The sequence below is a fragment of the Thunnus albacares genome, chromosome 8, assembly GCF_914725855.1.
Source record: "Thunnus albacares chromosome 8, fThuAlb1.1, whole genome shotgun sequence".
In the NCBI taxonomy this organism is placed as follows: domain Eukaryota; kingdom Metazoa; phylum Chordata; class Actinopteri; order Scombriformes; family Scombridae; genus Thunnus; species Thunnus albacares.
The window spans coordinates 24,057,578-24,125,917 of NC_058113.1; the positions used below are offsets into that span (position 1 = coordinate 24,057,578).

Below are 68,340 nucleotides of genomic sequence, written 5' to 3' on the forward strand. Positions count from 1 at the left end.
ATTATAGATGATGAGATGTAAAGGTTCAAAAGTTGTTTATTGTTCCTCGATTTTTGGTTTGTTTTCAGTTGTTGGGGAAGAAATGTGCTTTTCATCATTACTTTGAGGTAAAGTAATTTGAGAATAAAGGTACTGTAATGTGAAGTCTTCTGCCTAGTCTTCTTGTCATTCCCACTGTAAAGCTGGCAGTCCTTATATGACCTTCAACAAGACATACAGTATGTTAATGCTACTGGCTTTCTAATATACAGTGCTGCTTCAAAGTTTGTGAAACCTTTAGAATTGTCTCTATTTTTGCATAAATATGACCTAAAACATAATCATATATTTACACAAGTCCAAAAACCAGATAAAGGGAACCCAATTAAACAAATGAGACAAAAACATTTAACTCATTCATTTATTTATTGAGGAAAATTATCCAATCTTACATATTTGTATGAGGCAAAAGTATGTGAACTCTTGCTTTCAGTAACTGTTGTGACCCCCTTTTGCAGCAATAACTTTGACCAAATGTTTCTGGTAACTGTTTATCAGCCCTTCACGTCGGCTTGGAGGAATTTCAGCCCATTCCTCCTTACAGAACCTTACAAAACATTAACTTTCTTCTGCTTTAACCATTTTTTGGTAGAGCAACTTGTGTGTTTAGGCTCGTTGTCTTACTGCATGACCCACTTTCTGTTGAGCTTCAGTTCACAGACAGATACCTTGACATTTTCCTGTAGACTTTGCTGGTACAACTCAGAACTCATAGCCTCATCAATGATTACAAGACATCGTGGTCCAGAGGCAGCAAAGCAGGCCCAAACCATGATACTGTCACCACCATGTTTCACAGATGGGATAAAGTTCTTATGCTAGAATGCAGTGTTTGCTCATTGCCAAACATAACGCTTCTCATTCAAACCAAAAAGTTCGATTTAGGTCTCATCCATCCACAGAACATTTTTCCAATCGCCCTCTGGCTTATCCACGTGGTCTTTAGCAAACCGTAGACGGCAGCAATGTTCTTTTTGGAGAGAAGTGGCTTTTTTCCATGCAACTCTGCCATGCACACCATTGATGTTCAATGTTCTCCTGATGGTGGACTCATGAAAATTGACTGTAGCCATTGCAAAAGAGGCCTTTAGTTTCCTAGATGTTACCCTGGGGTCCGTTGTGGCCTCCTCTCCCCTGTGGACTATTACAGGCCCTGCTCTAGGTTTGATCTTTGTTGTACGACCACTCCTGGGGAAGGTAACAATGGTATTGGATATCTTCCATTTGTACACAATCTGCCTGACAGTCAACTGGTGGAGTCCAAACTCTGTAGAAATGGTTTTGTAACCCTTTCCAGCCTGGTGAGTATCAGCAACTCTTCTTCTAGGGTCCTTAGAAATCTCCTTTGTTTTAGCGATGATACACTTCCACAAACCTGTGTTGTGAAGCTCAGAATTTGATAGTGAAGATCCAGATTTCTCTTCTTTAAATAAGGCAGGGCCTCCCAGACTCACACGTGATTGTCATCCCATTGAAACAGCCAACTCTAATTTCCCCTTCATATGAGCTGATAATCCTAGAGGTTCACATACTTTTGCCACACACAAATATGTAACACTGGATCATTTTCCTCAATAAATAATCAAACAAGTGTAAGGTTTTTGTCTCATTTGGTTAACTGGTGTCTCTTTATCTAGTTTTAGGACTTGCATGGAATTCTGATCACATTTTAGGTTGTATTTATGCAGAAAGAGAGTAAAGGGTTCACATACTTTCAAGCAATACTGTATAAGTAGGAGAGGAATTGTCAGGCTGACATCTCAGAACATTTTATTTTTATATCTGTTTATTTGTGTACTGTTTTTGATACTATGTATTAGTTTATTTCTCATTGGGAAACACATTAAATCAAAAAGGTAGTTTGGATACTGAAATAAAATGAATATCCAGACTGATAATCTGACTAAATTATGTGTAATGGATCAAACGACATGACATTTTCAGAGGTATATTTTAAATATTTTTTTAATATTTTAATATTTTTGTGAAGATACCTCCCCCACATAGATATTAATAGTCATACTTTTAAAAATAAGAAAGAAAAAAGATAAAAACAATGATTGCATAATCATCGAAGTTTCAAGACTAAGCGATAATACAAAATTGATAGAAATGTACAATTTACATAGAAGTTTGTTTGCAAGTTTCGATGCATTGCAATGAAATCCATGAAGTGTTATAAGATGTTTTTTGAATAATGATAATGTAGATGTTGACTGTAATGATGGGAGAAGGTTGTTCCTAAGAGATAGTCCTTTTTATTTCAGTGTATATTGATTCAGGGAAGTCTGACAATACGGAAGATGAAAGTCCTTAGAGTGTATTCTTGAGTATGAGTGAATGTCTGGGGGATTAAATTAGAAGATGACCATGTGCTTTAAATTGTCTTTCTCTCCAAATACTTTTGGCATTGTGAAATGGAAACGTTATCCAAAACATCAAGAACTGTTCTCCAAATATGGATGACTGCTAGAAATTTGTAGGGGGGAAAAACATAAAAAAGCAGAGTAGATGAACATGTTTGTAGAGTAACAGAAGCTCAATTTGTTTCCAGCCTTTACATGTTCACACCCAAAGTGGTCATGACAATCAAACAAGTCCTTCAGACTATTCGGCTGTACTGGTGGAAGCTAGTTTTTTTTTAATTGAGAGCAGGCAGGACATCTGAGAAATGAACAGATGAAACAAAGTATTCAGTTTGGTGATTGGCTCTTTTCCTGGAGGTGCTCCCATCTGCTCTGATGAGCCATCTGGGTTTGATTCCCACTCAAACTGTGTTACTTAACTGAAAATAATTGTTTCCCAGAGACCAACAGGCTTCATTCAAAGTACATACAAATGACAAGAAAGGTATTCATTTGCATCAATGTAGTGTAATTATAAAACCTTCTTATAAAATATATATGAGACAAATTAACACTTAATTTGGCAGCTACTGATGGAATAATAGATGATCAGTTTGCAGTCAGGTTGTTTAGTATATTTACATCTTAATCTTGACCTACTTTTTAAGCAGTTTTGCATTTTTAAATGTAACTTCATTGTTTCATTGGGTTTAGAACTCTGTTTCAGGGCACAAAAAACAGCTACACTAGATAAAACATGCAATAGAAATTTTGACAGAAATGCCTTTAATGGTTGCACAGTTGTATGTTCAGGGAAGACGAAGAGGATTTAGCTGTTTTCTTATTGGTTTGGACATTTAAGGGAGGACAGAGTTCTTGTGGAAAACGACTTGAAAACATTTGTGTGGATGCAAAAGGTCAGTTTGTTCCACACGAGTTGGCTAGCTCTGAAAAGATGCTAATTTGAAGTCTTTCCTGAATTCCTGGAGCGGTCAAACAGACTTCATTCAACCATTATGTTGGAAAGTAATGGAAAATGTCTGAAGGAAAGATGTAAATTAGATTTCATGAGGAGTGAGGAGGAGAGAGACACACTGCTGAAAGAATCCAGTTAAACCTGCAGCTAGGCAACAAAATCATGCCACTGTGGATGGAGACACTTTTTAAAAATATATAATTTTTTATTCATCAGATATTCCAAGTTCCAAGTAAATACTAAAAACATACATCAGTGGATTGCAATCACACAGTGAGACATGATTGGTGCTACAGTAAGCTGCAAAACATCTAAATATTAAAGTAAACATAATTTGATGAAAGTGATGTGTCATAACATATTAACATAATTCCCAGAAGAAATGGTAATAATAGTAGCCTTATACTGTACATTTATCATCAATCACATTATAGCTGGCCTCAAATGAACCATTTTATTTATGTTGCTCATTGCAATCAGTATCTGGCTTGGAAGAAAACACGATAGGCTTAATTCACAGCAAACCAATGCTCAGATAATGACATTATTAAATGAAGACTGGTTTGATTTCATGCTTCATATGTTTACTATGAGGCACTTTGAGTTTAGAAATTAGACCAGTGTTTGTTTTCTGAGCCTTTTTTGCATATTTTTACTATCAACCAAATATCAGCAGCTGCACTAAAATGCTCCCACATGTAGTTATTACTACAATGTATTGGATAATGACACACACACACAACAAATGCAAATTGCTTTGTAGTTTTCCTGAAAAGCCACTGCTCTTTCAGTCAGCTTTGGCAGCTACCATTGTGCCAAAGCTGTGGCCTGTTAAGGCAGGTTTAGCTTATCATGCTGTTTTCATTATGGGCTGTTTAACATCAGATAATCTGTCAATTACATGTTTCTTCACATTTGCCTCTGTGTGTGTTCCTTTTTTCATTGTGGATTTGTGAACACATATTATACCATATGAAGGGAACTACATAATGCATTTCTCAATATGCTGATGACAATTTGTTTTATTTATTTAATTGTGGCAAGCCCATTCACATCTCTGAACTTTTTTTTTAAGTTTTGGGGATCACTGGCTGGCACTAGCTGTGGTTCGAAAAATGCTAACCATCCATCGATCTTATTTTACCATCTTACCATCCATCTCTCCAGAATAAATAAAAGCTCTTGCAGTGCCAGCAGCTAAAAGCATATTGTTAATGGGTGGTAGTATGCCAGCATTGGTATCACACGCATGGGAAATGCTTTTTATGCTGACTAAACTTCTGAAATGGTGCTAAGTTAGAGACAATGAATTCTTGGTCCCTTGCCATGAGTTTTGCCAAGAATTATATGTAGGTTGTAGCCTTTCACCTAAACCATAATGTCCCAAGAATCTACTGCACAGTGTGACTGAATGTACAGTATGCACTGTACTCTTTTTGCCCACTGCTACCACTATTATTATTAATCATATTTTCATTATTATTGTTGTTGTGCTCTGTGTCTATCTCTCCCCACTCCCCCTCCTTCTTTCTCTCACAACCCAACCGGTCAAGGCAGATGGCCGACCACCAGCCCAGTTCTGCTTGAGGTTTCTTCCTGTTAAAGGGGAGTTTTTCCTTGCCACTGTCGCCAAGTGCTTGCTCATGGGGGAATCTCGGGCGCTCTAAATTAAAGAGTATGGTCTAGACCTGCTTTATGTGAAAAGTGCCCTGAGATGTTCTGTTGTTTTTTGGCACTATATAAATAAAATTAAGTTGACTTGACTTGTAGAAGTGTTTATAGACTTAATTATACACAGTATGTTGTATGTGGCTTCTCCATCCAACCACTTATCTATATAAGCAGTTTATTGGAAGCATTTGTTTGCCACATTTGTTTTCTGCAAGAGGAATATAAAATAATTTACTTTTCAAACACATTGTAATTAGCTTGAAATACTTAGAAGACAATCCAGCTTGTGGCTAAGATCACTGAGTATGTGCAGGTTGTGATGAGTCAGCCCACCTGTTTTCTCTCATGGGGTCAGTTCAATGAGGGAAATGTGCTTCTGTTTCTCTGTGTCCCACACTGAAATGTTCTGTTTGTACAAGTTCAGGAACTGTCTAGTTGGGGAGGAATTTAAAAAAAAAAACAGAGTGACAGAGGAAAGATGGGGAAAAGCGGGTCAAAGTGGATACTACGAATTTATTCCTCCACTCTTGCTCCACTTAGGGAAACATTTCCAGTCCCCTCCACTTCCAAAAAGAAACAACTCCACCAAGAAAAAATGAGGCCCCATCAGCTTCAACATAAGTAAAATTTAGTTTCTTGTCTTGCACCTCTGCAGCTATACAATGAAATTTTATTGCATTCAACTATAAACTACACATCAGGCTCAGCTGCTGTTTTGGATGGCAGAAAAATGCTTTCCTTTCTGTCTTCATTTTCATTTTTTTTCTGACATTTCTATGATTGCAAAAAAAGAGTGATCTCATTTTATACTCATTCAGACTGGAGCCAGGGAAAAATGGTTTGGTTTGAATAGAACCACTGTTCTGCTCTGTTCTGTACTGCTTGACGTCTTTACAAGGCTCAGAGATGCTGGATCCAGAGCTACTTTTGTGGCTTATGATTCAGCTCCAAAGTTCACTTAAGCGGTATTTCCCCTTCTGTGTCTGATCTGTGCTGCAGACACATACACAGTGTGTATGTACTCTTTACACATAATGCAAAGAGCAGCCACGTTGTCACACATGCTCCTTCACACACATCTCCGAGCTCACACTTTTTTTTTTAAACATGAGGGCATTCACAGCTTCCTGCTTCAGCTGAGAGGAGAGACTGTTGAGGGGCAGAGTTAGAGAGAGCAAGCAGTCTGTCAGCATTACATCCAAGACTGAAGGGCTCAAAAGCTTTCAGCTTTCAGGAATAGCAATGGCGACATACTACACCTTTGTTAACTCGCAAGGCACGCTGAAATTGTTCCTCTCATAAACAACTTAAAGCTTTGCATGATGAAATCATATCAGGTTCATTGGAAGGGCACAAACTTCACCTCCTCTTAAACTTTCTCACCACTGCATCTATGAATTGCTTTTTTTCTAGGACCTCAAGGCAACATGACCAACTGTTGCTAAACTATTCGTAGGCACCATAAACAAAGCTTTTGTGCAGTGCTTCTATATCAAAAGTCACAAAATCTTTGATTTTTATTATATTATCTAACTAAGTAACTAACTAAGTGTTTGTGAAATCACATTTGGCTTAGAGCAGCCAAATCGTGTAATGGCCATCTGCCCTGTACAAGTTGATCATACTTTTAAATCATCACTGTGAGAATATTTTGAGAGAAATGGCTTTGATAAAGAAAGTAGTCAGATTGACATGAAACTTCTTGCACAAGTTGGACATCTCCTCTACGTCTGTACAAGCATTATGCGTGACTTTGGGAAATTTGGTTTTATGATCATGGTGTGCAAAGATGCTTGGCTTTGCAGGGGAATGCTATAATAAGGAAGTACCTTGGCACTGGACCCCTAGATCTCAATCCTCATCCAAATGTTCTCAATGTGTCTTTTTATCCTCCCACAGCCCTCACGGCCTACTGAGATTGTCTCCTCTACAGGACGTTGGTTTAGTGCCTTTTTCACACCAGATGAAGAACACATGTAGAGGACTTTTGGTACTGTGTTCCTCTTTCCATGTCTTTTTTTTTAGTGGAAAAGGAAAAATAGAGGACAATTCTCCTTTGTGCAACAGAGTGCAATAACTTCACCATCCATTTTTAACAAGGAATAAATAAACATCAATAAAGACTGCTTCCTATGAAATGCTGCAGGGTGCCAAATGTCTGGCCCACATACTTGACAAAGCTCCTCTGACTCTGATGCATGATACCATGCATGTGTGTCACTTGGTGCTGGTTGGTTTTACACAAAATAAATAATCATATCTCTATATTTTTATCTTTTCACTGAACCTAGACTAAGAAAATGCTGCAAGCTTGCATAACCTATAATCAGCCTCCTCTTGTACCATAAGTCATTTGGTGTTGGTTTTCTAAGGAGAATAAGATACACATGGAAACACTCTGTGCTCCTCCTCATAATCCACTGCAATGTGCATCATCAACACAAAAAATGTTGACAAACAGTCTGCACACTGAATTAATCCATTCAATTCTTCTGAGAAAAACCCATCTTTAACACAAAGTCTGATATTCTGTCAAGCTTCTTTTGCAGAATGAACCTTTGTCTTGAGCGCTACCCATGCAGTGCCAAAAACTACATGAGAACACATATGTGTATATGTAGGGTGTATATGTGTGTGGCAACATCTACAAATACCAGTTCTTTGGCTCACTGTAACCTATCTTGGCTGTACCTACTGTTTTTGGATCTGAGTTATGCAAGTTCATGAATTAAATCAAGTCCAAAGCAATTTTAAATAACCAGGACCAGCTTACTTTCCTCCATGCCAACCCCTCGGCTTTATTGATGCCAACAGTTTCCTTATTTGGCAATATCAGTGGGAGAACAAAACTTCTGCAGGACTATTTAAACCCAAGACGTCTGGAGCCACTTGATGTTACTACGCAATATGCAACCTGACACTTCTTTACTACACAAAACAACGTCTGATGGCTTATGTAGATGTGGTGAAGCAGGAGAGGCAGACTTCTGCCAACTTTGGGTCAGCTGCTTTATTGCTGAACAAACACCTCCTCCAAAATGAGAATCTGAGAGCAAAGTACAGAGCGAAGGGTGCTGACAGAGGCAGCGAGCAAATATATGACTCTGGGTCAGAACCCTGCTGTGGGGCTACTTGTGATGTTTCCATGAAACGGGCCTCTGCCAGTTTACTTTCAAATGCAAAATGAGGGTGCAGGATTTTTTTTCCTCTTCGTGATGGTAGAAACTGATCTTGTGGCCCCAGGAACCATCAGCCTGGTGGGTGTCCAGCAGGCAGCTGCTGTTTATTTTTAATTAGTACTGGTCTGCAAGGATGGAAGAGAATAATGTCCTCAAGTTTCACTGAGAAAGAGCTTTGTCTGATTGTCTAATTGTCTAATTCCTCAGGCAATAAATGGCTATTAAAGGATTTTTTTAAAAAAAATCTCTACACCAGTGATCTAACTGAAGAGTACCTGCAGCCGGAATAATGGAAGAGATATAGGAGAAAACATTACAGTCTATGTTTTGCACGTCATTCTGATCAGCACCATGTAGTTATAATAACTTTCTATGCTGTGTCTATCTGTTGTTAATGTTCACTATATAAGAGTCATAATGTCAGTGTTGTTCCTCAGTTCAAAGTTGTAAGTTCAGCACATTGTATCTGGATTTCCTCCTTTATTCATTCCTGAACCCAAAGGAACGCTGCAAGTAAATTTACAGGGTGAGCATGCACACTGCAGAAGGAATGCACATTACATTTGTTTTAAATTAGATTTCAGCTGCAGCTCTACTTGAGATTATTATATATGTTTACACCTGAGATGCACAAACAAGATGGTGTTTAACAAACCATTTCCTCATTTTCTGTCCTCCTAAAAGAAGCTCATGACTGATAATGTCAGTGACAGACACCTGCACAAACCATCAATCATCTCCAGTCATCTTCAGAAAGACAAATTTGTAGAACAAGGCTTGGCCACGTCACACCTAGGAGCCCCAGCGCTGCACCAAAGACCCAGACAGTTAGCTTCCTCTCACATGTGAGGAGGACAGAGCAAGAAACTGAAAAAAGGGGGATGAGCACAATGATGCAAAAAAGGGTACTTTCCACTTCTCAAAGTGAGAACCAGCTGTGCCTGAAGTCCCTGTTGGGAAAACAGAGAAAATTTACAGCCAATCAGGACAATGTGGGTTTCTTCACAAATCGGTGCAACAAAAGTTAAATCATTCTTTTATAGATCACATGGACGACATTGATGCAAAGTTACTGTCTGTATCATGATAGCATCCTGATATTCATGATTAGAGGATGCTTAAGTGTTTGTGAGAAATGTACGTATTAACAGGATCAGACTTGCTGTGCTACCATTCAGTGGCTGTGGTTGAGTCATACATGCACGTATACACACGCCCTTTCATATTAGTCTCAAGGCAGCACAGCTGGTAATGGTTTCTTGTGTTTTGCAGAGAGCTTAATTTGGAGAATGAAGGAAAATATCAATAATCTCCATCATACTTTAAGGTCCTTCATCTTTTCCCCCAGTAGAAGCAAAAGGAGTGCAAATTAACTTTTAGAGCAAGAGAACGATGAAGATTACTTATAATTTAACTTTTTGGACAGCTATTTATGCACTTTGATTTCTGTTAGTTTCATGTTCACATTTACTTTATGACATGTACTTGATAATGGTGAATATAAGTGAAGTTAGAGCTAAATAATGGACTAATAATGGAGCAAAAGTACTTATGGAAAGCATCCCAAGACATGTAATTGATCAGTTATGGTGGAGAAATGTTTGGAACCTTGTGATGAAAATGACATTTTACTTATTTGGTTAAGTACTTTCTTTTACTGGTTACATTATGAGTATTTTTTATTGTAACAGTTCAGCCCACACTGAAAAAAACACAACTGTTCTGCACACTCACACTTTTAATCACATTCATTGCTACAAAAGCCTATCACTGTTTTTATATCTTTTTGAGAAGGAGACAAACTGATGACAAGTCAGCCAGTCACACCATATTAACATCACAGAGGAAGAAAAAAACTCACAAATAATTTAGTTATATTGCCTCATTAAACAACACTTTGTTTATCATCATTCAACCCTTCACCACCCCCACTCCTAAACTTCAGTGAACGCTCACCTGGTGTTTTATGACAGTTTATTCAAATTTCTTTTTTTTTTCATTCTCTTTTTCACCAACACTCCCATCACTCTTCATCTAAGCAGAGTCGATCTTTGATTTCACTTTGGTGTGAAACAGAAACATGCTTTTTTTTTTTTTTTACTTTCCATCCACCCGAATGCTTTCACCGTGACAGCGTTGACAACTCAGGGCCACTGTCGCCAGTTGGACGCTAGTTTCAGCCCCACTCCCCCCTCTTCTTTCTAATCACTCTCTACTCTCCAGGGTCACAGGGCAACTGTCCTCATGTGTCATGCAAACACACTCGCTTGCTACCTCTTTCTCACCCAAACATTCCCACACATAAAAAAAAAAAAAAAAAGTATGTGCTCGTACATGTACATACAAATACAGAGTTGTTGCTAATGCAAACACAAATTCACACACATTCTCTCCCTCTCTCTCTCTCTCTCACTCTCTGTGTTTCTCTGTCTTTATCACACACACACACAAACACACAACCTCACAGAGACACACAAACACAACACCCTATTAATCCCTTGACAACAAATTAATGCTATCTTAAAATGGCAGTCCTCTCCACGTAGTTCTTTGGAACAAGATGAATAAAGCACAGCAGGATTTATAGCCTTAGCAACATTAACTAAATGGACCAAAACCTCCAAAAAGGATCGGGTCATTATTTTCAGACAATACTTTATGTTCTTGTTATGGGTGTTATAACTTTTGTAGAGTAGAAAATTAGAGGAAACACTGTTTAATTCCAAGCCTATTTCAAATTGAGAAAATTTCCCAACATTAAATAAGACAGAAATTCACAATGGAAAAAAAAAAAAGAAAAATCAAATGAGTCAGTGCGGCTTCATCTGATTACTTCTGTGTCACAGCAACCAAGACACAAAATATTAGCGGAGTGAGTATATACTTCACAAAGACACTAAATACTACAGGTGGTGGCGGCCCAACAGTGAAAGGAGCTATCTATAGGGATTTCACCTCACTGAGCCAACACTAACACAGGCCGACACCGGGGAGGATCCACTTTCAGCTTTACACATATTTGGCTCCTTCTGTTAACCCTCATGAGCCCCTGTTTTAGGGTTTTCCTTCCAAATGGAACTAAAAGAAAACTGAGCAATCCAAAGGCCCTTACTGTAGCTGGCAGTGAGCATGCAACTGGGATTAATTCTCAGTTATCCCATGAACTGAAAATAACCAAGCCTGCAAGCTGGCAAAATTGAAGCTGCTTGTCGTCTGTGTGTCGATTGGTGGTGATGCTGTAAAACTGTCAGCTCCAAGATGAAGAGACAACAAATCTTTGAAGTTAAGCCTGTGATGCTGTCTAAATGTGAAACCTCTGAGGTGTAGTCTGCGATACTGCTTTCTAGACACAAGCGATGGAAATGTTGGTCGGTTGGTCTCTCAGTCTATATACTATAACTATTGGGTTTACTGCTGTAAAACTTGGCAAAAAATATCCACGATTCCCAGATGATGAACCCTAAAAATGTTGGTGATTTATTGACTTCTCCTGTGGTGCTCCCATAAGCTTGACATTTTTGGTTTTGAGTATGTCTCAGTAAATATCGGATGGATTGATATTCATGTTCTCCTCAGGATGAATTATTGATCCCTTAACTATTTTTATATAGTGCCATCACGAACATTGCAAACATACCTGCTAAACATCAGCAGGTTAGCTGTTATTCTGCACGTTAGTTGTTATTCTGACCATATTGGCATCAGCATTTAACTCAGTGCACTACAAAGAACAGCCTTGTTGAGCAGCATGGTCTTGTTTCTGTGTGTGTATTTAGTACATGATCTGTAAGGAAACTTCTTAAATTCTGGACATTCTCACCTCCTTAGTATGTCTACAGGCATGTTTGTGTCTTGTTTTCTTTTCCATTCTTTCTTTATTACTAACCTGAGGTAATTTTTAAAATAGTTTGATCTTGGAAGGCAGGCAGTTAGCAGAGTAGCACATCAATCTTATAACGGGATCACAAAGTATTTGTCTTGGTACAGATCCAGTGCAATAAAAGCAACGTTTGTTAGCAGTGCAGTTATTCAGGCCTCCATTTTGTTAATAGCAGTTAACAAAGGAATCTCAATACCAGTCAACTGCCAAGCAGATGCATCCATAAAACAAATGCCTACATGTGCAATAAATCTGCTCCCACTTTCTGTGAGCATGCTTTTATTCACATGTACCCAAATGAAACATTGCATAGTCTCAGCTCACAATTGTGTGAATGCAGAGTGCACCACTGAGGTCAGACTCCTGAAATACTTGAGGTTTGGTGGAACATCATACTCTCAGAAGGGACTTCATCAAAGAGCAGCCATTTGCAGAAGGTTGTGACAATGATCTAGCAGCTGCCTATTTAGTCTCAGCTGCTTTCCTTTCCCCAGCGACCACCCCTGATGGGAGGTGAGGCCTAGGGCTCTCTCTCTGCAACCTCAGAGGGCAGCTCCATGGTATCGGGGCCCTGCAGGGGTCTGTGCTGGGTTGCTGGTAAATCTTGCCATCTCCCGTCGGAATAGCTGAGAGGTTGCCTACTCTGACAGCTCCGACCGGGATCAAGAAACAGGCTTGCTGTGAGTGCCAGCCGTTCTGTGGCCTTTCATTAATGTACTGCCATCTGAGAACAGCTGTGTGAAGGGAACCTGTTGCTGAGCAGATAAAGACAGTTCACTGTGAGATGGGGGAGGGGTGTGAGTATAAACACTGAACAGAGGTTGGGCTCATGGGCTTTGATGGTTGTGATGTACGCATTAAACTGCAGCAGTGGTGGTCTTATCTGGAGTGAGGACTCTGTGTTGTGACCCAGTGCTGACCCCCATATCTTGTTAAAAGTGGCAGCTCAGTGGGCACACTTGCATTCTGAAATATTTGCAAGATTCCTTACCGTCCTCAAGTGTAGAGATTTACGACTGAAACAACAGTGAGCGTGTGTCCAGAAGTATGCTGGCTGCATTCTCTGCACAGAGCCAGTTTAACACAAAGGGCTGACAGCATTCCTATAAAGTACTCAAGACACAGCAGGATGTGTTAAGTTTTTTGGGTTTTTTTTATGTGAACTTTAACAAGAAGTTATTCATCCTCACCCAGAGAGGGAGAGAGTAAGAATAGAGTCAGGATGGTGACACCTCCAATTCAACCATGAGGCTGAGGAGATAATACACCCATCAATCAAAGTGACGTGGACACAGGAGGCACTTTGAAGCTAGCCAGACTATTCCAGGATTATCAGGCTGCCACTAACCTTAACTGGGAGAAAGCACATTTATTAATTTAATGTTAGTGGCTTTTGGATCACCCTCCTCAGCCACAAATTCTGCTCTTATATTCTTTATTTTTCCGGCCCTCATTCTCTGTGAATTTATTCAGAACCTTGGCACAACTCAGCCTGTAACTGTGCACTGCCTTGCTGACACCTCCCTAAAAATAGTGCCCACTAATCCTCAGGTCCCCTCTGAGAAGTACTACACATTACCAGGGATTTACTAGCAAATCAACTGCTTCCAAAAATCAGAGATTATAAATTTCAAAATGAATCTATGCCCTTTTCATTTTTTATGTGGACATTTAGATTTGTGTGCAAGTCACTTTTATGTTGACAAGGTATTCCATCAAACTTGAGTGCAGGCATGAATCCAGAGAAATGTAATATGTTGTCTGTCACCTCCATGCTGCAGTGCTGCACCCTCTGGTGGGGTTGATGAATACAGCTTTTAACAGCAGACTCCTGAGGACAACTGCAGTAGCAACATATTGAACCAGTGAGATCATGCTGTCAAAAAGCAACGTACACTTATGAGCCGGCAGGGGTTTGCATCTCGCTCAAGGAAATTTGGCTGTTGCAAATTGAACCTGTGAGCGATATGTTGTGATGTGTTTGTAAATCTCTTCGTCATATTAGTACCCCATTAGTTCACAAGTTCATGAAACTGGAACTGGAGGACATTTGGTGTTTCAGGACTAGTAGCATTGTAGGAGTAACACTTGTTTCCAGTGAAAACTGCCATGTTATATCATGTCAGTAGCTTTTAAGAATACAGTTTTCAGTTACTTTATATCTCAGTCGTATGTACGTTGGATCTCCTTAATGATAAATTTCAGCCTTTTCCTTCTTTTTAATCTAGAGTCTCTGTTTCATTTTGGTGAAAACATTTTCCTCTAAAAAATTGAAACAGCTTCCGCTGCATGCTTATCAAATCTGATGTACAGTAGCCCACTGAGAGGTAGGAGGCAAGTTAACAAACTAGGCCCTCGCTCTCTGGGCTCAATACAGTCACATTTCACAAGCAGCTATAAGTAATTTAAATAAAAAAACATAAGTTCTACATGATGATCAGAGCAGCATATCTTAGTGTTTGGTAGATGGCGACATATATCGTGTTTTGTAATGCACTTCAGCTGCCTTGAGGGCTAGAAACACAGTCAGCAAGTGCCAGGCCTCCCACTGGCCACCAGCATATAGTAGAAGGGGGGCAGCAGATACTGTAGATTGGCATGTACCCCCCTGTAGGGATTTTGTAAAAGGAGACCCAAACTCAAATGGGCAACTGAGCCAACTTGCATGCCTCACACATCAGCTGGTACCATCTCCAAATCTGTTTTTCCATGGTGTGGCATGCACTCTCTCTTTTGGGACTTTCAGTGGGAACAGATATTTCCTTTTGACAGTCAAAATACTGAGACTTTGAAGTTGACAAGTGAAACTTAAGTACAAAGCATTCCCAAACTGTCAAATTAATAACAAATGATCAATTCCTTTGCCTGTTGTAGATTAATCAACATGAGAATGTTATTGAAATTGAGTGTTGAGAACATTGAGATTCAACCCTGAATTCAGGACATCTGTATCATTTTCTCTCTTCCCATACATAATCTCTGAAAACTATTTTTATTCAGGACAAATAGATGACAAGACCACAGACTGGACAGCTTGTCTTTAATAAGACTTAAGATACTCCCACTAACCTTGTAACGCACATCAAAATATATTTATAGCATATACACGCACCTGCATTTCAAATACATATGAGTTCATGAAATCTCAATGCAAATGAGAAAAAAACGGAGTCATGCTGCACATGTAAAAAAAGCAGATTTAACTGTAAAATGGTAGGGCTTAGTGACCTTACATGACTTCTGGTATCCTATTTGTCAAGGTTGCACACTCATTATTACATCCAGTTTTGCATACAATCAATCATAGCTGAGCAGGTTTGGGTATGAACAGGCAGTATGTTTACACACAGTGAGAAGCTGTTGCATTTGAACTTCAAATCTCTTTCCAGATTTTTCAGTTTAACTTTACAAAAACTGTTACAGGTAGCTTTTTACAGACCAGGATGTATATAATACCTGGTTTTTATTTAGAGGGTCTACTCACAGCAGAGTAGCATAAACTGACTCCCTTTCATACAACTTTAACCTGCAGATCCTTCCCTCCTTTGTCCAACACACAAAGTTCATTTACATTATTCACAGAAATGTACCCAGTCATTTATATTTCTCTTTCAGTTAAATACTAAACGTAAAGAACAAAGAAAACAAACACTTCTTTTTCAGCTTATCGTAATAATTACTCAGCTGTACTGTAATGTACGAAGGTTGACACTGTTGAGTAATAAGGTGCATGGTATCGGTGCCACAAAGATCTTTTACAAATGTTAACACTGATGCACCTGTGTTGCATGCAGCAACACCTTTCATCCTGTCTTGTCTGTTGCTTGCGTCCTGATGCTTTGTCATCATCTTCAGTAGCCCCCTTATCTTCGGAGAGAAGTATGTATGTTTGCTTTTAGAGGCTTAGAAAAAGGTTGTTGATTGGCACAGGTCACAGGGCTCCCCATGTGAGCGCTGGCAGGGCTGGGAAAAAGGTCAGTGGCCTAAGGCGACGAACACTTCAACACTGGAACATGTCACAGGACCTCTGTGAAGGAGGCAGAGAGCAAAGGGTTAAAGGTCAAAGGGAGCAGCAGGCATTGAGGATTAATCAACACATGCTAACAGACAAAACAATTTCATGGCCAAAGTCACCCTGTTTGATCTGAGTAATGTCATGCTCTGTTAACCTTTGACCTGGTGACAACTCTTAATGCAAAACCATGGTGAACATGTTGAACAGGTTCACATTTTTTCAAGTGTGTCTTAAAACAATAGTCAATGTAAGTGATGGGGAACAAAATCCACAGCCCTTTTTTGTGCAAAAATGTATTCCAAAGTTTATTTGAAGCTACTAAAAGGTTTCAGCTGTCAGAGTTAGTCAAATCAAGTGAATAACTTCTAAATTTAAACTAACTTTTTAGTACAAACTTTTAGTGCAACCCTTTTTTGTTTTCCCCAGACAGTGTTTCCCTGTTGAGCTGCAGTGAATAAACAGTAACAGAAAGAGGGAATTTGCACTAAAAACTACTACTACTTTAGAAGATGTCCACTTGATTTAACTAATTTAGACTGCTGAAACCTCATATTAGCTTCAGATAAACTTTTGAATACATTTTACTCATAAATAGGACTGTAGATTTTGCCCCATCGCTTTAAAGAACTCTTCCTTATGTGTTTTCAAACAGCCAGTATGAACAAGAGGAATGATTACATCAAGTAAAACTTATTTCAATGTTCATATGGGCATTTTGACCATTGTTTTCAGACAGACTTGAAAAATTGTAAACCAATCCTTTCACATGTGAAACGGATTTATATTTGACTGACAACACCACATGTGAGACCATGGAGGGCGAGGGCCACGCTCACAGCAACAAGTATGAACATTCATATAAGCCCCGGATTTATGCCTTAAAATAAACTGCCCTCCTATGGAATAACATTGTAACACACGATCAGTCTCGCATATTAATATTCCCAATCATAGCTCTCTTCATAAAGGTCTTGCCAGGTCAAAGTCGTCTCAAGTATCCAGATTTACATAAGTGAAAATGAGAATGTTCACTTTTTATATATCTGGATTAACAGCTAGAGTTGGTGTGAGACGGAAGTAAAATATTATATAAATATGATTTCAGGAAAGACATTAGAAGGCTAGCAAAGAAAACTGCCTTCTGTTTGTTTTACACAGTATTTACGGTTGCTAGCTTGTCTTCAGGCTGACAGGTGAAAGATAAGCTCTAGCAGGAAGGGGAGAGTGAGGTGCTGCTGACATTGCCACTAGGAGGAGGGGGGGGTGATATGATGCTTAATTACTTCGGAGTCCTGTTTCTAACCCCTGGCAGTGATGCACTTGTGGATAGGGTCTCCTCATTGGCCTCCGACATTATGGGAATTCCACACTGGGTGCAAGCCCAAGTTGGTGGGGCTGCTGAATAAAAGCTGTCATCAGTATAAAGATACCCAGCTTCTCCTCACCCTTCCCTACACTATTTCATCCATAACCCATCTCCACCCCTTTGTGAGTGTAAGTGGAGTCTCCATGCCAAACCATCCTCTCCCCAGGGGGTACTCAGTCTCATCAGGGTGACGACCTGCACGTTAGATGGTGTACAAGTTTGGGTTCGTGGGAGCTCCATGCCAAAGACAACAGCACTAACTATGGTACCTATTGCAGGCTTTATTGGGTAATGTGAAGCCAAGTGTAAGACCAGCTCAGTGCAAATAAGCACACGAGCTTGTTACAAGTGATCCTTTTTATTAGGAACAGACGAGAAAACAATCCAGTGAGTACATTGGCTCTAGGTTACTTTAAATCAAAACGTGGCTGTTTGGCTGCTAATATTAAAGGAATAGTTTATATTTTTGGAAATGTTTCACTTTCTTGCCACAGCTTAAATTATTTCACAAAGCTGATTATCTTAGCTCACAAAGTCCATTATCTTAACTTAGCATAAAGGGTGAAAGCAGCGATGAAAGAGCCACACTGGCTCTGTTCAAGTTTAAAAAATCTGCACATCAGGACTTCTAAAGCTCACTTATTAACATGTTTTATGTTTGTATTATCCATACACAGAAATTCAGAAAATAACATATTTGTGGTTTTAGAGGGAGTTCCGAGATGTAATTATTTCTTGACAAACAACAGTTCATCTGGGGCATCTCTGCTGTCTGCCTAACCTCACAGTTACAAAAAGACTCCAAGAAGCTACTGCAACTACAAATTGCCAATTTTACATTTCAGTTTGTGTTTGAATTAAACAAAACACAAAATGCTAGTTAGTGAGCTTTAGAGGTGTTGGTAGGTGGATTTTTTTAAACTTTGTGGTGAGCTGGGCTAGCTAATTGCTCCAGTAGCCAGTCGCTATGCTAAGCTACGCTAATCACCTCCTGACTCCACATTTAATAAATAGACATCAAAGTGGAATCAATCTCCTCATATAACTCATATTTCCTAACATTTTGAATTTTTTCTTTAAGGATAACATCTGTAATTTTAGTGTTATCTTAGATTCTAATCCTTGAACACGTTTCCTCAGACTTGGGGTTGTAAGTCCTCTTTTTAAGTGATACCAACCTTTGAAAGGTCATGTCTTTACTTCTTTCCCTAAGACTATTGTAAGCTCACAGCTCAGTCAGAAGCTAATGTTCCTGTAGTCAGTCAAATATGCTGTCATTTGGCCTCTCATGTGTTGTAAAATGCTTTGTATCTCTGTTTAGGAAAGTATCAGTTAAGTTAGTTATTTAGTACCTGCAACATGCTGAGGCTTCATGGGGCCTGCTTTTTTTATGAATGACTCCTCGCTTTCGAAAGTGAGGATCGGCTCGGTGGACATGCTGGTCTCAGACTTGTCCCGTGCACCATTGGTGGTGTTGCCATGGTTGGCGAGGTGTATGAGGTCTTCAAAGTGGGCAGTGTCTCCTTTAGTGGACAGACCATTTTCTTGTCTGGTGGGCTGGACCCCATTAATCACAACTGAGGAGCTGTAAGAGGGGAAATACAAAGCAGGATATGGTTATAGTTATAATGGGTCAGAATGACTCATACAGCAAATGAGTCATTCCTTCAATGTCCAATTACAGTAGTCTTTCAAACTCTTCAGAGGCATGTTCAAATAGAGTAAACATTTGAAGAAACAAAATCATTCTCCCACTATTACAACTGTTTACTGTAGGCCTGAACTGTGCGGCTTTTTGTGTTTTCCGCTGAGGTTTAAAACAATGCAAGCTGACTTGATGAGTAGTCAACTCTCGGCTTGGTTTTTTGGCACACAAGTTTTATACTGTTCATGGTGGTCTTGCATCAGTATGAGTGCAAGGACCTTTCAAATTGATAAAAAGGAGCTTTTTGTTTTACCTCTCTCTGACATTGGTTTGTCCATTTTCTGTCTTGTTATTGGGCAGGTTGACCTCAGGCCTTGGCTGGTAGTCAGCAGATCCTAGACGAAACAAAGTTGATCAGGCATGAATCCAGTGTTTAAAGCTAGCAAGCACACAGAAAATCCCACCCTACCCTGCATGATCAACCATAGTGTGACAAATGCCATTAATGACCATCCATGCGCTGTGTTGGGCAACTTTAGGCTCACAATATTTCAAGTCGTAAAACAATAGTCAGGTGTCCATGTGAACATTGAAACAAGTTTTGCTCACAGTCTGAGTTTCTCAAATTAAGTGGATATCTTCCACAGTTACAGTCTTTTTAGTGGAGAATTCCCCCTTTGTGCCTTGACAGACAGTCAACAGTTTTCCTGTTCAGCTGCAGTGGAAGGATTGCACGAAAAAGAGGGAATTTGGCACTAAAAAGACAGAAGATTTGAAAGACATTGACTTAATTTGAATAATCTGGATGGCTGAAGCCTCATATTAGCTTCAAATAAACTTTTAAATACATTTTAGCATGAAAGGAGGACAGTGGATTGTGTCTCCCAGTCACATAGTAAGTGCATTATGAAGGGATCTCTTGATGGCCAGTATGAACAGGTTGGAATGATTAAGGCAAGCAACATGTGTCATTGCTCATTTGGACACCTGACTATTGTTTTGGTACAGACTGTGAACCTATCCTTTAACAAGCAGGAAAGGGATGCCACATTTTCCCAGGGCATCCTTTCTGCAGAGTCCAGATCCCATAACTCAGCTCTGCTCAGGACATGGCTGTGGTTGAGACAGCTCTCCACACCCCTGACTAGAATTGAAGCATGCCCGCCAGTCCTCTGACCACATCAGTGGCTGGCTAATGTCTTCCTGCATTGGGGAACTTTGCCATAAACAGCATATCTCCCAGACCACATTGATCCCCTTCTTCTTATTCATCCACAGTACGTGATGTGGAAGAAGAGACAATGAGGGTGTGCAAGTTATATATATGCTTGTTTGTCCATTTGTGTCAAGACCTGAATTATTCTATAATTAGAAGTTGTAGGAAGAGAGAATATGGGTGACATACATCCTTATTTTATTACTCGTGTCCAAAGTAAATGTTTGATAACTGCTGCAGGCTGTTGCCATGAGCCCACCCTTCCTCTCCAGCCCCTCAGTCCCAGAGCTTGGACAACAAGCAAGCACACATGGGTCCTATTGTAAAGAGGAGAAGAACTCAAACTCCAGCTGTACAGGATATGAGGCAGAGATATTATCTAATAACCGTTTTATACAAAATGCTGCGATGTGAACCTGACTCACAAAACTACAACAACAGATACCTGTGATTTTGTTTATCCTAACACATGGAGGAGGTAAAGGAAGCAGAGGATATGTGTCATCAAATATAATTGAGTAAAACAAGTTAATCTGTAATAACATGAATCAGACTCAGCTTAAAAGGTATTATTTAGTTCCTGTGGATTTGATAATTGATGCCGTGAGAGTTAGAAATCCACCTCTAAGTGGATTCTGGTAACCAGCTGGACACAAAGCATTCACTTTGTTTTAAATCACTTCCCAGATAACACATTAATGGGAGATCAATTAAGACAATTACCCTTCCTGCAGATTAAAGGCTTGTAGTAGGTGATGATTGTCCCCCAACACTTGAAGATGTTTTGTAAAAGGCAGACTAGCCCAGAGTGATGTTCTACTTACCTTTGCTGCTCTCTGCCTCTTTGTTGTGGACTTGTGCAAGTGGGAAGGACTTAGTCTCTTTCTGTGAAAATGGGAGATAATATCAGTCAGTTTTGGTGGAAATTTAAGTCTTGGCTTGTTGTTCTGGTTAAAATGCAAAAGCAAATGTACCTTGTCGCCTCCATCTGTCTTGCGTGTCCTCTTCATGATCTCCTCCAGACGCTGGGAAAATGAAAAAGGAAGGCATAAGATCAGGGAAATTGCCAATAACTTAACCAAAGCTTACTCCATTTAGTGCTCGTTTGTACATTTTATATGCATTTTGTCCTTTAACATGGGACACCAACACTGTAGGGCACCGAGGCAGCTGCGTTTAAGTTAAGAGGTAAAGGTATGGAATCATACATGGAAGTTATTAATTCAACATCCATAGCAAAATATATGTGTTCAGATGATTAGTGGGCTAGACTGAGCTCACACACTTTCATATTTGGCTGTTTATTGCTGTTTGTAAAAGGTTTTCTTGTCCTGTCTCTTGTATCTCTTAGGTTGAAAAGGCCATCGTACTTGAAGTAAATCCACAGAGTCAAGCTGAGGCTGTAATGTCTCCAGGTGGAGGGCTGTGTCAATAGTGATGAAGCAGCACTTGTGTATTCAGCTGGAACAGTGTAGGATGGTTGAATAGTGACAAGTAGAATAGAAAGTGCTGCACTAGAAGACAAGCCTCTCCGTGTGCTTCATTTGTATGCGCAGAAGTCACAAGTTTGATACATGATGCGACCTTCATCTGAGGACACAGTTAGCCTGAGATAGCTAGATCATAACTGCAGCTGCCACTCATAAAAGTGAATTAAAATTATTCATAGGCAACTCATACACTCATGGCTTTGGCATCTAGTTTGGCTGCAAAACGCCTGCTTAAGGACTGAAGAACACTTAATACCACCTGTGCATTCTGACCACAACCTTCTCTTTGTTGAGGTAATAACACAAGAGCGACAAGAGTCGAACACTAAATTGTACCGTGTGACTATGTTGTGAGTCTTTGAGGCAGAGGACATGCTGTTCTTGCAGGCTAATTTCAGCACAGAGCCAGGCTTGGGTTGGCTGAGCCAGGCCTGGCACGCCTAGATAAGAGCCTTTCACACATGGAGAGAAGATGAGAAGGGAAAGAAAGGCTTTGCTAGCATAAAGAAACATTAGCTTACTGTGGATGTGGGTGGTGCACTCAGAGTAGATGGCCATGGTCAGACACACAGATGACTGACACAGTGGGGTCTCCATTATTAGTGTTTATATATAGCTTCACTCTCACACACACACTCAAAGCCCTATTAAATCATGGCATGCAGACAGCCAATCCAGGATAAGCCAAAAACATCATTCATCTTGGTTTTGGGGACTCAACTTTCAAGCCTGCATTGTCGTGTCAAAAGGCAGACCACAGAGAGAGCATACCCGAGAATATAATACCTCCACTGAGGGAGAAGAGATTGTTGTAAATTGACTACAGAAATTATTCTTTGTTAATCTAAAATGTATTTGTCTGCAGTAAAGGAATTTGAGAGCAGATCTGGCTTTATTTAAGTACTACTTCTTTTAATTCAATCAATTTAGAGGTAAGGCTATTTTCTTCCCAGAAAGTCCCGAAAGAAAGAGATGAGAATTAAGCTTCTGCTTTTATGATTGGAAAATGTGCATTTCCGTTTTGAAATGGATAACTTAAACCATGGCTGAAAAAACAATGATGGGAGGACAGATGTATTGCTCTACCCTTTTCCTCTCCAGCCTCTCCTGCTCCTCCTTCTGGAAGTGTTTCTCCCTCTCCAGGCGCTGCTTCTCCGCCTCCTCTCGAGCTTTAGCCTCAGCCTCTTCTTTCTGAAACACACAGGCAAGAGTCCAGCAACAGTTTTAATGCCGGCAGAAGGGGGAACAAAACTTCAGCCAAAATGACATACCTTTTACGTAACAAGGGTGTGGTTGCTCCCTGCAATTATTGTTTACAACCACAAGAGATATTTTCCTACACCAAAAGAATCTATTTTTAACATTTACAGCCTTGTGAAGACCATTCAAAGCGAAATACAATTCTTGAGCCCTTGCATAATTACATTGGATCGTGTTTAACCACAAATGTCATTTCTGTGAATGACCACAAGGGGGTGGCAAAGCTCCGGATACCAGACTATGAGCAAAGATAAGGGCCGCAGCTGATCATGTCATAGGTCTACATGATAAACAAATAATGTAATGAACAGCCACATTTCCTATTTCATTGGGTTCTGCTAATTCTCCTCCGCTTCCTCTCTTTTTCCATCCCTGGCAACATCCACAAACACAGGAAGAGTCAATATTGCTCTGACAGGTTATTTGACAACTGAAAAGTTAAAAGCGCACAGTCATCATAGCTACCAGCACACCAGTTAAGATAAATATTTGCCATCAAGGACAACATTCCGCTGACGTAGAAAATACCAGACTGTGTTTTGGGACAAGCTTGTTATCAAAGTGTGAGGTGGGCTGCTATGGTGACACGGTAAATATGTGACGCTGAGAAAGCCGCTAACAGCTTGTTTGCTGAAGATGGGAGAGTGGTAAGTCAGTGGCGTGATGGGTAATCTGTCTGTGCATGCACGTGTGTGTTTGACCTTTACTTGACAGGCAGTAATAACTGTCACAGTGGTGCTTGATGGTCCTTATCACTGCTGTGGGCGCAAACTACTTGCAATTTCCTTTCACCCTTATCTGACAATCCAAGCCTGTCCACTGTACTATATTTACACTCAACCTCACAGACAGCTTCCATATTCTCTGAATACCTGGCTGGGAACCTCATGATTACAGCGACCACTATTTGAGGTGTTTTCTCTGCATGCTGGTCATTGACAGTCAGTATACCTGTTTTTGCAGGCGAAGGTTCTCCTCCTGCTCCGCTTTGGCTTTCTCCTCAGCCTCCTTCTCCTCCTGCAGGCGCTGGGCTTCGTCCCTCTTCCGCTGCTCTTCGGCCATGGCGCGGGCCTCCTCTTCCCTGAGGCGTCTCTCCTCTGCCTCCCTCGCTATTCGCTCCTCTCTCAGGATCCTGAGGAAGTTGGAAAGAAGGCTGAGGATACGCTTTTTCCACAAAACCATCTGCCAAAAACTTTGAATGCAGTTGCACAGTTCAAAATGTTAATTATTCTATTGACAGGACATTTCCTCCTCAGTTTACAATATCTTTGCTGACTTTAATCATGAAGCACAGGCAACTGGAAACCAAACTACTTATGGAAATGGAAACAATTGGAAGTATGAGAGCCAACAGGAGATCACATCAATTCCCAGGCTGTAAATAGTGTCTCACAGTGGTCAGAATCAGCTAACAGGGTATCACATTCCTAATGCTATACAGTCAGCTAGTGTTGACTGAGGTCTCATTCAGACATGCATGTGCTGTCATAATGCATAGAGCCTTCCTGTTTAGTTTTACTGATGTCTGTTTTGTATTTATAAGAAACAGGAATGTCCTCAGTGAGCTTTGCACCATTAAAATACCTCCAAGAGTTATAGGAGAACAGCCTAGGAATTACTTTCACATATTCCTTTCATCTTTTGCACAGTTGTAGAACTTGACAGATCTTTGACTATGTGTTCTGAGATATGTTAAACCCCTCTGACCTCTCCTTCTCCTCCTGTTCACGGCGCTCCTGCTCCTCCCTATCCCTCTGTTCACGGGCCTGCCGCCGTTTTTCAGCCAGGATGCGAGCCGCCTCCTCTGGATCGTTGGTGCCTGCCATGGGCTTGGCTGACGGAGAGGGTGCAGGTGTCGCTGCTTGGACCGAAGGAGCTGAGTGAACCGGCTCAGGTGAGGAGGAAGTGGCAGTGGTTGTGGCTGGCGTGCTTGACGCATGGGGTGTGGAAGCAGTTGAGGATACTATTGAAACCACAGGAGAGCCTAAAACAGGAAAAAGGAGAGACAAAATGAGAAAATAACTTGGAAATATTGTGCTATGCAACTTAACAAAAACCCTCAATGTGACTATATGTTTCCCTTCACGTAATGACTTTTAAAGTGGTGCTTTCTCAATGGAGTGCTTATCAATCATCATCAAGTCTTTTCCCTTCACATGTACCCTAAACCGTTCTGTCCCCAGCACCTGAAAATTTTAAACATCTATAGCTTCAGTCTACGAACTTCCAGCCTGGTAATCACATAATTAAGGCTGATTAGCTCAGCCTTTTAGTGTCATGTGCGAGAACAGACACAGACCATGAGGCTGTGTGTGGCTCACTCCATGCGCTGTCTTTGTTTTCATGCCTAATTAAGTCTGATGGTAATCTTTGTCTACTGCTCCTCGAAAGAAATACAGATTTTCCAGAGGCTCATTCACTTTTTCCATTAGATCTATTCTTCTTCCCAGTCACAGGAAGAGAACGAGCCAGACAGTTAAGAACTCTTTGAGTATATTAAAAAAAAATTATAAAAATAAAGTATGACTAAGCCATGGAAGGAAACAACCCAGAATACAGAGACACTGGATCAAATGGCTGGCCAAACAATGCTCTATTAAGAAAAACTAAATGTGAATAACATGTTTGCTTTTCTGGAGAAAAGGCTGACGATGACAAGGAACAGATCAAACTTAATTTCTACTGTTTCGCTTCACTATAACTAAAAACAGCAAGTCTTGACTGGTGCTTGAGCGTTTCAGTCTAGTCCTAAATTACCAATATCATCACTTTTTAGTGTACTCACTCTTTCTGTTCTCGGGGGTGGAGGGCCTGCGAGGCTCCTTCACCCTCTCGAGGGGGACAGGGGAGGAGGTGCGATGTTCTATCCTGGCAGGGGTCCTGGCTCTTTTGGGCCGGCCTTTAGGGGTCGACGGGCTGCCACGAGTGGGTGTGCGCTTTGGGGAAGCAGCAGAGCTGGGGGAGGCAGTTCTGCCCTTAGGTGTGGCTGGAGACGACGGCCGTTGTCTTGATAAAGGACTAGGACTGGAGAGAGAGAAAAATATGTGGAGAAAATTTAAGGGCGAGGGGAAACAATTATTCTCTTATTTAAACTAAGTTGGACATATTATTCTTTTAGACCTGGACTGACATGTTTGTTTGAAATGACCTGAAGAAACCTGACTTCAGCAAACAGGTTCACATCAGACAAAGCGCACAGACATTGCATCATCTCTTTAAGTGCATTATCAGTCAGCATCCCAGCAGTACACAGACAATGCAACACTTGGAGGGGATACATCCATTATGCTGAAGAGGAGGGGTTTTTTTTTCCCTCTAGGCCTCTGGCACTGACAGCTCAGTCAAGCCCTTTGTTGCCTTTTTGTTGAGTCAAAAGAACTGTTTTTTTCTCTTCCCTTCTGTCATGGACGTCATTTATTCTGTTGCCTGGGGATAAGAGAGGAAATGACCACTCGTCCTGAGATCTTTCTCTCTTTGCTTAGGCTCAAACAGTGCATGAAATACGCACGCAGACATAAACATGGTCGCCCTAGCTAACCCAGTTGTTGACCCGAAACAAGCTGTAGGTCAAGGGGATCTGAGGATAACCTTGTTACTACACCCAGTATTTTCATTATGAGGTTAGAGATTATTGTAGCTTTGAAATATATACCTTTTTTATATGGTGCTTATACGGGAGGTTGGAGCTTTCGCCGAGTTCCACACTTGCTCAGCATACAGTATATTCATTGTGCTCACTGAGTTAATGTTTAACCTAGACCTCTGTGATTTAGGGAGGAGTTAGGTTAGGTTGTAACAAAAGATTATTTTCATTATTGATTAAACTGCAGATTATTTTATTAAATAACACAATAACCATTTTGTCAATGAAATGTCAGAAAGTAGTGGCAAATGCCAATTATAATTTCACAGAGTCTGACCACCAAACCAAAATCCAAAGATTTTTAATTTACAATAATATAAAAGAGAGAAGAGCAGAAAATGCTTGTTATTGAGACTCTGGGAACCAGAGAATATTTGGATGTTTTACCTGAAAAATTACTAAAACGATTAATCGACTATCAAAATGGTAGTTAATACGTTTTCTGCTGATCAACTAACTGGGTAATCAATTATTTGTTGATTGATCAATTGTTTCAGCTCTATTGTGATTATAAACTATTTACTATCAGAATCAGAGTTCTGGTAGATGCAATTGCAATCAGTAATTGGTGGTAAATATTTTATAAATGGGGCAGGAATCAGCAGAGTTTTATAATAAAATAAAGGTAATAACTATAAGACAAATATTTTAAGGTGAACTGAATTTGAGGTATTGGAGGTAAAAATGAAAAGAAATAAACTACATGTTGTACCTTGGATCCGGTCTGTGTCTCATACTGGGAAGAGACTGTCTCTTCTTCAGCACCTTCTCTTTAGTGATTGCACTTTTCTCTTTTTCATTCTCCCGTTCCTTGTCTTTCTTTTCTTTCTTGTTTTTATCCATCTGTATAACACAAAGAATGAAAAGATGTAAACTCATTTAAAAATATGGTTCAGTCATATAAAAACAGGTATGTTACATGTATATGTAAGGAAGTATGGTCAGGGATTAGGTTGGCTCTCAGCAATAGTTTCTCAACAACAATCCAACACTCTCACCATTAAATTTTCACTCAAGGTAAGGTGAATGGTAAACCCACTTGTAGAAACAGAATCACCTGTTTTGAATTTCATGGCTTTTTAGCTACGCTCTTCTTCTGGAAAAAAAGGTTTACTTATAAGTCCCTCGTTAGTGAGGAATGTGACTGCATTTGGCTGTGAGTGGAAAAATAAGTAGTAAAAGGTAATTTGGCAGACATACAGGTGTGGAGCTCCGTCTGTGTTGGCGTTGGGTGATGTCTGGTGTGCTGGACGTCACCCTCCAGCGGTCGGAGCAGCGGTGGTGGGGCTGGTGGGCACACAGGGTCAGGGGACTGGCAGAGGCCGAACGTGGACAGAGAGGAGAGTCTGAGAAGAAGGGAAATTTTGTTAAAAGCTTGCCAACATCCACGCAGTAGCATATTATAAAACATTTACTGTTTGACATTTATTACATGAATGATAATCCATATTTTCCCCCTAACTTACGACCATCTTTGCCATTGCTGAGGACACTGGCAGCACTGCGGCTCCGAGCAAGGAAAGACAAGGTCGGCGTCATCAGCCGGTCCACTATACTGCTCTCCCATGGACTCAGTGCAAGGTTACGGGCTGCAGGTAGAGAAAAATAGACTGATAAGTAAGTTTTTATATTACTGTAGCTTCAAAAATATGGATATTCTCAGTTGAACTGGAGCTCTGTTGTAAGCCCCAAACCATAGTACCAAAATATTTGCAGAGTCCTCCTTTTCATTACCCACACGCAGCAGTTGAAGTCTGAAACTTGTCACCAAAGCGGAATGAAAAGAAACTGTGTCTTAGGTCATAGCTCAAATGTAGCAATGTGTCTGCAAGCCACAAACAACCCAGTCAAATAAACAAAAGCCCAATAAGACACCTATGTGCCACCCGAAGAGATTACGAGAGAAGGGGTTGAAGAAAATAAGCCCTGTGTCTACTATAACCTTGGGCTGGTGTGGTACCACCCAAGAGGGAGTTATTTGAAATGTGTGTCTAGACAGTGAGTCAGTTATTTATAACCACAGACTTCAGCGTAAAAGCAGAGAAGTAAAGAGTGGAGACTCATCAGTATTTATCTGGAGTAGAAACTCCCTCCTCTGGCTTTAAGGTGTAATGATGAGAAAGATGTTAATGCTGAATGTTTTGGGTTGTAGAGAGGAAAGCGACAAGAGAGACAGAGTTGTTACCTATCCAATTTTTCCAGCTGCACAGAGGCACAGTACCTGCTCCGGGGAGTTTTCAGAATACATTATCTCCTAAAAAATGCTGACTCACTAACCACTTTTTTTCAAACTCAGAAGTTTCTCCTCCTTTGCAGGAGTACACCATGACCTGGTTAACTTCGGACCTGAAAAAAAAGAGCTGTACTCATCTTGAGGATATAGAAAGGTTGATTCAAAGACACAAAGTTGAGTCAAAGAAATATTTCATTTATAAATCACACCCACCTCCATATCATCAATAAATTTATGACAGTCCAATATGTTGTAATGAAAATGAGCAAAAAAGGACCCAATACAAAAAACATCAGGAATGAAATGACCATCACCACAAAATGAACCAACCACAAGACAGTAACAAGACAGCAGAACAAAATATGAGCACTGTACATAACTCATATTAAAATATGAGCATGCAGAAGATGTCAAACGAGACCTCAAACCAAATTCTGGGCTGTCGAAATAAAAGTGGTTTTGGAGAATGAAAATGTTGTCAACCATCAAGCACAGGACAGGGACTGAAATCAGAAAGGGGAAGAAGTAACTGGAAAAAAAAAAAAATAGATGACACTGATGGACGGGTTCGGAGGTGTGTTTGGCGGTGGAAGAGTGATGGACACAGTTAAACGGGTAGGGGTATTCCAGATGTTGTCTTACTTCTGCTGGGGGAGTTCCAGAGCGTGGCGGAGGACTTGGAGAGTCGCTTGTTTATAACAGAGTCCACGTGTTTGGGCAGGTTGACCGTTGACACAGAGCATCTGCCTAAAGAAGCCGAGAGAGCGCCACACAGATGTTCACACAGGTCACATGGTTGAGAGGCAGAGAGGGAACTTCTGTGGCGTCATGCGTTATGCTCAAACGATGCCTCTACAAACATACACCCACGCGCTGTAAAGACAACTACAATAACGCATTTGTAATGTGAGCAAAACCCCATTAGACCAGATTCCTGTATGATTTCATTATATATAATAACATCAGTTACTGCTTTACAGCACACACACGCACACAGTACACCATCTGTTAAAGAGCCTTTGGCAATAAAGCACAAAACATGTGCATCAAAAAGAACAAACAAACAGTAAAGGGTCACACCACCCAAATTACAAAAACATTCTCTAACTTAATCTCTAGTGGTATCTTGCATTACAAAACTATAAATCAGTTTTATCGGCTGAGGTTTTTGATATAACTGTTTCTGAGATTTCTGCTGCGACCCCAATAAAACAGAATGAATAGAATTCAGTTTGTGGTGTGCACAGCATTGAAAAATGACCTTTAAAATATTAGCCAGCAACATTTTCCCAGAAACAGTGTCCCTGTTACCTTGGATAATCCACACCAAACACTGTAAACAGTTTCCATTGGCACTTTTTATTTGGTAGAAAGTAGATCCGGTGAAAACTAGTGGCAGCAAGTGTTGAGGATTATCCAGAGTAACTGGGACATTGCTTCACGAAAAACAAGTTGCAGCTGAGTTTTCTGAATGTTTTTTTCTAAATCTTTTATTGAGGTAAGTCAGAGAATACATTTTTGTCATTTGACTGAAATAACCCTTTAAAGTTATTCTATATGAAAAGAAGAGCAAAGGTTTATGCCTACTTCACAACAATAAGGGAACTCTGATTCCATGTGTGGGTAATCCTTGTATCTATTTTCATTGTTTTTTGAATCCAGCACCTATCCCACTGAAGCTTCGTGCATGTCCACATGGCTTCTCTGTTTACTTCACAACAATACCATTTCAAAAACGTCAAATACACTAAAGAAAAACCTTTAAAGATCACCTTTTTAAGCCACTAACACAATCCCATTGAACAAAGACAACCAAACAAGTGATGGAAAGCGACAACATGGACTGGCACTTCAGAAAAGAGCAAAACATTGAATCCTTGAGATCATCCATGTGCAATACTTGCATCTATCCCAAAGCTATATCCCTTTAATACACTCCAATCAAGTGAGCACCCTACTCTTTCTCAAGATGTCATCAGAAATTATTCAGTAAACATTGCAGGTGCATGAATGTCTCCATTTCAACAGACAAGGCTGGTGGAAGAGGCAGCATCCTCTTTTGACTGTGGCCAAGAGGGGTACCAGCATTTTCCTAAATAACATTCTGAACTTTCAGCCATTCCACTGCTGCCTGTTAACGCTTGTTTACTTTCATCATCGGACAGACGGCAAGCTGGTGAGGAAGGAAGGAAGAGAGAGATTGATTTGAGTGTCAATAATTCCCCTGGCATATGGCAGAGGTGATTACATGACATGAGATGGAACACGGGACTCTTCAGATTTAAAGCTTTAAGTCGGAGGGATGGTACAATGGAACAGAAGCATCTATCAAGCTGCAGTGTTTACACACAATTTCTACAGTATTATCTAAGCTCTGCAGCTATTGCAGACTCTAATTTCATCAGCTGTTGGATTGTCAGGACATGCATCATTATGCATTAATAGACAACATGTTCAATTTGCTGCTCGTTGATAGAAACCTGCTTACTGCAACTGTTGCAATAAAACAGCTGAATACATTTTCACTGTGCGATCAATACAGTCTGGTCATGATCAGGGGCTAATGACCCTGAAGTGATATTTAAGGAACAAACAGCCTGCTTGGGCATAGCTGCAGTAGCTAGCTAACCTCAGAGGAAATGGTGTGTCAAGATGGAGGATTGTCGATGATGCAGCGAAGGCACACCACATTAAAATATAAACAGAACAAAACCTCCAGTGCTGTCCAAATCTGTTTGGGTAGCCTGACTGTGCACCTGCCAACATCATCCAGCAGTGTGCCTAATATACCGTACATCTGACAAAGAAAGCCACTTTGTTGTCAGGAATGAGGAGCAGGCGACAATTAATTTGGGATCATTGACATAAACTCACTCATTCGTTCACTCATCTTTGCAACTATGTTTCACATCTACAAAATGATTCGGTTGAAAGAGAGACATGGTTGTTTATGAAGCAAAAGTTTCCAAAAATGTGCAGTTTCCTGCCTCTCCATGATGAATTTTTATCATTAGTTTTTATATCCTTGCAAATTTAATGTCTTTGGGTTTTAGACAGGCAAAAGCAATTAAAATACATCAACTTAGGAAACTGTGATAGACATTTCCCTATTATCTGACATTTTACAGGATAAATGATTAAAAAAAATCAATGATAAAAATGAATTTTAGAAAATCTTCCTTGACAAATCTGTGACAGCTGAGCTGGCAAACAAGCCTTATCTAATCTAAGAAAAAAAAACTGCACAAAGAACATTGTTTTTTATCAGATTCGTTTCATAGAAAAAAGGCTGGATCTTCGGTGAAGGTAGTGAGCTGCATGACAGCAGACTGATGGTAAAAGAATTTTCCTCTGATGGACTATTGAGGTTAATGGTACTGAAACTCAAGAGCCAGTAATGACGGTAAATGGACTGCACTTATATAGCACTTTTCTACCTTAAATGTGCTATGCATGATAATCCAAAATAAATAAAACTTCAACAGACAGAATCTATAGCCAGTGAAAGTGCTCATACATTGCACCAATGCTAATTTGCATCAACTGACGGTATTTGCAGTATGAGGCAGTGATGTCTTAGTAATTTCTGTTATCGGCGTATGATTTTATGTGTATCCAGGCTGGACCAATATACTCACTCTCTTTCTGGCTAGAGTTCTGGCTGAGGCCCCCGGCCCAGGACCATCTTTGCTGCCGGATTTCTGCCCAGGTCTTCTTGGTTGACCGATGGATGGCTGCTTCATAGCGTTCCTGGAAAGGATACAGAATCAGGTATCAGTCATTTAATGTCTAATGCATCAAATACAATATGCAGACCTGAGTAGAACAGTGTTTAGAGAGATCGTCCTTCAGCTAAAAAGCCCGGATTCAAGCACTCAGCTTGGTGGAAGTGTCCTTGAGCAAAATCCTAAATCCCCTACTCCCCCCCCCCCATCTGCAACTGACTCTGTTCAGCCACCATTCCTGTGAAGGAAGGTGTTAAAATTTGTAGCCCGGGGTTCAATATGGTAGGACAGAAAAAGAAATGTGTGGCAGTGATTGTTTGAAACCTGCCATTTGATAAGCATCATGTCTCTACAACATTATTTTCAATCTAGCCCATGTTCTAGTCCAAACGTACTTTGTTCTTCTCCAGTTTCTGTTTCTGTCTCTCCTCCAGGGCAGCTCGCCGTTTTTCCGCCTTGATCCGTTGTTCCTCCAGCTTCCTGCGGCGCTCCTCCAGCTGCTGCTCCCTCAGCTGCCGTGCCTTCTCCTCCTTCTCCAGCCACTGGGTCTTTTTAGCAGCTAAGATGTGATAGAAGACATAGTCAGAAGAATAAGAAATTACTAAAAGAGCACTTGACAAAGTGCTCTCTTTTGTGTTTCTAGAATAGGTATAATGCTTATCCTCTTTTAATGATCCTTTCTTCGGCAGTTCTTCTGTATCAGTTTTGACTTGAAAGAGTAGAGTGATATCTGTTGAAAGCCCCTACTTGACACCAAAAAACATCTTTTGATAAGTTGACAGTTTTCAAGAAAAATCCTGTTTGAATCTTGAATCCGTAATAAAGAAAGGTCTAGCCTCTCTGATGTTTACTTCACATCTAAAGCTGTCTTTGAAAAAAAAAGCATGTCACCCTTCACCTTTATCCCTCTTTGTGTTTGTGTTTTGTGAAAATAAATTCAATTACATGATTTTTCTACAGAATACTGCATAATGCCAAGTGAGACAGATACAGTACTTCTGAAGTTTTTATAACACACTAATCTCATCACGCCTCCACGTCAGCTTCAATAAACCGCACACTTTGATATGGAAATCGTCTCCTCATCCCTGAGCTGTACAAAGAGGGTGTAAGGAAGCTTTTTGCAGCTGCCTCGCTGTGTACACAAGTCACCATAAAACCTCCATGAAGAATCAGCCTCTGCAAGAAGGCGAGGCTTAGCTCTCTAAAGCACTTGATGCAACAAAAGCAACTGGTTGTGGATTTTAGATTATTGTGACAGATCATTGCAGAGATGCCGGAAGCTAGAGCGGTTAAAATTTATTGGGAGACACACAGTTCGGCTTTTATATTGGAAGGGAACAAAAAGCTGAGTTATACTGAGACACTGCTTGCCAGCACCTTGCGGCAAACAAAATATATCTGCTGCACTGCGTATCTCAGCTCATCACAGCTTGATGGCCTCGATTTCAGAGAAGCCACATCATTACCTTCCAGTGATACAAACCTTTAGGGGAAAGTGCAGTGGAAAGTGCTTCATAATTCACCCGTTGTGCTGTGATGAGTGCAGAGGGGGAAGGAGACTGCCTCAGCCGCCCACAAACGTGATGTTTAAGGCTTGCTAAAATAGATTGCAGTTTTCCACTCCAAGGGAAACCTTTAAATTATTGTAAAGACTGCACACACTTCCATGCAAATCAAGTATGTGACAGTTCATGACACTCGCTGATGTAATATTTGGATGTGACTCATTCAACAGGAGTGTTTGGTAATGGTTTTCCAGAATATAGGTGCTGGTTGCAGGAGGGAAAATGAGCTGGAAATTGGCTAGGGGCTTGGTGGTCACACTATACTATGAAGAGAGTCAGTCCAAGTGATTTCAGCTCATGGCTTACACAGTTTTCAATTTTCTCAGAGTGCCACTCATCGTAAGTCATTTATGCATCTATTTCAGGGCTTTCAGTGATAAACTGATGTCCAATTCTGAACATCTCATGTTAATATTACTTTAAAATGCATTCTTCAACTCTCTCCTGACAGTGATTAGTACTGACAAGTAACATCGGGACCTGGTATAGTGAAGTCATTAAATAATCATAACCAGAGGGCTGCTCTAACCATGGTACATGAAGTATTTATACCATTCCAATACAGATGGACAAGGTAGGAGAGTAGTTTCTGTGCAGTTGCAGCCAATTCTCTTATGCAAGTCTCTCAAAGCTTGACCTAAACGTAACAAAGACCCAATAATATCCAAGATGGAATATGTAGGGATTTTCTACTCATGACTCTGTTATTACTGAACTAGCAATACTACTGATGATGATTGATAAGCTAAGTCTTCCTGGACAAGATCTCCTTTTAAGCTGATATTGTAAACACAAGCTTTGGAAGGATCTCATTTTTATCCAAGTCTGACTGAGAGTATTAGATCAGACCAGCACCATCTGGCATGCCCCAGTGATCGCCCAATTAGACCGATCCACGCTATGAAGTATGTCAAACTCATCTCACTGCTGTCGAACACACAGTTGGATTAGACTACAAGGCATTACTGAAAGTATGAGTATGACAGTTTAAAGGATGGATTAACTTAAGATTTCCTGGAGAAATGTGCAAATGTGATAAATATAATATACTGTAGACATCAGTGTTAACCAAAAATGTGAATATAACACAAAATCCACCCTGCAGATATATCCTGTAAGACTACCATAGTAAACACTATATACTTTATCTGTGCAAGATGCAAAAATACATTATCACTCAGCTCTGTATCTAAACTGTGTGATTTCTGTTTGGCTATAAAAAGTTGTTTAGATGCAAATTTGCAGCCAAGATAAATCTGGCTGCAAGCTGAAGCTAAAACCTTCCATTTTCACCAGTAAGATTGTAATCATAGCTGCATGTGGTACAAACATGCTATATTTAAATACAAAATTCAAGTTCTGTGGTGTCTGCAGTTGGAACATGTGGATGAACAAAGTTCAAATTCAGAGCATGCTATGTCCTCTTCTATGTGAACTCCAAACTCTCTGTCTAATTACCATAACAACATAACATCATTTACACATAAATGATTGGTTATGTGATCAGTCTATGGCTACATGAATTCTATAAAAGACATATTGATGATGTTCAGAGAGAGAAAAGGTTACAATTAGTTTAAATTTTCATGGTAAAGAAAAAGAAGACAACCATGATTTTTTAAAAAAAAAGTAACATCACTTGGATTAAATGAATGAAACAGCTCTAGTGCTGGGCAATATGACCGAAACGCAGTGTTATAATTCTTTTATGTACAGTCTTTACCTTGATGATCAATAAATCAAGTTGCAGCTTTGTTTTAAAAGAAGAGGTGGAGGCAAGATGAGGCAAAGCAGATACAAATGGATGTTATTTTTAAGGGGACGATTCTCAAAGTCATATGAGAAGAGCTTTTCACAAATATAACGACTTGATCGGTTTATTGCCCAGCTCCAGGTAAATCTACTGAACTTAATTTAACTGATACATCCAAACCAAACAGAATGATGATCAAAAATGGGCTTTCACCACCACCACCACCACCACATACAAATAGGTGAGTGGCTTACCTTGTAACTTGCTGAGCTCTTCTGCAGGGGAAGGAGTGAGAGAAAAGACATAGGCAACTGTCAATCATGCAAAGCAGTGCACGACCAGCTTGTAGCCGGGTGATAACGTGGCAGCCGTGTGTTAAATGAAAATAAATAAAAAGGACTTGGGCAATGAGATACAATACCAACTGACAAAGTATAGCAATGTCACTTGTTATGAGACCCAAGTACAAGCCACTGAAGAGATTTTTCTCCAGTAGATCAAAAAACACCAACTAAAAATTGGGAAAAATTGTTGATGACTCAATTTCAAAGTCATAGATATTCATCACACCACAAAAATGCAAACTTACCAAAACAAGATAAAAATGGCACTTCTTTGTCAGTGTGAGAAAAATCTCAGTTAAATTAAAATTGCATTAACATACATTTTAGTGCAGAGGTGATCTAAAGCGCTGATTACTCAAGCATACAATAAGCAAATGTTTTGACTTTGCCCATGAAAATTTCAGCATGCATGAAGAAAATGGTAAAATGGTGGTTTGGCTTTTTGCTAATTTCAGTCAGGTATGTGCAAAAGCCTCAACTATTCTTCTATCCTCTCCAGGTTTCTGTGCTACATGTGCATGCCATATGCAGCCTAGAGCCAACCCAGTAGCAACACAACTGCAAACCAAAAATAAAAACTGCTTTCACCCCAACACTAGGGGGAGTTCTCTTCCTGTGTAAAAGCTTTGTCTTCCCACCCACTTACCCAGATATTTGGCCTTCTCCTCTCTCCGCTCCTTGGCAAGCTGCTGCCTCTCCTCTGACCTCATGATGTCTAGGATAAGAAAAAAGAGAAAAAGGGAAAAAGTGTGTACATGAGAGGCATCATATAGTCAGTTTGTATCAAATCTAATCAATTTGGCCAGATAAGCTCTCAGACACATGGCTTTTATTAATGTTGTATGTTTCCTTGCAGGTCAAGATCAAGACAAACAGTGAAGACACATTTTTTGCAAATTTACAACCTCTGCAACACCAACACATCATGAGAGTAATTCAATATCTGAGAATTTTTGGCCTCGTATCTCACCAAGTGAGATTCATGCCATACTTCCATGCAACTGCACAATTAAAATTAGATTAAATTGAACTGGTTAGTCAAGCTCACCTCAGCTGGATTCATTCTTTGAGAGCAATTTGGGTAATGCAGCGAATATGGAGTATAATTACCTGAGTTAATTTCCTCATTCCTCGAAAAAAGCATAACATGTGTCTTATTCAATATATCAAAAAGAGTATTTTGTCAACAAAGCACTAAATTTACCTGTAAAACCTTTAGTTTTTTTGTGCCATCAGTCATTTTATCAGAATACTCTGTAACACACTTCCCTCAATCCAAAACTGTCCTGATGCAATGACGATGCACCTGCCCTCTGATGAGCATGAATATGAGTAAATGTTTTCCTCAATGCTGCTAAGTCAGCGTGGCAAGGGCTTTAAACTTTTAATCACCACAAGGAAATGTATGTCACAAGACAATGACAGGAAACTGGCAATGTCAACACTTCAACATTGATGCTCTCCAAAGGGCAGCTGCCGGTGAGTGCTATATTCTCTGGATTGAGATAAAAAAAAACACAAAGAGCAAATGTTTGAGGAAAACTCTGCAGGCAAGCTAGTCTCCTCCAAATGAAAGCTGCAGCATGTGGCAGAACTACTAAATCTCCTATGCCATCTGGATGTCAGTGTATGTTTGACTGTGATATGTTATGACCAGAGGGGAGCTCTTACATATATCTCATCTCTGTGTGACATCTCTAATGTCTACTCTCACATAACATTCCTCACAAATACCTGACCACTCAGTAAGACAAACTCAAGGGGAAGAGAGGTGCATGCAAACACTGAACCATCTCAAGAATTCAAACAGCATCCTTTCATGATGGCTTGTGCTCCTTCTTGGGAAACATTCATTCATTCTGACTTTCCAAAGAATGAAAACCTTTTACAACCAAAGTGTGTGATTACAAATGAAGACATGCTCTGAGAAAATAAGTACATGTAATACATGATACAGACTAACAATAAATCAGAGTTTTTGACTGTGATTTCCTTAAGTGTATGATCCTATATCTCCTAAGTTGTTTTAGGTGACCCATTGAAATTAATTAGCATCCATTCAAAAAGATCATTTCATAGTTATTTCACTCTTTCAGAAGTCTGCATAGAATTGCAATTTGAGGTGCAGATTGTTCACACAGATCATTTCTCGACCACCGGGAAACACTGACACAGGCTGCAGTCTTGATCTTCCTGGAGTCTTCACACCACATCATCCTCCTCAATCCTCACAGACCAGATGTTCAACATCAAACACAAAGGAACTCATCCTTCAGCAACGTCTAATAAGGGGAGGCGTGAATCAGAAACATGAAAACAATCTGCCATGCAGCCTCCCCTATGAACAACCTCTGACCCACTTTGATATTTATAGGACTATGGAAAGCTCATGTGCATGATGTTGGACGGTGTGCTATGCTGCTGTTTGCAACTCACTACCATGTTAATCATATCGTCACATGCACAAAACTTCAGAGCAGAAAAAAAAAAAAGAGCGGTCCAGAAAATACTGCTAGGTGCAGTGTTTGGGCTCCAGACTCTACACACACACACTGACATCTTCACAAAATGTCAGCACTGTGTTATTTTGTTTGCCTTTAAATCAGGGTACAAAAGCAGCAGTGCTGTATAGTGTGATGTGCAACTCAAACTGGGCAAATCCAATGGACACACAACAGGAAAAAGAAAGCATTCCAATGTGTTTAAATTGGTTTCTTTCACTATTCTAATCTGACACAACACCCTAAATTGTAAAAGTACGGAACAATCATTGACGTGAAGAGGCTCTGATCAACAGAAGCAAATCTCTGCTATCAAGGGAAAACGTTTGAGACATGACAAAATACAGCAGCTTCCAACTTCACTACAAGCCTCAACATTCAATTTGACTAATTAAGGGGCCACAGAGTGTTTTCATCTTCACCAAACTCCTCAGCATGGTGCAAAACCTCCTAAGTAATGAGCTTTGCGGAAACAGTGGAAAAGGAACTTGAAGGACAAAAGGGAAGTGTGGGTCATTTTTGGAATCAGGAGACTTAGGACTCAACTACATATTTCTCTAAAATAGACTAGACTTTGGCAAAGAACACAAAAAAAGACTGGCTAAGGTCATATGAAGGGATCCAAACTGACAGAACTGTTATAGTTTCAGGAGCAGTTTGGGACTTGGTGGGGGTTTATCCCTGTCACCTCACGCTAAGGAATAAAGACCATGACCACTGTGAATGGATTAATGGATAAAGAATAAAGGGGGAGAGAGAAAAAAGGCTTACACTCCCAAAACCCTCAAACATGTTCCTTAGAGTTTGCATGTGCTGTTAGCCAATGGCTGTAAGGAGTTCAAGTGGTGGCATTGTGGAAACAGCTATGGTGCAACTACCAGGTCAAAGTAAATGCCTCCTTGGCATCAACCACTGAAATGGGATTCCTATTCAGGTTCCTTCAGCCCACCTTTCATTAGAGACTGGTGCATGGCAGTGACTAGCATTGACCGCCCACTTACCAACAAAGCTCATTTGTCCATATTTTACTGGGATATTTTCTTTACTAATTTAATTCTGCCTGAAATCTTCTAGCCCTGCTTAGCAGCTTCTGTTCCATGTTTGTTCCAACGATTAAAGATAAACTGCAGCAGCTCTATTGGATTTAGCTTCAGGTCTGAAAGCATGTGGTCATTTCTACTTCGATACTAAAGCATTGCCTGTCTCATGAGAGCTGACCTAACTCCAGCAGAGTGCGGATGTATTGCACCGTTATTAGAGCATAGCTTTGTACCCGTCCACGTTCAGCTTCCATTATGAGTTTCACCTTGAAGGAACTGAACACTATACACATAACATGAATACTTCAAAGCAACATTTCTGTTCGCCTTTACCTCTTTTCGACTTGGGGACAGGGGATGCCGGTGATCCAGGTGATCGAGGAATGACATCAGGTTTTGTGGGGGTGGTCAATCTCCAGTTTGTATCTTTCTTAGCTGGAGACTCCATTCTCTGGGTGTTGTCTGTCTTCGGGGGGCTGCTCTCCCCCTCCGGATCAGGCCTTGTGGGGTTTTTGATCAGTTGTGAGTGGGGAGCTGGTCAAAGACAAAGAATACAAAACAAGTGAGTAAATGACAAGGTAAAAGGTAGAACAAGCACACAGATGGAACTCAACCAGTTGGTCCTCATTCCTTTCACTGCTGGGCCTATGAAGGAGTTTAGGGTGGGTGACGTAAACTTCCTCAAGAACTGCACTTATCAACTATGAGGGGTGGAGTCCATGGCTACAAGAGAAGACTGTTTTCTTAGAGAAATTGTTCTATTTGATAACTCAAATGTCAATACTGTAACAAAATAATGAAATAGTGCACCACCAAAGAAATAATCTAAGCTCTTCTGTTCCTGTACAATGTTTCTTTCAGTTGTTGAGCAACATTATCTGCTGCAGATTACACCATTTGCTCAGAAGCACAAGATAATAGGTCTTAAGCCTGCTCCTCAAACTCTACGCCTAATACCACTTCTCTGCAGCACAACTGATTTATCGACAGTCTGGCCTGAGCAAATGGCCTGACTCTCAGGCAGAACAAAATGCAGTAATTGCTTTTTGGCATCCAGATGATTCTATTGAGGTGAAATGAATTTGCTTAGGAAAACAGAATCAATCAGAATCAATGATCACCCTCCCAGGGAGTCAAACTTTTTGATGAGAACTACTCAATAGCAGCCAGTTTAGGCCCATCAGTCATCTGTGCTACCAGAGATTTTAAAGGATTCTTATCAAAAGAATGGCTGGGCTGGTTTGTTGGGACTGCAGCTTCACTCAGAGCACCATGACTCACATTTGGCAAGCAGCTGAACTTGAATCTCCTACTCAAACATTAGTTTGCCCAGGCTTTGACGGCCAAACAAAGACCGTCATGGGAGGGACACTTGGCTTTGTCCACTCAGCACTGTACCCCTGCGTTCCCTGTGGAACCATGTCGGAGCACAGTTCCTTCTGCATAGTCTCTGAAGGTAAACACTGGGGCAACATGCTGTAAATTATTCAGACTTTGGCTAAAAACAACACAGACAGTAGGGGGCTGTCACAGAGAGACAGTGAGCACACTGAAGATTTACTATACAAATGCTGTGCTATTCAACAGTTTGCATAGAAGAGAACCAATGAGGAGTGAGACCAATGCTGTGCAACTTCAAAGAGAATTGATTATAGCTTTGTGTAGAGTATGCAACTGTACAGTGTGCTTTTTAAGCCATAAACATCTCCTCGAAGACAGGCCATATTTTTTTTTTCAAACAACTTGCCCCCTTGTGGGTAAAACTCTGATTATTATTGGACAGAGGTCTGCATGAACAACCTTCAGCCGAGTAAACAGGTCAACTTCTCACCACTGCAGCTACAGATGCCTAGTAGCACTCAGTGAGATATCAGGCCTCTTGGCAAAGATTGTCTGAGCTCATCTGGGCACATGGAAAAGCTATGTCATCAGTCTGGGAAATGGAGGCTATTACTGATGACCCTTAGTTGGATGAAGCCTGATGGGCAGAGTCTGTGTGGGTCTATGAAAGAGTTCAGCTGGGAGACAAGACACTGTGTTTCCCCTGTCAAAGCATGCCACTATTAAATAAGCATTCCTTGGGCAGTGATGTGCTCTGACAGAGAGGGGCCATTGTTGTGGTCTCTGCATGGCAACGGGACAGCAGCCAAAACAGTGCAATGACAGTGAGAGGGGAAAAGGGGGGGGTTGGTTGGTAGTGAGATAAACTGAAAGTAGAGGATAAATACTTGATACTTGGTGGGAAATTTCGATGTGTTTTTGGAACAAAATGCAACTTAGTCAGTAATGTACAATGATGATTAAAACTGAAAATTACCTACTGTTATTTGTGCGAAAAATGAAAACGCTACAACACCGCACTCATCATTTGCAAACAACTTTATTGAGAGCAAACTGAAACCGACCACTCCTGGCTTTTCTTCTTCTGTTCTTCTATGTTACTGTATTGTGATAAAATCTGTCACTTTACATAGAAGACTTCATGTGATTTAATATCTGCAATTATCAACTGATTCTCTACATCACTTTTGCAAACAAATGATGCTGCACACAACCCCAGTTGTTGCACCATTGTGACTACTAAGGTGAGTCTCTGAATTTATCATCTTAAACATTTTCTAACAGATCCCTGCAGATATGACAACAAGGTGATAGGATTAAGTGCAGCTCTGAGAGATGGGCATTGTATTACCTCATAGCCTGTGAAATTTTCCTATACACCTGGGAACTGGAGCCACAAAGAATTGGCTGGCTGACAGGACTGTAGGCAACTGGTCAGACAATCACAGTGATCTGTATTGTCAATGATGGGGAGAATGAGAATGTAACACACACGGGTACGTAGGTGGCGCTGACAATGAATACCAATGAAACCTGAGGCTCTCTGGAGGAAAATAGGATGGGAGCTGAGGGAGAGGACTGCTGCTGCGTAGCAAGGGACTGAAACAAGGGCTGATTGATGCAGGCAGCTCAAACTATCTGCACCACCAGACAACTGGAGGAATGGAGTGTATGAGACATGACTAAGAGTAAATACAAAAAAAAAAAAAAAAATCGCAGAGAGTAAGAAAAGGTAGAGCTATAGCTGCACCTTATGATTGTTTACATTATTGATTAATATGCTGAAGATTTTTTATTGGTTGATTAATCAGTAAGTCTATAAACATTTTTTTAAATAAAATCATTGTTGGTGCTTGGTTTTCTTTTTATCAGCTCATCAATTAATTGACTCAAAGTTTCAGCACCAGTTACAACATTTAAAATAACAAAGAAGTCTGCTAAGCTGACTCACTCAAATTCCGGGACTTTTGCCTGTCCTCACATTGTGATGAGTACAGTGACCTCTTACAGCAAACAAGATTGAGACAACCTCATGCGGTGCTTTGAGCAGAATGCTTAAGTAATATTTGCTCAGATGTACTAAATGCAATGGGGAAATCTGTTCAGAAATCCAGGATCTGTGTTCTGGCTGTTCAAAAAATATGAATTGAGCGAAGTTAATCAAATTATCCGGTTTTTACAGAGTGTTCTGTGTTTGTGTGTGAAATAATTACAGAAACAGGAAAACTTAAGCCTAATTCTATGATATTTGTACAAATCTTACACCAGAAGTTGCTTGTATCATCTGAGCAATTCCTCTTTCACCATATTTACACTCCAGCTTCCCAAAGGTACTGCAACCAGGGGACAACTACAGCCGAAAGCCATTAGACCACCCTCTTCTGACATCACTTACATTATTCATACTCATAAATCAATGCAGACCAACTTCCTGTGAGATGCTAGAACCTCCATCAAGCCTGGACATGGAAAAACACTTTGGTGTATCTTATTATTGGAAGGCCAGGGACAAAGATACACAGGACATTTGGTGAGCATTTCACAAGCTACCTGTCTCAGACAGGTAGATGGTTTTGGTGTGCACCACCAGTCCCTCTTAAGAGGTACTGAAAACCTATTTCTTAATCAGCTTCTTTCTATAAGCAAAGTGGTTGTACATGATTATTTTACATGCAAGATTTCTGCATTTGTGTTTTGTCAGTGCTCCTCTCTCTGGTTTGAAGTTGGCAGGAATCTGTTTCCACATACTTACAAAACAGTAATCAGAATGTGATGACAGTTGTTGGGTACACTGTGATACTGAATAAACTATACCCGCATAGCCCTGATAAAGCAGATCAGTTGAGTTTTGGAGTAATAAACTCATTACTTTATAACTAATGAGATTTTTTCTAACTTTAAATTTGATTGCTGATTATTTAATCACAAATTTAAAATGTTTAAAAAGGGCATATCATGCACATAAATTAAATTTGAAACCAAGCTTTGAGGTTCCTGAAGTTTTAGAGAAGAGACATGATACTCCACACCTTCTAAGTATAACTGCCACTATGCATCAGCTTTGACCCATCTGATGGTAGCATGTAAACTACAACCTAGAAGCCTCTGAAAGCAGTGCTGTCCTGGCAAGGTTGCTTTGTTTTATTCTCCTATTTGACAGCCATGAGACCCGAAGTGGGTCAGACGAGGTTCAGGAATCTGTGGCATGCTGTGCATGATCATTGGTTGAACTTTACACCGTCACCCTGCTCCACAGCTCAGTTGGCCCCCTCATGTCTCACCATGGGGCCTCTCTTGCTGCAGGTGTCAAACAAAGCCTGAGGCACTCAGCTGAATCCATTTATATGCAAAAATGCTACGATGCCATATCTGTAAAAGTCAGCAGATACTGTAAAGGAAACCTTGCAGAAGTGGGTATATGCATGCATGCATGAGCACAGTGTGGGAGCAGAATGGCAGGTTGAGAATCAGCAGGTAATTAGCAAACACCCAGTGCTATTTCCCAGTTAGAAGCATGTCAAGTTGGACAAAATAAATGTGCAACCTCAAATTTGGGTTTGGTCAAATGTAGCAAAGGCTAAGCAAAGCTCATACTACATTCACTCTGTTCACTCCAAAGTGCAATTACAAAGGAATTTAGTCCTTAACAGTTTGACTGGTGATATTGTGAGTTAAGAGCCAAGGCAAAACGGGGCAACTGGTAATACTGCCACAGAAAATGTGATTTAGCAGAAATCCAATTTCACAGCATATTATTTTGTTAAAGCAGGTTATAAATACACACACCGCAAAGCCTGCTTCTTCATGTACAGTAGTGCTGTCCCACTAAAACCTAAATTAACATAGTCACCTCCAAAGCAGGGCACAAGAGCCCATCCAGTTTCATCATTTTAAGAAAACTAGTAGAGTAGAATATTTACGACTAAACACTAAGTACTCCATCATAAATATTAAAAAAAAAAACACAGTGAAGCAGAGAAGACAGAGAGGTTATGTCTGGAACATTATGTGCTCACTTCATAATGGAAGCATTTTTATCTCAACACCAGCTGTATAGGCTTCAGATAATATTTCACACCTATTTTTCTACCTGTTCATCAACCTCATAGAGAACCTGTATATCTGAGTAAGAAAATCTTGTTTCTTCAGAGCAGCAGAGCACAACACATGACTCACTGTATGACAGAATCGACAAAGTATGACAGCACATTGTCATGACAGTGTTTGCTCATTTACAGCTTAGAGAGGGATGCTTTCAGTTGAGAAGAGCTATAAAAAGCGACAGAAAACAAGCATCCATTCCAAGTGTCAAGTAAATACATACAGTATGTTAATGGTAAGCTTTAAAACGATCTTAGTTACATCATAGTGGCCAGTCATGACGAATACAATTTACAACTGCTGCTCATTTCCATTTGTGATGCAACATCTAGAGCACTGCCAATGTATTTTTAAGATACAAGGCAGAGTAAGAATATAGGACAAGATATGGAATATTTATGAAGCCAAGAGCTTCATCTTACGCACAACTCTTTCTGTATCCTGCCAAACAGATAAGAAAAGGAGTGACTGCATAGATAGTCCACCAACTAAATTAACTAAAGGTTTATATACCAAGGATACAGAGAAGCTGCTAAACCTAAATTTCTTATGAAGTAAGACTCTAAGCACTTTGTAAACAGGGCGGAAATGCAGCACATTCTCTTGAATAATGGAAATGAGGCAAACAAGAGGCGAGGAAACAGTATTGAGTGTGAAATCAAAAGACTGGAAAGGGAAAAGGGCGGCAACAAAAAAAAAAAGAAAAGAGGAACTTGGGAAACACAGGGAGAATGGATCTGCATCTCATTTGGGATGGGCCAGGGGACTAATGAACTACCTCATCGCTTACCCCTCCTAACCCGTTGCCCCTTCACCCTGTTGTGTCCCTCCTGCACCGAATAGGGTGATGTAAGAGGGCAAGGGGGCCCAGACACACAGGAAGCGCAGTGTAAACAACAAGCACTGACGCTACGCCAGACCGGGCCGTGTGTGTGTTTGTTTAAAAGGTCCAGGGTAGCAAAGTTTTCAATAGATGCAGATACTAGATACAAAAAACAGCGTTAAAACATGCAAACGAACCACACATGGAAAAGATCCTTGGGTACTCTAACTGAAGTTGCACCTAATAACTATTTTCTTAAGGGATTAATCTATTGATTATTCATCCAATTATTTGTTTTATTTACAAAATGTCAAAAAAATAGAAGAAGATGGCAAGTTCCCACAGCCCAAGTTGATATCCGCACATTTCTTGCATTGTTCAACAGTCTAAAACTCAAAGATATTTAATTTACAATAATGTGAAACGGTAAAATGTAAGTAAAAAGTAAAAAGTCTTCACATTTGAGATGCTGGAACCAAAGAATTGTTGGTATTTTGCTTGATATAATCTAAATTGTAGCCACATTTTCTGTATATCTACTGCAAATTTAAGTAATAGTTTGTTATCTTGATACAACTCAGTAAACAAGGACTGAATGCCAAATTAAAACTGGTCTAAGATATCTGATACAGACTGAAGGAACCTAGTCATAAGACTACAGCTGATGTCAATACAAAAGGTGTTCTGCATACCAACTACAAGGCTGAAGACACTTCAAGAGACAGCATTCCTTCATGGCATGTCAATCGGCCAGTGAATACTAATGTCAGTGACCGCAACAGCTTTCATCCCATCACCTGGCCCAGGCTGAGGACAATGCCTGGCATTTAGCTGCTGCTCTTTCCTGCACCGGCACTGATGAAAGGCTCCGCTGATCTGAACTAGCAGCAGCTCCCTGGGGACCCTGCATCTGCTGCTGCCACCAACATGCTCCAACGTCAACGGATAAGTAACCTAAACAGCCTGACCAGTGGTCGGGTAGTTTAGAGAACTGCCCAACTCAAGCCTTTCTCAATGACATCAGAGGACAAGGAGGGATTTCTGTGCCGTACAGGCTGCCATTCATAACTGGAAGCAGTATATCAGCATGCCAGACAGTCGCTCCTGGCAACCTGCTGCACGTCCCTTTTTGGGGGGTTGGGAAGTCAGAGCATGATCTAATCCTCACTAGTCTCAATGTTGGGTTTTTCGGTCCCCTGTCACAATCCAGGGCCAGTTTTTAATCAGAGTACGATGGGAACTATTTGTACGAACGTGCATAGGAGTCGCTTGGGATTGTTTGTGTGGCTGTTTCTTTTATACTTGTCTATAAATGTGTTTCTGTTTCCATTTCAAACCCACCTACCCACAGGAAATGAATCAACAAAACAACTTGCTTGGTGCACGCAGGTCCACACAACATGCTGGTGAGATTTGGAGGGTGCTTGCATTGGCTCCTGCGTAGGTTTATAGAGATGTTTTCTTGTATCTTCGGAAAAGCATAAATCCAGTTTAAGAGGACGTTCACATTGTCAATCTTCACATTAAGTTTGAAATACATACAAGGGGCTTCAATGTCCTGGGGCTGGCCAAATAGCAGCTACAAAGCTGACCAGTCTTAAAGCTACTTCTAACATCTCAGTTATCTGTAAAAATGACTTAAAAAGGACCTTGTGCAAATGTGTCCTCGGTAAAGACATGTCAGGAGTATTCCCTCTCTGCTCCTGAAGCTTCTCTGGGACCAATCAATAGAAACAGGTAATAACTGGTGACATTCTTCATCAGGACAGCATTGTTGACATTTTGAAGGACCTGAGACTGTGTGTGTCCTTGTCTGAGGTAGCTTGTTTGTCAGTTTGTTCCAATATGGTTATTTTCCTAAACATTACCTAAAGCAAAAATCAGGCCCTAGCAGTAATCTCATGACCCTTCAACATACAATTACATCCAACAGTTATCATTAACTGGATTTTTGTCTCTCCACGCAAAAACCCAGAACCTTTCTGCTGGCAACATGGACCAATCATGGCTTTTATAATCATAGGTAACTATGAGGAGGCAAATCCCACGCACTCTGTGACAAGGTTCAAACATTTCCATCAACAGAAACATGAAATGGCACTGATCTTAAAATGTTTTTTTTAATAATGTAATTTCTTAGAAAGCAGGTACAATAACTAAACGAATTGCCAAAATGTGTCAAAGGGTGGTTTTGGATGACATATAGTACACATGCTGAGGGATGTGCAGGGAGATCAAGATGTGTTTACAGTATATGAAGCGTGCCCTTTAGCTGGACAGGGACTAGTCTAATATTAGCAGATAGGTCTGGTGACTGGAACGAACCAACAGACGACAGAGAGCACACAGCAGCCACGTCTGGGATATTTTCAGACTTGGTAGAGGTGGTAGGAACAAGCTACACAGTCCAAATCAAGACTTCCCTCCCTTTGTCCTTCCTCCACTGTCCCAGGGAGATAGGCGGTACGGCTGACTGATGATAAATTTAAGCTACACCACTGCAGCATCAGCCTTCTTCCTGTGTCACAGTAGAGACTGAAAGACACAAGGGGGTTAAGAAATGCAGATGCTTGTTAAACAGCATGTTTCATGCTTGTTCATTGAGGAGGTTTGACGTAAGAACAGCATGTTTGGCATTCAGTCACTTAGCCAAGCTGCAGCAACTGTGCAGCATCTAGGATCAAACTCAGTGCTAGACTATCCTTTTAATTTGTGTTTTCAATGTTTTATACCGTATTTCTTATTTGATTTTTTTAATGCACAATGCAAAGCACTTTGAATTTGCCTTTGTGTATGTCTATGTAAATAAACTTGTCTTGCCTTTCCTTGGTCCAATAATTTGGACAACCTTTTGCCACTGTCTTCCCAGTTTCATTATGTGCTGATGCAGTAAATTTATTGGTTATAAATGTCTGCATTTTGCCCTGTGAGTCAAGCTGTTCATTGCCACCTGACTGTACAGCTTGGTTCACCCTGTTATTACCTTAAAAGTCTGCAAAAAACCTTGGGGTTACACTAGGTGACCAGCTGACCTTCACCAAACACAACATGTCTCCCAGTCATGCAGATTCACTTTGTATATCATCAGGACAATTTGGCCATACCTGTCTGAGCATGCAGCACAATTCCAAGTCCAAGCACTGAGTATCTCACGACTGAGCTGCTGCAACTTGCTCCTGGCTGGACTACCAGCGTGCACAGTTAAGCCTCTGCAGAGGATTCAGAATGCAGCGGCACGTCTGGTGTTCAACCAACCTCAACAAGCTCATGTCACACCTCTGTTCGTCTCCCTCCAATGGCTCCTGGTGGCAGCTTGCATCAAGTTCAAAGCTTTGATTCTTGCCTTCAAGGCAGCAAATGGAATGGCACCTTCCTACACTGAGTCACTTATCAGGCTGTATGTCCCCTCCTGTCAACTCTCGTCTGCAAATGAACAGCATCTGGTAATACCATCACTGCCTGGTAAGCAATCACTTTCCAGACTCTTCTCATTTGTGGTTCCACAATGGTGGAATGAGCTACCTAGCTCCATGCGGTCTGCTGACTCCCTTGGTACATTCAAGAACTCCCTGAAAACTCAGCTCTTCTGTGAACACCTCAACACTTGAGCCCCTTAACCTTTTTAGTACTTTGTTGATTGTTGCACTTCTTTCTTGTTGCTTTTGGTATTTCTTATGCACTTATCTACTTCCTGTTGTTTCTTACTTTATATATTAAAAAAAAGTACTCTTTCTCATTGTACTTGTACCTGGTCAGCTACTTGACAGTTTGTACCACAAAGTCTGAAAATGACAGTGGTGGTTTTACTGGGGGTTATGTGCTATTTCTTGGCCAGGTGCAGTAACTTACTGGTGGATGCTGCTAAGCAAATTTTGTTACTAGCTATGTTTCCCCCAGTTTCTGGTCTTTATGCTACGCTAAGCCAACCAGCTACTGGCTCAAACTTCCTATTCCTTTCAGCAAGAAAGCGAATAATTGTATTTTCAAAAAATGTCAAACATTTCCTTTAATTACCCTCACACAGTTTTAATTAAATGGTGAGTAATGCACTTGTTTTTATAGTAATTAAATCATTTTCTTGTATGCCTTAAAACACATTTCTTTACACAATCCTTCAGCTTAAAGAAGTTACAGGTGGTCCTTGACAAGTCATAGCTCTCTGAATGATCAACTGTATTATATATCAAAGGGTCTTGTTTTAAGAAAAAGACCAAGGGAGCTGGTTCTATGTCTGAAAGTCATTTTTCAAGATTAGACACATTCTTGGGGCAAAATGTGAAGTTACAAGTATCTTATGAACATTTTGGAGGCTACTCTACCAAAACTATAGCTCCCAGACATTTTAGAAGTGTGACTAATAACATATGTGATAGGGCTATGGAAAGTAAGGAAATTAATATAGTTGTCATTACAATGGACATGACAAAGAAGAGCTTGTAATAATAACTTTCTTTGAAAAAAAAGCTAGGCAGCACGTATAGTAGTTAAACTGATTACTTACAAAGTGAGACCACACAAACTAACAGTCTCTGTGCTATATGAGTTACTTGGTGGGTTTAGTGGGTCAGGGGTGGTTCAAGGGTAGGCAAGTTCAACTATAATCCTCCCTTAATCCATGTTTTTGGAGTAAACACTGTTTTTACAAGTTTTCTTGACAAATATACATCTAAAATGCAAGGTCAAAAATAACTTGTTAATGTACAAAGTTCAGAAGCTCAAATTTAGTGGTGTCTGTCTGCCATCAAGGACTCACAAAGGTTCACAAAAACAAGCATGAACTGTGTCCGCATGCACGTATTGACCGCCGCTTTTGGTAGCCATTTCCTGGTAGAATACTGCTGAGACAGAGTTTGCACAGTTAGAGTGTTGGTTAATGGGAAGGCTTTCTCTCTTATTTGCCTTCCAGAGTGCTGGGTTAGAGATCCACCTCTATTCCCCTAGAGAGGTCAGTGTCTGGGCAGTGTGATTTACACCATCTGGGTGCTACAGAGTGGACCAGACTTGACATGATGCCTCCTGTATGTGGAGTGTTTAACTCTGGGGGAAATATTTCAATTTTTCACAGTCTGATTCTTGAACAAAGGCACATACATACATGGATGTACAAAAGCTGACAATATAGAGAGAAATTGGTTCCACACTCCGATATGTTGAATTGAAATGTCTAGAGGTTTATATGCCAACTTTCAGTTTAAATGTGAGGCTGTTTTTACCTTCCACATGGGCTGAGCAGTGTAGGAATTGCAGCCTTATCTTTTTTTCCTGCCATGTTGTTACATAAATTGGAGACTATTAGCACTGATTCCAACACTGTTCAACCAATATGGATGTGGAAACTCTCAAACACCCTTAACTCAGCTTTTTAACCTTAGTTTTAAACCCAATCTTCTAGAGTGCAAAGAAACCAAAACCACTGAAGATGTGTCACTGTTTAAAAACTGCACTGTAGTTTCAAGACCAGACCTCAATGCCACAGTGCTGGCATGACTTCAGTCGGTTCTTTGTGACTCAGATGCTTCTGTTCTTTACCCTCCTCTCTCCAAACTTCATACACGACTGAGTACTTCTATAATATGTGCTGAATGTGGGCTTTGGACATATCTGAACATGTGGGAACTGGGAAGCCCCCAATCTCTAACACCAGCAACCCTGACTGAAGTAGCTTTAGAGGAATAATCAATTAATCCTCACACAGAAAGACACTTTTATCTTGTGAAAGAGCATGATATAATAATTCTCAGTTTGAAACCTTTAAGATGTGTCTAATCCTTTTAGCCATCCATGCATTTTGTCATTTCTTCCAAAAAGGTAACAAGGATTAAAATACTTGAAGAGAGCCATTTGATTGACAAAGTAATCTGTGATTGCAGCCACATATGATGAATTAAATGGATTACGCAGGATGGAGCCCACACATAGGTTGGTCCTCTTTTGTATAAACCACCTAATATTATAAAAATGAGATTAAAAAACAGCAGGGTAAATGTTATGTTGTGCAATTATTCTCTGCCACAGACACAGAAATAAATCACATTTTAATTTCTGCTTCTGCATAAACGATTTTAACCCTTAACATTTCCAGCACATAGTGACAGCACATACCAAGAGATATAATAGTGTGCATCACTCTGCTATATATATGTATACATACATACATACATGGTGGAGGATGTGGACAATTTGCTTGATGATACATTTCAAAACATCATCATAAGTGGTGATCCTCAGGATCATACGCATCTCCTACAGAATGTGAAAACATGTCATTATGACAGACACATCACCTTCATATTGCTCACAACAAATCCTGCACAAAACAATGTCTGTTCTCTTTGTTAGCAGGTGCCATTATTAGGCACTGAATGCCCACAGGAATCTGCCCACTGCTAATTTACAAAGACGCTAAAGCAGCCCTCTCTCTAAAAATGGGATGCGGTTGCACGTATTCCCCTGATTACATAACAATTCTCGCGGCTGAAGATGTGTAGCTGACTGATCCTGTTTACTGCATTCTTGACAGCCAAAGTTGGTGGATTCTCCCATATTACACAAAAGACAAGGACTAGGCTATACTATTATCTGTCTCCCTGTCAGTCTGATGAGACTCTTTATCCTCTACATGGTTATGGCTTTTCTCCAAATAAAGTTTGTATAATGACTCACTAGCAATTTAAAGCACTGCCTCAGCATCATCTATTTCTGTTTTTATTTGAGAGATCAGTGCAGTGAGCCGTTACATTCAGGGTCTGGGATGTCTGTGAATGTTAGAAATGGTGAATCTTGAAGGAAGATAAAAGTGTCTATGCATCTTGGCTGGTCACGGCTCAGCTGTTCAGGTACGGAGATTAAAGAGGACGACCAAACAGAGCCGACTGACAAAGAGTGGCAGAACGGGAGAGCTCAGAGAGAAGAAAGCCTGCATAAAGAAAAGAGGGATTAGAAGATCTTCTCAAAAAGTCCTGACAGCAGATTTTCTCAATACCAGGCTGGGATTTCATCAGCTCCAGTCCAGGGGCCTCTAGTTCACAACCAGGACAATTGTCCTGCTGCTTCCAGGTGCTGTTTAAATCTCCCTTAAGGACATTTTATGTGGGCAACCCACAATCTTCTGAGCTAATAAGTCAGGAAACCGTGTCTTTTATTGAGATTTTAAGTAATGGTCATACTCCCTCTTCTTCTTTATGAGAGATTGTCTTGTCCCAGTAATGTACCATAAAGGTAAAATCTCCCTCAAGAACAACACTGTGGCTTTGAGTGATATTCAAAACTTAATCCTTATCTGATACAGCTGTGCAAATGTGAAAAAACATGACAGAGCAACATCATGCTTTTTGTGCTTGAGTTATGAAGAGAAAGAGAGAAGGTTGGAGTTCTGATCACCATAACTGATCGCAACAGGCTGAAAAAACAACTTTTGATCATGTTCAATAAGCAAGGGACATCTAGGGTTCTCAAAACTTTTTGGGGCCAGGGAAAATTTTCCAAGGACCCCTAATAATCACAACACTGATTAAGCATATGCTTACTACCATTTGTACTCTTAGATGTATTCTGAAACTTTTCAACCTAAATACTTTAGAGCTGTTTCATAGTGATAAGCAGAAGCATTTCAATTTGAATCATGTTAATACCACTGAAATACTTTAAAAAAGAGGGTCTTTTTATTTAAGTTGCATTTGGACTTGACAGCATTTTTACTAACATCAGTTACTTGAAGTAAACTTTCAGAAAAAAGAACACTTGCAACACTGGCATAGTCCTAATAAACCCAGACATTTAAAATGACCAGTCTAAAGCTGACTTTAAGTAAGTGCTTCAACTTCAAAATAATTAACTTACTCAAACCGTTGGCAGAAAGCTCTGAACAAATCGAAACAGATGTTATAATAGTTACAGAATACATCATAGTAATTAGACCTATTACTTCAGAAAATTTTGATTAGAATAATTGCATTAGGCTACTTCACATTCTTAGCTTACACAATCACAATGACTCACTTAATGCTCACCTAAATTAATGAGATGGGTGAGCCTGTCTCTCACTACACAGTTGCTTCATTCTTGGAGTGATGGATGACAGGCAGACTATAAAATCATTCTCCACATGCAAACGAGCCCTTCGCTTAGTCGTCATTGCAGTCAAAGTGGAGAATGATGACTCACAGAGGTAAGTGGCAAGAAAGAGGAGCAATATTCGCATTGGCCTCGGCAGTGAGTTCAGGACAGTGAGAGGGAGGGCCATAAACCTGCATGAGGCACCTGCTGGAATCAGGCCTTCAATGTTCTATCACAGGATAAATCCAACAGCTCCTCTTCTGCCTTACCGGTGAGGCCACTTGTTGTTGCAGCTGGGGCAAAGGAATCCTGCACCCAGTCTCAGCCATCAGTGTTCACATGCATAGCCTCCTTGGACAGAGAGGTTGAGGCTATTGAGCAAGTTGAATATGTTGGCAAGATAGGCCAATTTGGCTACAAACCCAACTCTGCGATGTTGGGTTTGTCCTCTCTCATAAACTCATCTCAGTGTGTAGCTCCAACACCCGCTGCAAAACTCTACCACGAGAGAGCCATCACACTTCAGAGTGATGTAGCAATGCGTCATTCCCAGCATCAATCTCCCTACAAAGTTGTCCAAACAAACATGACTGCAGTGCCCTTGCCTCCACAAAATTAACTGCAGTGTTCAAAACAGAGTGAATGTCTGGTTCCATGCCTTCAGATGCAAGCACCTGCCGATGCAGCATACAGTGCGTTTCCATAACCTCCACATTGACAGCCTTTATATGTGTAATAACCCCACTCTTTCAGCCCATCATCACTGCAGCAGCATCCATACAAAACTCAGCCTCACTTCAGTCATGAAAGCATCCAGGAGTCTGATTGTTTCCTCACCTTTTGTCCTCCCTCCCTGCAGAAAAGAAAGTCCTCCAAAATGTTTCCTTTTTTTTGTTTTGGTTTGCTAACCTTTCCCATGGTTAGCAAACCAAAACAATCAACTGAGCTGTTGATTCGTCCAACTGAATAGAAAATTGCTTACAGGAACAAAACCTATCAAGTAGCTGTGAGTAAATGTCAACTGAGAGTTCTGCAATTCTCCTCCTCATGGTGTTACTTTAAGCAATCCATAATAAGAATAAGAAGCCCTCTATGCTTTCTCTGAAGTTGTGGCCAGGTTTACCATCCGTGTTTTCTGGCAGGTGTATTCCTCGCTCTTTCAACGCAAAAATTATTTTGTTTTGCCCTCTGGGTGCTTTGTAATTAGATGTCGCTTCAGCTTGGTTGGTTTCATGGCTTTGTTCGCAAGCACCTGAAGACACATGACGCATTTTGGTCTGCCACTGTTCTCAATAAAACCAAACTTAATATAACTGCCATCATTTTCCCATACTCACCAGCTAATGAGCTGGCTAATAAGCCAAGTTAATCAGCAGCAGGAAACATTCATTGTACCCTGAGTGTAGTGAGTGATTCATGACAGATTGACGTGATGTGTGACAATCATATCAGACTTTCTGTTGGCCCAAAGCTAACATGGGAGTGATGCACACAAATATGTTTGTTTTATTGCACAGCTTGGCACAAATGGTCCCCATGTGTAGATATGCACTGCCAATTTTATAATTTAAAGCAAATTATTCCCCCTGGCTATGGGTCGCAGACACTGAGAAACACTGCTATGCATCACATGAAACAAGAGGCCTGATGTCATTGCTCCTACCATGAGTCACAACACATAAACTCCGATGACAGTTCCTCCCACATTTACAATTTCATGTACATTATGTTACTCAGAACAGGCTGTTTAAAAGACACACACGACTACAGATCAAGATTCCCACGACCAGGGTGGAGCTCTACCCTCCTCCTGCTTGATGGAGAGCCAAAACAAGCTGACCTCCCTCCATGAAGCCCCCTGTCAGCAGGAAGGAAGTTTTCTGTTGTCAGAAGGAGGAGGTCACATTGTGTGTCCCCTTCTATTTCCAGAAGCAGGCGACATGTCAAGACACAATGCTTTGGCATGGATATTCAAACACTGGACCAAAGCATGATGTCTTGCAAGAACAACTGCACGCTGGCAGATGTCCAACATGGGTATTTCATTTTGTCTTTAACTGAGACATTTGTTATGGCTGAATGAGCCGACATGACATTGGCCTTGAACTGCATGATCATGGGATCACTTAGTTTGTAATTGCACATATAAATCTATAACTAAGCTGGATGTGTCTGGAGTGTGAGGTTGTCTCTTTGTCCTGCACTTTGGCCGTGGGCTGAGTGTCTCATTAAAATGTTTTGATTTCAGGAGTTGTTTGGTGCATCTCTGCACCAGCTGAAAATGAGCCAGACTGCACCTGTGCATTCAGAACTATTGCACGTATCTGGAAAACATCCTCTGGTAGAGCAGCACCAAAGGGGAGATAGGAGAGGATGCCAGACCGCCTATGTGACTGCATCATGTTAGTAGTGAGCTAAACATAACATAAGGAGGGGGATGGGATTAGACTAGTCAGATTACCTCATCTAGCACAAATTGTGTTATTATAACCCTGGTGGCTGAGCTCTGTGCGAAAGGAAAAGCCAGCAGCTGTCAGCTGAAGATCATACCGGTGTTTTGTTTTCATCATGAAAAAGGTCTGCAAATTTGATAGATAAATAAATACATATTTGATTGTCACAGAGATTAAAATGAGAGATTGAGGTGTCCAGCTTGTGGACAACAACAAGGTAGCATTTGCTTCATGATCTGTGGACTGTCTGTCTCCGCACCTACTAATGGGTTATTCATAATTCATCAGATTTTATTTCCGACCACGCTCTCTGACATTGCAACACTGTCTATCAACCCCTTAATGAGGCAGACAACTACTGTAAAGTTAACACTAGCGAGACAACATTTTAAAACAGTGTGACAAAGGACATGAATGACAAAGCACCCCTGCATTTTTCTAAAAGCAAGACAGACTCAGCTCAAAGGTAGACAGGACTGTGGTTGAAGACTTACATTTTGCTGCTGGCAGAGTATTTTCCTCCATTTCGGCGGCAATACCCTCGCTTTCTATTCTTTTGTTCATTCAAACATGGGAGTTTCGGCTCTTCCTCTCCAGCAGTCCTCTCATTCCTCAGGCAGTAATGAGGGGGGGAAACTTGGTCGAGTCACTCCAGTTGCACCCGATGTCCTGAACGAACCGGGGCAGGAAACCCTCCTGAGAGCGTCCAGTGATCTCAGACAGAAATAGAACAAAAAAAAACACACAAAAAAACCCAGACTGCTCTCAGACAGACGCACCGGTGGCTGCTCCTGAGAGAAGTTAAATAAAAAAGGTGTCAGAGTGAATTTGGGAGAAACGCGGGGGAGGAGGAGTGCGGGAAGTTTCGCACTCTCCGACACACCACAGCTGATGCTCTGCTAGTGCGGATGGTCCCTCACTGGCCTCCGGATCGGACTGTACCATTACCCAGAGAGGGGGGATTGCGGCTGATATTTTAGCATTTCCTTAAATGATAGCAAGATTTAACTTTATACAAGACAGATACAGTAACTGTTATATTCTAATGCATCTATATTGTATTCTGAAGGCAAACTTAACGGACAAAAACACATTTATTATGTGACAAAAATACTCTGTCTCCTCCTTTCTGTTGGTTCCTCCAGCCACAAAACTACAATGCACTCGCAGGCAGTTCACAGTTCACATTCAATATAAACCTTTGAATTTGATAACATGTCTTTGACCAGCATGCTTGCAAGTTTTTTTCTGCAATGTTTTGACATTGCATGGTTCCTTGAAGCACTTTTTAACATAAAGATTGTTATCATTAGTTGTAGTAGTAGGATTTGCCTATCAATAGCATGGCAAAGTATTATATTCAAACAGTATACTGCTGTAATTATTCACTGCAGTCAACAAAATATATTAGCATAACAGCATTCCACATATTTTGGGCGAGGGAAATAATGAAAAGTAAACATTTCATTTTGTTCTCATATGCATTTTTGCATTTTTTTTTTAGTGTCTCAAATCAGCATCCAGCTAAACGTATTCACTAGAAATCTCTGTTCTGGCCACATAAATATAGAAAGCAGGATTAGGCTAGGTGCAGGACAAAAGAAGCATAAAAAGGAAAAGGAGAGGTGGCCCACATACTAAATAATGCAAGCTCCCTAAAATGTTTAAATGCAGTGTTTCGATTTCGTTTTCCCTTTTGTTTCACATGAACATAAAAACCACAAAACATCACCATACATAAAATCTTAGGAATTTAATGAGCATCCTGAGTCATTTTAAAAGAAAGAAGAAAGTGAAGAAACATGTCACCATGCTTTCAGATTAGGTAAGGCCAGGCTTTTCACTGGCTACAACTTGGACTCAGCCATAACATGTGCTTTTAATAATTAGTTTGAAATAATCGGTTGTTCATGCATGAAATTTTAGTGAATGGAGGACACTAGTTTTTCCTGTCAGCCTGGTTTTTGTTTTGACGAGTGTTTGATGTGTTAAACAAGTTACTCCACCCAAAACTGAGCTACTTTAGAGTCATATATTTAGATGATATTTTTTTTAATCTTAGACAACACAACCTTCTCAGTTCAAATCATAAATAGATTGTTACGTAACAGTTTTAAGGACTCCAGAGTGTCTTCTCGTTTACCACCTGTGGATCTCTCAGAGCATCTGCCAAGGTGGGGGCTGGGCCAGGGGCTGATCGGCACGCTTGAGAGGGGACACCCTGTCAAAAGGAGCCCAGTGGGGCTCTTTTGTGCAGCTGTTGAGTCGTGTTCTCCCAAACCCCCAAGAGCCACCTGTCACTGCAACTGGAAAGTGGGGGATGTTGAAGTAGGTGGGGGTTGGGTGTGCTGTAGCGTGTGTGGTTGGTTTTGCCAAATTAAAGCCAAAAGATTGAGTGTTTAATGTGTATGTTTCAAAGTCTTCTTGTACTTGTTATCACATTTCCCTTAATTACCCTTGATGAATTCACACCATGATTCAAATAAATGGTTTTGTCAAAGATCCCAGTCCCCCTAAAGTCATTAAAGTCGCTCGATTCAAGATCTATAATTGAATCACAGATAAGTATGGTGTTTCATTTCCTAAAAAAAGGAACAATTAAGAGTTAAGTTTCCAGACCTTTCAAGTCAAGGGAAGATTGAAGGAGAGCAGGAAAGTCTTTTGAGTCCCAATGAAAGCTCAAGTTTGTACCTCAACCAAAAACTAAAATTAAAAAAACATTACATTGATTAACTTACCAAAATCAGGCCAAATCCACAGACCTATTTCTTAACTTCTCTCAACTTCTACTTAACAATATTACAAATTCATCATGCAGAAGTTCCACTAGCTGTGTCATAAAATGGCAATTACAGAAGAAAGAGTAATACTTGCATATTTTATTGTACTGCACTGAATGTAAACTCTCCAACATCCTTGAATTATTCAACTGTATTGTAAAAAAATAAATAAACACACAAAGACATTTGGACAATGGATGCTGAACATAAGCTGGTTAAAATGTGGAGTGTTGCATTCCTGTTAGTCTCTGCAAAGTGGATCCATTCAGACATAAACAATCTTTTCAATTCAACTTTGAGTATACTGCAAAACTCATAGGAAAGGAAACTGTAATTATACTGAATTGAACTTCATTATCATGTCTTCACACTCTGGTGAGGAAATTATTCATTTTAGAGATAAATAGCTTTTGTAACTTCCTGATATGGACTTTGAACATTGAATGTTATGGGGAAGTAAACAATATGCTTCAAAAGTAATAAACATCAACCCTACTTTTCAAGTGTCTTTTATGCTTCCTCTCCAGCTCTCCAATGTATTGAAACCCTTAAATCCTTTCATCCTTTCATTCATCTCAGGACTGGCCCAGCTCTTGAACCAGCACATGTGCTCATAATTGCACACCCACACCTGTGTACACACTTGCACAAAAAATAATTTTCTGAACCATTCAAAAGTATTTTAAAACAATAGTGATAACATTTGTCATACTGATCTTTGTGACCTTCTCATTTGCTTTCGCAAAGTGTCTAGCTTGATTGGGAAATAAAAGTATGACTAGCTCTTAGTAACACATAATGACCTCCAGAATTGGATTAGGCGCAAATGGATACATTTACTTTCTGTAAGATAAATAAATTGCAACACACTCACAGGCTGAAATGTTAAAGTTTATTCTACATGTTTATCTATTTGTCATATCAGAGAGGACAAACAAACTGAGCACAGTTTTTTAGTCTAACAAAACTACATCATGTCATTTAAATAGAGTCTCCAAATACATTATACCTTGTCAAAAAGTGGGTAACTTTTCCTTTTTTTTTACACACATGTGACAGTGTTACAAATAAACAATTACTATTCAACCCTGCTGCGCATACTAGACGGTAGACCAGGTGCTTGAGTCAGCACTCTGATAGGAAAATTAAAGGTCTTGTGATAAAAGTCATGCCTAAAGTCAAGAGGCATGTATCCATTTATCACACATCACTGTGCCATGCTGTGCTAATGAGCCATTCAAAGTAGGGTGGATGCAAATGGGAGAAAATAGCGCAGTTGGCATCCATTAGCTGCATTTTAGATGTGTTTAAATGTTGCGTGTCTTGTGAAATGTCTGCAGACTGAAACTGAGATATAGACAAGTACATTCTAGAGCTTTTATCTTCCCTTCTCTTCTTATGCCTCGCTCCCCGTTTATGTTTTGCATTCAAGGAAGGTTCTGTAAGCAACCTGTGAACCTGTGTCATCTCCATTAGTGAACCAATTGTGTGACCTCACTGCACACAGGAAGTGGAGGACCCCCCCCCCCCCCCCTCCTATTCCTGTCCCTCGGTGCTCAAGAAAGGACTTGATTCTAGAGCTGCAGCTGCACAGAGACCCTCATGCACACACACACATACACATGCATATACATAAATCCCGTTAAACTGACACTGATCACCATAAGGAGTTCATGCCCTCAAAAAAGCAGTTAACTAGGAACACGTGGGAATAAGAAAGTGAACAAAAATCATTGCCAGAGGATGTGATTGCATCAGTAAATACACACCCCGAAAATAGAGTACCAATAGGAGATAGGAAAGCAGAGAAAAAGCTCAAAGGAAAAGGAACAGGGAGGTGAGATTCAGAACAGAGAGTCTGTGGAAGAAGTAATACCACAGAATAAAAGAGAACTGCTGATGAGGGCTTATCTGTAGAAAGATAGTGTTCTGAAACTCAATGTCTCTGAGTGTGTTGTTTGAATAGAAATCACCGGGAATCATGCTTCTGAAAGAAACAGGGTACAGTCCAACATGAAAAACAAAAAGACCCATGTCAACCCAAAGTGTTCAGGGATGGTCAGAATTCTGCAACATCCTGCTCAACTTCTTTTGAAAACTGCAAAGTGCAAGCTGTTTTTGCAGAATATTCACTACGACAGGGCAAATTTGGCATTCAAAATGTGACCTTTTCAATGTAAATATGTCCAGTCAGCCAATTCCCATGATCACAGAGATGCTGTGAAAAGTAGTGGTTTTATTTTTCATAATGAGAAAGGTTTCTTTATTTTATCTAATAGGGTGAAAGAAGCTAAAAGCAAACTTATACGTTATCTTCTTGTGCCATAACAGCATATTACATTATTATTATACATCCTGAAATTTTACTTAAGAAAGCAGAATTACTCATTTTAGAATGCAGTCAAAGAGTACATAACATTGAAGGCACACTTCAGTGATATAGTATAGCTCTTCCATTACGTAGGGGGACTCAAAAGAGACAGATTTATAGAAGAACAGTCAAAATTGAAGCAGCACAGCTATAAATATCCTTATCTTTACTCCATAGTGTGTTTCAAGCCTCCAAAATGCTGGATCCTACTTTTCCTGCAATTAAAAAACTGTTGAAGTGTCCTCCATTTCCAGCCGCGAAGGATACAATATACAACTACTGATGAGTAAACTGAACATCATGTGTAAAAATAGTGGAGATCCCCTTTGATAGGAGTTCTTGCAGTAATTCAAATTTGTTCCTTTCTACCCCTGCAAGCTTTCCCCTAAAGACATGCACACTTTACCTCCTACCAGAGTGTTTTGTGCAGCATCACTTTAGCAAAGAAAACAGCTCCCATCTCTTTTTATTCTAAGGAACATGGTCACCGCCACCACCGCCAGTGAGTCTAGAGGTCAGCTACTGTGAATGGTAAGGGTAACCCTCAGCTTGGTAATGAAGTAACAATAGTAGGAATGTTCAGAATGTCCCCAGAGAACATAGACCCAGGCTATGTTATAGACTACTGAACACACTATCTCTGCCTTGAGTAAATGGTAGCATTTTGAACAGCAGGGGTGGGGTAGCATAAGGGAAGGGTGGATATGAGGCTAATTAACTATGATAGATTTACTGGTTAAATATGTTTGTTTGTGCTTGCAGAAGCTATTGTAGCTAAGCTGTTTAGCCAAAGCAGTTTCACACATTATTTTGCAGTGATGTCATCCCTAGAGTTGAGGTTACTTGTACAGTTCAAGGTTTAGTTAGCTTTCAGGTTTCAAAAAGCGACACTATTTTTTTGTCACCGCATCACTGTCTCAACTCAGCAGGGTCAAAGGTCACCTTCACCTCTTGAGAGGCTGTAAAACCAAATGATTTAAGACCATGTTGTCTTTTGTTTCCTGTAGTGTGATTTAATCAGGCACTACATCACACGTCATTCTGCAAAAGTGTGTGTGTGAGCAAAGACATAGAGTTAGGGAGAGATGGAGTGTGGGAGAGCTCCGTGTGTCTTTGTGTTTCTCTCTAGGGTGCTGGGAAAAGGAGCGCTGTTTGCTCTGAATCATCTGAATTTAGTCTGCCTCTCATTGTAGGCTGGGATTTTATCTTGGAGAGGGTCTTCATGTATTGTACATTCTACATCCAAGAGTCTGTTAATTTACATGTTTTAAATACAGTGCTGAGTGTTGAGACCTGCAGCTAGATGAGCTTGGCTAAGTTTCAATGTAAAAAGCATGTGATGACTCATCTGGCTACATATAAGCAACATCCTTGGTTTTAATCTGTTTTAGGCTTCTTTTTATCCAATTTCTGTCTCTCTTGGTTGTATCTATCAAAATACATGAGCCAAAATAATTAAATAATTTGAAGCAGCAGAGGCAGAGCTATCCTGACTTTAATCCATAGTTTGGGTCAAACTCCAGAAACACTAGATCCTACATACCCCATAATGCAACCGCTAGCATCTTTTCATTAGACCTCTCCTGCCTTAAATGCCCATGCCATCTGAAAATACATGCCCCATGTGTACATGTAATGCTTGATTTATGTTATACTGTGAATGTGTAGTCTCCACCAGTGCATTAGCCTTTATCAAAAAGTGAGATTTAAAGAGAAGCACTCTGTACTAAGCTATATCTTGTTGATTTTTTTTTTTTACGCAAATGAAATTCTGGCATCAGGTATGTACACGTTTCTATCCAAGGGAACTGGCAAATCCAAAAATGCCAACTAAATGACACCAAGCATTTGCTGTGTCAAAGGTCAAACCATAAATAACATAATCAGTCTTTGTTCATAGATTTGTCAAGTCTATTTTTAAGGTAAATTACTTTAAACTGTTCTCCATATGGCGTACAATACAGACTGCAGTAAACACAGCCAAGCACTGCTCATTAAAGTCTCTCACACTGCTCTTCCTTAAACAGTTTTTCCTGGCCTCTCAAACAACAGGTGGCATTACCAGGGGCTCATCTCGCCGTCTTCCATCAGGAATGTGATTCCACAGCAGTATGTCTCAAACAGCATTGAGCCTGGCAGACCATGACGTAATGGTCTAAAACGTGCTATCAGTTAGAAGCAGGGCCAAAACACGTGGAGTTGGCTCCTCTCCGCTTGCCCCCGGGGCCCCTCTATTCTCCTTTTCCTCATCTCTCTCTCTGCTTCACCCCCATCCCCTCCACCTCCCTTCTGCTCCACCGCACTCTCTGTTTATGAGTGCATGAATTGCTCCATTTCACTATACCCACCTCCCAGCCCACTACCAATCCCACAACTGCTTCAATAATAGAAGTCCTCCCCCTCTGCGCTTTCATTTCCATGACAACCCACAATGAGGAGTGAGAGAGGGAGAGAGAGAGAGAGAGAGAGAGGGGGGAAAATAGCAGAGGCAGGAAAAAACGTGAATGAGAGGGTGGGAGTGCCTTGCCTTGACCTCTGCTTCCATTTAGGAGGGAAACCTTCACTACAACAGTCTGAGTTTCAGTGAGGTTAAACTGACCAATCAAGAGAGCAACAGCAGCAGCAGCATCAGCACTGCTCAGGCATCATGCAAGGTGTGCGTGAAAGACAAAAGAACTGACACCTGAGTAGCAAGGAAGCAAACTTAATTTTCAAAGTACTTTTCAAAATGAGTAACAAAGAGCTTTACAGAAGAAAGAAAGGAGAAAGAGAGAATAAAAGAGGCAGAGACGACAAAACAGAACAAGGCTAGGAGTCTACAACCACACTCTGTGGAGCTGTACTCAGGCACAGCTGTGCTTTGTGCTAAATGATAATGTCAACATGCTAACATGCTCACAATAACAATGCTAACATACTGATATTTAACAGGTATAATGTTTATCATTGTCACCATCTTAGTTTAGTGTTTTAGCAAGATAACATTTGCTCATTAGCACTAAACACACAAGCACAGCTGGGGCTCATGGGAATGTCATTAGTTTTGCAAGCATTTGGTTATGATAAAAGATAAACCACTTAAAATTTTGGCATGATGGAGGCACTTGATGGTCAGGGGGTCACCAAAGTTATGACAGTTCCCAACCATGAATGTCTACAGAAAATTTCATGGGAATCAATTCAACAGTTATTGAGATAATGTAATTTTGACCAAAGTGGTGGATCCCAAAAGCGAGGAGACCAGGTTTACAAAGAATATATAGTTAGTTATAAAAAGTTATAAAATAATATAAAATAAAAAAAATAACAAAAACAAAGGAGGTTTAAATTGCTTTTTAAAGATAAGCACTGACTTGGCTTAATTTGCAAGAGCTGAGTCATGGTATAGAATGTATTACAGAGGTCAAAATATTACAGATTTCATATTTTATTTCCTATTCATGCATAGATGTATAAAGTACTTATTACATTCAAAACACAGATGCCAATTCATTCATTTTCTTTTCCACCTTTGTAAAAGTCTCATTATTACTAAAAGGTCACAAGGTCAGCCTTAAGTGATAGAAATCATTGATTCGACGTCATATGGATGGATGGCCTTCAAGGTGACACAAAAACAACAGAGATAAACAAAGGGTGAAAGGTCTTGAGGTCAAACCACACTGAAGCTTTGTCACACACACACACACACACACACACACACACACACACACACACACACACACAAAGATTAGTGGTTTTAATTCAACTCTCTGGATTACAGCCAGGATTAATTCTATATGCTTCAGAACTGGTGAGGGTATAGGTTTAACTGTCATAGCTGTCCATCAATTGTGTGTCAGTGCTGTCTGGCCTGCTCTAATACTGTACTAGCTACTACTACAAACTACTCTTTTTCAAATGTTGTAGAGTCAAGCATAAGAGATCATGTGACACTATTGTCTTCTATTGCTGTAAGATTAGTCCTTCCTGCTCCTGATGGTCATAAAGATAACAAATCTTCCACTAAACGCTCCTGAGGTAGTGTGTGTGGTGGAAAAAAAACTACATCAAATCTGTAAATAACAATGCATGTATGTAAACAAATTCTGACAACTCTTGTTGCTCCTGTGAGATAATTAAAGACTAAATTGTACAATTTACATACAGGTCAATATTCCAACACAGTGAAGTGTTATCATCACTCAGGGGAGTGACAGCAATCCAAAGAATGTGCTCATAATCTACTATCCTGTAATCATGTTGTACAGCTCCACTGCACACATTGTAAAAACTGCATGGTGGAGAGTCATGTACCAATTTAGGAAGGAAATAATGAGTAGGATGGCCCTGACCTGGTCTGCGTGTGCATGTAGTAAATGAGCATGTGAGTACCTGCAGGCATGCAAGCATGTGAGAGCACACTTAATGCAGAGCTCACTAACAGAGGCACAGCAGCCAGCTTGTTAATGAGCTCTGTAGTTAATGATATGTTATAAAATGAGCTATGAATTGGTAATTAACAAGCTCTTGAAGTGGTGGTGCACGCAGAGTGGAAGCTAAGGTGTGACTCATATAGCATTTTTAATCAAATGCTGCAAGAAATGGTCAAATCCAGCTTTCCCCATGCATGTTGGCACAGGCTAACACCAGGACAGTGGGGTGACCTGTCCTATGGTAGCTGGCAGGGAAGAGGGTGAGCTCAGTAATCCCTGAGGTTCTGGGCCTCCCAGTGTGGTGTCCTCAATCCCCCCAAGACCCTGCCAAAATCCCCTTGACAGCAGTCCTCATTATTTGCCTATCAGTGGCTTAGCTCCACCTCTAGACAAAGCAGAGATGAAGGGATTTAGAGTAGAGAAGGAAGAACAGAGGGAAATGGGGATGAAAAGAGGAAAGCAGAAGACAATACAAACATGATTTCCCTTAGTTCCCTTGACATACTTCAAACTAGAGAATGTGATAAGAAATGAAAAATGTTTCATGATGAGCAAAAAGAAGATAAAAGTAAGCTTTTAAGACAAGCTACATTGTCAGTGCGCACAATGACTGTAACCTTGACTGTGTGCTCTCACCATTGTGAATAGATCAATTCTCCGACATGAGCCAATTGACACTGACTGTGTGCACCGTTATGTCTGATCAAAGCTAACAGTTTGCATCCTATTAGCCAGACAAGCCTAATGCTATTGTGTTATAAAGCGTATTAGAATAAGGGAGACTCAGGGGGTTGCACTCACATTACATTCAATTATCAGTAACAAGAAGTAAGTTTGAGGTGACAGCTGTTGTCTGCGTTGTAGCTGCAATAACTCTGATTCACTGTAAACGTAGCACGTTGGCATAGATGTGTCAAACATTACAACAGCCACTTTATGTGAATTTATATTGAAGTAATCTCTTCTTGACAGACATAAAACTGTCAAGAAGAGGACGCCTCTTTATTTATTGATGGAGATGCAATTTGAAAACATTATGTCCAAAATGTACATCTGCAAGCTCCAACCATGTGCAATATAAAGCAGTGTGGATACAGGTTTTCATTGCAGCCAGATAGTATTACAGCTGATTTTACTGTTTAAATTAGAACTAATAAATGACTAACAGGCTAAAAACATGTAGCTCTAAGTGGCACCTGGTTTGATGGCACTTTAGATTCTTTCACTCTCTTTTCATTCAAAGGTTTTAAATGAGGTTTTCAAATGATTCAGTCAGTAATAATAGTAGTACATTAGACTGCATATATTATACACAATGCTCACCATTAGCATATAGAAACCTTACATTGAGACAAACCTCAACTTTTGAACACTAGTTCAAACATGCACTGAATAGAAGTGTTTCTCTGTGTGTGTTATCATAAATCTATTTATAGGGAAGCAGGGGAGTGGAGTGAGAAGACAGGATGATGCCAAATTGAATTTGGCTGATAGAATCTGAATCTAAGAATTCATTTTTGTTGTTCCACCATCCAAGGACTCCTGGGGAAGATGCTTGGCTTGATTTATTGGCCCTCTAACTTCTGATTTTTTTTTCATTCTGGATTATTGCAGAAGTAAATCAAAGATTGTCATCTTCACCTTGAGAGGCTTAATCAGTATTTTGGCCAAAAGGGATGGAGAGTTCTTTGGACCGCACAATGATGAATGAATAAAGGATGTCATAAATCTATGGACATAGGAAAAGGCAAATGCCAGTTTTAAATTATTGTAGGCTTTGTGCACAAGCTACACACTGCAGCTGATTTTAATTACATGGATGACAGCGTGTAACGTGAGGTGTTATAAAACATATAACATACATAAAGAAAACTTTAAATTATGGTGCCGTTTTTGCAATATCTTACATTGGATTGGAATATAATCACACTCAAATAATGACATTGGGTCACATAAGGTCTTGTAAAAGCATTATGATGCATTCTTTAACATTACACAGCTGCAGACAATTGTTCAAAACAAATATTCTGAACAAGACATTACTCATATTAGCGAACGCTATAGATATTAAGGACCAAGCCCAGGCTCTCAATGAAGTCATGTTCCCAGTGG

General features: G+C 40.3%; 1 protein-coding gene across 6 annotated transcripts; it reads right to left on the reverse strand.

Annotated features, from left to right (window-relative positions):
* Positions 1 to 15,113: 15,113 nt before the first annotated feature.
* map7d1a (MAP7 domain containing 1a) lies at positions 15,114 to 57,559 on the reverse strand. Of its 6 annotated transcripts, XM_044358639.1 has the most exons (20): positions 57,157 to 57,559; positions 40,223 to 40,423; positions 36,995 to 37,063; positions 36,259 to 36,279; positions 33,079 to 33,242; positions 32,597 to 32,708; positions 29,601 to 29,705; positions 29,003 to 29,071; positions 28,192 to 28,314; positions 27,926 to 28,071; positions 27,438 to 27,568; positions 25,868 to 26,106; positions 24,790 to 25,066; positions 24,034 to 24,214; positions 22,909 to 23,013; positions 21,307 to 21,357; positions 21,157 to 21,217; positions 19,430 to 19,511; positions 18,824 to 19,056; positions 15,114 to 16,117 (listed from the first exon to the last, which is right to left on the reverse strand). In XM_044358639.1, exons 1-20 carry the CDS (start codon positions 57,224 to 57,226, stop codon positions 16,107 to 16,109), a joined length of 2,451 nt encoding a protein of 816 aa, XP_044214574.1. In that variant the 5' UTR covers positions 57,227 to 57,559; the 3' UTR covers positions 15,114 to 16,106. The 6 variants fall into 6 exon arrangements, with proteins under 6 accessions (XP_044214574.1, XP_044214575.1, XP_044214576.1 ...); XM_044358640.1 differs by lacking the exon at positions 36,259 to 36,279; XM_044358641.1 differs by lacking the exon at positions 29,003 to 29,071 and having other exon boundaries at positions 57,157 to 57,558.
* Positions 57,560 to 68,340: the final 10,781 nt, after the last annotated feature.

Coding starts and splice junctions, on each gene's coding strand:
- map7d1a (XM_044358639.1), bottom strand. CDS start 57,226: ATGAACAAAAGAATAGAAAGCGAGGGTATTGCCGCCGAAATGGAGGAA. Junction 37,064..40,222: donor TGTCCCCAAGTCGAAAAGAG/GTAAAGGCGAAC, acceptor TTCTTATCCTAG/ACATCATGAGGTCAGAGGAG. Junction 27,569..27,925: donor ACAGACGGAGCTCCACACCT/GTATGTCTGCCA, acceptor TGTGTTATACAG/ATGGATAAAAACAAGAAAGA.